This window comes from Anguilla anguilla, chromosome 11 (assembly GCF_013347855.1).
Source record: "Anguilla anguilla isolate fAngAng1 chromosome 11, fAngAng1.pri, whole genome shotgun sequence".
NCBI lineage: Eukaryota > Metazoa > Chordata > Actinopteri > Anguilliformes > Anguillidae > Anguilla > Anguilla anguilla.
Genome location: NC_049211.1, coordinates 6,135,565 through 6,207,357, shown reverse-complemented (window position 1 = coordinate 6,207,357; position 71,793 = coordinate 6,135,565). Strand labels below are relative to the sequence as shown.

The 71,793-nt window shown below is 45.4% G+C and overlaps 3 protein-coding genes across 7 annotated transcripts in view; 1 reads left to right on the top strand and 2 right to left on the bottom strand.

Annotated features, from left to right (window-relative positions):
- The first annotated feature begins 13,241 nt into the window (after window positions 1-13,241).
- On the top strand, window positions 13,242-36,126 carry ttll10 (tubulin tyrosine ligase-like family, member 10). 5 transcript variants are annotated; one of them, XM_035383333.1, is made up of 13 exons: window positions 13,242-13,528; window positions 13,956-14,308; window positions 17,732-17,903; window positions 18,017-18,135; window positions 18,572-18,692; window positions 19,680-19,765; window positions 20,726-20,924; window positions 24,503-24,674; window positions 25,715-25,855; window positions 26,828-26,944; window positions 30,077-30,170; window positions 30,886-31,488; window positions 35,586-36,126. In XM_035383333.1, the coding sequence occupies exons 2-12, from the start codon at window positions 14,125-14,127 to the stop codon at window positions 31,479-31,481; spliced, it is 2,001 nt and encodes a 666-aa protein (XP_035239224.1). In that variant the 5' UTR covers window positions 13,242-13,528; window positions 13,956-14,124; the 3' UTR covers window positions 31,482-31,488; window positions 35,586-36,126. The 5 variants fall into 5 exon arrangements, with proteins under 5 accessions (XP_035239224.1, XP_035239223.1, XP_035239226.1 ...); XM_035383332.1 differs by having other exon boundaries at window positions 13,947-14,308; XM_035383335.1 differs by having other exon boundaries at window positions 13,947-14,308; window positions 30,886-31,519.
- LOC118207956 (rho guanine nucleotide exchange factor 19-like) lies at window positions 32,414-54,524 on the bottom strand. Its single transcript, XM_035382180.1, has 16 exons — window positions 54,399-54,524; window positions 43,246-43,918; window positions 42,232-42,777; window positions 41,593-41,725; window positions 41,269-41,354; window positions 40,605-40,846; window positions 39,499-39,659; window positions 38,422-38,574; window positions 37,814-37,943; window positions 37,200-37,274; window positions 36,629-36,718; window positions 35,569-35,732; window positions 35,012-35,170; window positions 34,440-34,516; window positions 33,714-33,818; window positions 32,414-33,598 (listed from the first exon to the last, which is right to left on the bottom strand). Exons 2-16 carry the CDS (start codon window positions 43,895-43,897, stop codon window positions 33,441-33,443), a joined length of 2,931 nt encoding a protein of 976 aa, XP_035238071.1. The 5' UTR covers window positions 43,898-43,918; window positions 54,399-54,524; the 3' UTR covers window positions 32,414-33,440.
- A 7,525-nt stretch (window positions 54,525-62,049) lies between these two features.
- The window catches only part of ano11 (anoctamin 11), a 29,176-nt gene continuing 19,432 nt past the window's right edge, over window positions 62,050-71,793 (bottom strand). Inside the window, exons 21-25 of the mRNA XM_035380989.1 lie at window positions 71,392-71,597; window positions 69,729-69,871; window positions 68,930-69,020; window positions 67,205-67,364; window positions 62,050-62,744 (exon numbers count right to left, since the gene is read on the bottom strand). Of these exons, the coding sequence (XP_035236880.1) occupies window positions 62,713-62,744; window positions 67,205-67,364; window positions 68,930-69,020; window positions 69,729-69,871; window positions 71,392-71,597 (632 nt within the window). The 3' untranslated portion in view covers window positions 62,050-62,712. The remainder of the gene's footprint in view (window positions 62,745-67,204; window positions 67,365-68,929; window positions 69,021-69,728; window positions 69,872-71,391; window positions 71,598-71,793) is intronic.

Sequence of the window (71,793 nt, the reverse complement as noted above, 5' to 3'; positions counted from 1 at the left end):
GTTGTTGGAGTAAAAGGCCCATCTGTTTTAGCGGTTTTGTTTTGAAACGAAAGACGGTTAGATTTTTTTTTTCTAAGCAGTGCTGGTGTTTCAAATTATTGTCTGTGAAAATGGCGCGTGTGTCTTTGTGCAGCATTCTGAAAGCGTTATTCATCTTTTATCAGTAAGACAATGATGACGTTAATCCCCGAAACAACGCAGAAAGAGCTACCCTTAGACACCACAGGGTAAATTTCACGGGCAGGGCGCGCGGAGAGAGAGCGTTGTTCTTTTGTCGCGGGCGCGGGAAGCTGCCCTAGCCTCCCCGGCCTCGCCTGTGTCATAAAAGGAGACCGGTCAGATCAGGTTCGGGGGCAAATAATTAACAGAGTCTCGTAGCCCCGCTTTGCTCTGCGATTCTGCAGCCTCCGCGTCAGGCCGAACAAAGCGGAACAAAGACGGGAGGGAGTCACGCGTACGCTGCGTGTGTGCCTGCCGTGCCGAGCGCCAGGTCTATTTTCAGCTCGCCGAGCCCCACGTAGCGTAGCGTAGCATAGCGTAGCGTACCATAGCTTTACGTAGCATAGCATAGCGTAGCTTAACATAGCATAGCGTAGCATAGCGTAGCGTACCATAACTTTACGTAGCATAGCTTAACGTAGCATAGCATAGCGTAGCTTAACATAGCATAGCTTAACATAGCATAGCGTAGCATAGCGTAGCATAGGGTAGCGTAGCTTAACGTAGCATAGCGTAGCATAGCATAGTGTAGCATAGCGTAGCATAGCGCAGCGGCGAGCGGCGGCGATTGTCGGCTGTGTTTGTACACAGCGCCCGCGCTCTCTCAGCCCGAGGCCAGGTGACTTATTGAAACAGGTGTGAGACGTCTGTGTCTCTGTGTTGCTGCGTGGCGTGCGTTTCATCCTGCTCTTTGAAAAACAAAAAACAAAAAAAAAAACCAGGATGTTGTGTTCGGCGAGTCCGGACAAGGAAAGATGCACGCTGTTGATAAGATAAACATGGAGAGAATTTAAAATAAGGGCATTGTGGGGATGAGGGGATCAAAGGGATAGGCAGACAGGGGCTGAGGTTTGGGGGTGTTGTGTGAATCCCCTGTCCAGGAACTGGTGACCCATGCTCACTAAGGGAGATGCTAGCTTTTTCAGCAGAGAATGCACAGCTATTATTCATTTATTTTGCTAGGGACATAACTGCAGACATACCTCTGTGTTCGTGCTTTCTAAGATTTCTTATAGGCTTGATTTCTTTCTTTCTTCCACTTGAGCAAAATCCTACATTGGAACACAAAAGCTGTTTCTATGGCTAGTCCAACAGAAGCTGTAGGAACATGATTCAGAGAATATTTTACTTTCCTTATATAGTTAAACACTTAATGACGTGCTCTGTGTTCTTCTAATGTTCACATTTCTTATTTGTATAGTTTAAATGTATGCTTTTATTGCATTGTCTATATGTAATACGTCGACTCCCTGTGATTGGACGGTTGTCTCCATCTTACGAGGCAGCATTTGATGGCATGCTTCTCTCTAATACTGCCTGGTAATGATGACGACAGTCCTCCACTGGCTTCGATGGGACGGCAGGGTGGAACGCTGCCCAACCCAATACACCTCATTCGGTCTTATTCAGGGTAACGTGACACAGCACACAATGCCAGCCCCTTTTTAAAATGTACCTTGGCGCGTACAGGTATGGTACCAAGACAGACAGGAGGTCTTGGAGACAGGTCTCCCTTTGCTCAGCACATACCGTTTTTGAACGCGTTCATTTTTACTGAAGACGGACTGTTTCGCGAGCGTCTGTCACCTGTGATGTCAGCATTTGACTCCAACACCTGACACTGGCTTCCTGCGTCCATCTTACCTGACAGTGCTGGACTGTACCTGTGTGATCTAACACTGTCTGGTAACGATGTTCGCCGGGGGACCTACGGGCGGCGAGAGGCTCCGTTCACCTGGCCTGCGCTCACCTGGCGGCGCTCGATGTCACTGGTCAGGTGTGACCGTGTCACCTGCACTCAGTGACATCAGCGGATCACCATGCAGCTCTGATTTTTTCTCTTTTTTTTTTTTTTTCTTTTTTTGTCTGCTCTACTTACTGCTACAGTCAGGGAAAAGCAGGAGTTTAACTAATGTGGTCAATGGCAGGTTTAACAAGGTTGGGGTTTTCTCTGGTAATTCTTGTGTTTTATACAGTATGTCTGTGTGTCAAAAAACTAACCTTAACATTTTATAATCATGAAATTAATTATTATTTCTCCTATAGTATCCGTAGGGCGGTAGGCCTGTTGTTAATGTACAAGCCCTTATGTAAATTTTTATGGCGTCTAAAGCATTCTGTTCATTTCTGTCCAGTTCCTAAATATACAGCCAATATGCAGCCTCCTCAAGGCCTTGTCTCTATGGAAACAGGAACAGACTGACACATAAGTCTGTTCCTATAGACTTTATGTCAATAGTCTACACAAATGTCAGGAGTTTGCGACTATTTTTCTTGGTGATGTTTGTTAGATTTTTTTTTTATACCAGTTTTTTCTTTGGAGATCAGGTTATGAGAAGTAAAATGGAAAATGTAAATGTAATAAATTCTAAAAGGCTAAATACTCGAAAGGAGTTTAAACTGCCCACACTTGGGTAACAATAACGGGTAACATAATTTCAGGTTACAGGACAAAGAGATAGTGAGAAGTATAGCATAACAGCCTTCAAACCACAGTACACAATAAAAGCAAAAAGGCAAAGAAAATTAAGTTACAGAAAATTGGACTGAAGACAAATGGCAGCCCATTATATCTTTTGTTAGTTTCTCATTGAACTTTCATAGCTCCAGTACAACCCTGCAGTCTGTAATGCATGCAAAAGTGGATCTAGACTCCAGTAAGATAGAACATGGAGTCTTTGTTCTTATCAGGAACTAATTACTTCCCTGACAGCTGATTTTATCACCTAATTTTAATACAAAAATGTATCCATGCGCTATTTAAGTCTTGAATTATATATCCAAGATTGAAATAGGTCAGCAAGTGCACTGACATTAGTTCAGTAGCTTAAAATGATGGCCGTTAAGTTCTGTTCGTATTGAATTAGAAGGAAACGAGAGGAAGGACGTGGCTCTGGTTTTGGCCCCAGTGAAGAGAAAGGCTAGAGGGAGAGGGAGAGGGGGTGGGACATAGAGGGAGAGATTTGGGGCTGTATGCATGACTTCTTTGTCCCGTAAGATAACTTGCTTCTCTGCTTCTTTTATTGGCGTTCTACCCAACCCTGCTTTGGCTAAAGAACACCAGGCTGCTGACGGTTGGTCCTGAAAGGTGTTTCAGGAAGCTGGGGGAGGGAAGGGGGAGTTAGGAGGAACTTCCTCTTCCCATAACCCACCCCCCCCTTGGGCACATGCCTCTTTGATGTGTGGCTGTGGTTGATCCATTTTCCCTCCGTTCCGCCACTTAGCACGTACTGAAACTGACATCTGAGCACATGAGCCTTTGGTGACAATAATAGGTATGACATCACCACCTTTGACTCCGCCCTGTCCTTTCGATGTGTTCCTAACGGACGATGCGACTGTGCCTATCAACGGCTGTCGTTCCACTGCGAGTTTAAAACCTGGTTAGCGGCGATTTTAGTGAGAGCGTTTCAGAGCTATACCTTACTGGTCCTGCTGTCTTAAAGTCGTCTAAAATAACTTTTATTTCCTCTTTTCTTTTCAAGGGCAGAAATATATCACAATCATGCGAGCATCTGAAGGCAGACACACTGGCAGGCTATAAAGCAGCTACGTGGCCATTAGCATGTTTGTTTAAGGAGGGACTCCACCGGAGTGCTCGGCTGTACCACACCTTTATTTGCAGAGGTAGTCCACCTTTTTTTTTTTTTTTTTTTTCGTTAAACACTGTACAGTGTGTCATATGCCGATGAGAGTTGGAACACGGTAGTTCGCCAATAAAGGCGATTCGTTGAAATTTTACGACAGGAGTTCCACACCCTGAGAGGGAGGGGCCTGGGGCCCTCGGGTACAACCTAACCTGCTGGTCGGAACATTCTGTCCATCCTCTCACCCTTCAGTAAACACTTCACTTGCTGTTTTTCCTTTATCACTTTTCCCGTTGGGTCACTTTTTGAATCAATCGCAGCCAGCCAATATCAATTTTAAAGTATTACAGTATTTATTCATAATTTGCTGTCTGTTCATGTTTAGCCTTGGTAATATATCTTCCGAATTAACATAACACACCTCTGTTTGTGAACAGAACAAAGAGAGGCTGTTAGATTGATAAAAAAACGAATACTTACATAGTTGAATGTTTACTATGATATTTAAACAGGGTAAACTAACAGCTAAATGAAGAACAGAATAGCTGATGCAGAAGATTATACATTTTACATACTTGTACATATCATGACATATGCGTGCTTGCAAAACTCTTTTTCTCCTCTGCTGTCTTACCTGTGCTGTAGGTCAAAAGGTCACAGAACAGCCCGCACATCCCCTTTGAGTGCGACCGAGCCTGACGATTGGTGTCTTACCAGACATGGTTAGATCTAGATATCTGTGTCTAATACTGCCTGGTAATGCCGCCCATTGTAAGGCGTGACCTCCTTCGTCTCTCTGTCTTTCTGTGTGACACGGTGAAGAGTAGGTTTTTCTGGAGTGTTTTTTTTTTTTTTCTTCAAAATTCCAAGTCAGTGTTCTAGAACTCCCTTGCTTTCATTTGCCAGTAGTGACTGTTACATCAGCGTTGGAATGTTCAGCGAAGAACGTTCTAATCTCATACTTGTGATCTTACGCCTTTAAAGGCTCCGTCCACAATCAGTTATTAGCTACATGCGGTGAGTGACAGGTAAGACGCACGGAATTCCGCACGGTAACAGTACAGTGATGCAGGCGAACCTGGAAGTGAAAACAGTTGGCGCTAGGGGGGGTGACGACCGCGGCGAGCGCGCTGAAGATAATGACCGAATGAACTATGAACCGCGCGCTGGAAGATTGGCATATTCGCTCTGACTTCCATGTGCCTGGTGTCAGAGTTTAGCCCTGAAACAACGCTGCAGTGTTTCCAAACCAGCCTGCAGAAACCTTATTCTAATAATAATAATAAAGGGAAGTGCATCTTAGCTGTAGCAGAATTCTGAATATACAATTAGCACGATACACTGTGTACTGTTACCACATGATCTGCCCTTGCCCAATAACACCGCACTGTCTGGTGATGTTATAATATTATTTAGAAGAGTAGGTACTGTTTGTTGTTTGTAATAAAATCATAACATTAATAACATAATGGTTATTATTGTGCATAGGTTCATGTGGTGATGCTTTCTGTTTTGTTTTCTTCTTTCTGATTTTCCTTTCTGATCTACTACTACTCTCTCAATATATTTTATTTATTAATTTATTTTTCGTTCAGTGCTTATTTTTGCTTGGTGCTCAAGCGCCAATGACAGCATGGTTGGTATGTGCGCAATTAGTTTGATATTTGCCCCAACAAATGCATTCCTTCACATTTGTGGGTGCAAGTACCTCGGTAAGAGGAATTAGCTTGTTTTGCTTTTATCATTTGGTGAACACGTTGTCACATATGAATATGAATATTTCTGTTCATGTAATAATTTGAGGCCACATCTTTTAACACAAGCTCTTTCCCATTGAGCCAAAGTTTTGATGTCAACTTTTGTTCATAATCCATTACAAATAACTTAATTCAATTGTGAATGAGTCTAATTAGAAAGTAAAGGTCAGAGCAGAGCACTAAAACAGCTTGTCAGTTGAGCATTAATTCTAATGGTATTAACCTTTCTGCAAAGCGATCTCCGTAAATCATTATCTGGTTCTCTCTAGAAAGACTAGGCCTGACAATGAGCCCTTGGTGTTGTCATGGTTACAAGTTTCCACATGGGAACAAAGGCAGCAGTATAGCAGTCAATGCTCAGAGGTACTGTACACTAAATGTTACCAAATCATACATTTCCATCTGACTGACTTTTAAGCATATTAACCTGATGGTTTGTCCAGACCAGCTAGCTTCCTCAAGCTAAAGATAACCTGAAAACGTGTGAATAATGATAACAATAAAATACGATTTAATGAGAACATGTTTTTGACTACGTCTATTTTATTCCCTACTTTTAACAAGTTATTATATGGTTTGAAATATCTAAGCTTCAATCTGGTCATTTATAACATATTTACCTTCCACAAATTATTTAGGTATGTACTGTAAAATAAATGTGGTCAGAGAAAAAATAAAATGATTTTATGCGAACATATTTTTCACCTCGTCTCTTTTATTCTTTTGAAGTGTTATTATATGGTGTATAATACTGAATGTGCATTTGGTAATTTATATTTATTTTTCTACAAATATCCACAAATAATTTTTGTATTTATAGTTAAATGTTATGGTGGGATTAATGTAGCTTGCCTGCGAGGTACATAATCGACATCTCACCTCTAAGACTGGAATGTTAATCGCTGCTTTCGTTCAGTTGTCCTCGTGGTGTGGAGTCACTCATCTGATCATTGTGGACACAGGGTGCAGAAGGGTTAAATAGTTAAAAAAAAAATTTGTCTGGTTAAAATGTTTCTCCAAAGAAAAATAAAGTGATGATCCAGAGCTATTTACCAAGTAGCTGTGAAGTTATAAATATTGTACCTTGCTACTGTGTTTTTTATTCCATGTTGTTATTGCTCACAGCCTTATGAAACCTTATAACTATTGCAGCTAAAACAAAACAAAGTCATATAATTCTGTGCTGCTATTTACACAAGTTTGACTAATCACCTGCAGTACACCAGTTCAGGGCAAGTCACACACATAAAGTGGAAAAAATAACAAGGCACTTTGTAGATAAATGGTCACATACTGCGGAGATGAATGGTTGTATACTGTGGAATAATGTGGCTACCGGCAGCTAAAATGCAACATGCAGACATCCAGGAATATTTGCATGGGTGAGCAGGATCGTAATACATGATGCTATCAACTGCACAGACCAGAGGTCATGAGAGATTTTGCCAGGTGCTTTATGTTCGTGAAACACGTGGACTCACAGAAAGCAGCGATTATTAATCATTTCATAAACGCCATTTTGCGCCTCACCACTCACACTGGGGAGCGGAGGAAGCCATTTTACAATATTTGTCCGGAGCGCCGGTTCGAATGCTGAATATCCTTCGCAGATATACGCGATTATATTCGCGCAGACACGTTCTGAGACGGCAGGCCTGCTCTTCCGATGGCACGAAACGCACTTTAATGACCCCGCCGCAGGTCGCAGAAACAAAATCCCGCGGCTTAGGGGAACCGGTCGCGCTCTCATCCCGCTTCTCAGGGGTGAGTTCAGCATTGTCAGCGGGCCAGCACATTTCAGAAGCAGCGTAGCATTGTGGGTAAGCAACTGGGCCTGCAATCTACTCGGCTTGGGCTTGCTGCAGGTTTGACTCCCAGGTACATCACATCACTGCTGTTCAGAGAAAGGGTACTTAATTTACATTGCCTGTGCAGATATCCAGCCGTACACATGGATAACATGTAAAATAAAGCAAAACAGTTGTGCAGGTCCCTCTGGATTTAAACATCTGATAAATGTTAGTAATGTAATGCTCAGATATTCCAATTCCATTCAATTTTTTTTACTTTGTCACTGTCTCTATCTAACTACTTCTTTGTTAAAATGTATGTATGTTACTTTAATTTTTAGAGGCAAAAAGAAAAAAAACATGGAAGGAATCAAGGATCAGTTGTTGGTCTGTATTCTCACCAGGAGGGTCAAGTGTGAGAAGCGATCTCGGGTGACTGACCATCCCCATCTCAAATATCTCTCCACAAGAAAAGAGGAACAAATGAGACACCTCCTCTTCCAACGTATAGGAACCTCTTTATTCTCTGAGCCCCCCCGTCCCCCCCGTCCCCCGTCCCCCCTCCCTCACTGGGTAAGATTCTGAATGAGAACTGTGACAAGGCCTAGGATGGAGTTTATCTTTTGGTGGTAACCTAACCCATCCTCCCTGGTCGGACTCAACCCCATACCTTTACAAGAAGGCCGAACCAAACCCTGTTCCTGGAGATCTACCGTCCTGCATTTTTACACTTCTGCCCTAACAAAGCCACACCTCCTTCTCAACAGCTAGCTATCTCAATGAGCTGCTAATCAGTAGAATCAAGGGGTGCCAAATTAGGGTTGAAAAGAAAACCTATAGGATGGTACCACTGCTCTAAAATATAGTTTATTTCCTCCTTAACGCAGGGAGAAATAGAAAAATTTGGGCCAGACGGCGCCTCATCATATGAAAGGCAAAGAGCAACACCAAGCCACCAGGTCATGAACCAAAATAACGTAGTTTGATTAGGTCAACAAATGCCTTACCCACATTTTCCAGTTTCAGGTGTTTTCTGTACATTTATATCATCATCAAATATGAATTTTAAATACTTCAAACTACTTCAAAGGCAGCATGCCTCATCTGGTTTGTCATCTTCGGTTAATGCATAATTATGCATGGAGTGTTTTAGGTTTAAAAATTAATAACTACATAATTATAATTCCTTTTCAGTGGCAGTCAACACATCTTCTTCATTCCAGAATAATAAGACTTTTCAGATTTTCAAATCAACACTTAAAGACAATGCTCATGTGAAAAATTTTAATTTTGTATTATTATTATTATTATTATTATTATTATTATTATTTTGAATTACATGCCACTGCACTTAAAATGTACAAGACAACAGTTTATGTCTGCTGCCCAAGTAATAATAACAATAATATAATTAGGAACTTCCTTTGTTCAGTGCCTTTAAGATCCACAGACTCAAAGTGATCTACAGTCAACCGACGTCTATCATGAAGCAGCTGTCTTTCAGCAAAGGCTAAGAAAAGCATTGAGTTTTACTCTGCAGGCTGTTTGGACAGAACAGCACCCGCCAGCCAATTAGCCCACTGCAGCTATGATTATCTGCCTCTACTTCCTGTCCTGGCTGACAGCACAGGTAATGCATGTCGGGCTTTCTGCTGTCTGGGATGTTCAAAGAGCATAAATCCTCACATCTTTGCAAGAAAAGAAAAAAAACACACACACACACGAGCACATTCTCACTTCTAATTTAGAAAGCAACAAGACACCTCACAAATCTGATACCGTCTCTGTCTAGCTCTCTCTCTCAGTCGGGCAGCTAAAAATAGCAGTTGCTCAGAACTGTATGTGTTTGTGGGGAAACCAGTCATCTTAAAGTGGTGAATTCTGAGGGAGTGTGAGATTAACCCTTTGCAGAGTAGGTAATTTGGATTTTTTTTTTCTTTCTTCTTTCCATTGCTTTCAACGAGCAGAAGTGATTGTTACAGCAGCTTTAGTATGTTCAGTTCAGGACATTCTAATGACATATTTGTGCAGGTTAAAGGGCATTGGTAGCATTGTACAAGGTGGGCTCTCTCTCTCTCTCTCTCTTTCTCTCTCTCTCTCCCACTCACCCCCCCCCCCTCTCTGACAGACAGGAGGGGGAGAGGGGTAATTACAGGATTTCTCAGGAGGGACGCGCCCAAAGCAAACAAATCCGACCAGTTTTTACTGCAGAGAAAATAAACGAAATGCTAATACTGCAGCAAAATAATGCAATAATACCGAGACCACTTCTCATGCAAAACACCATCAAATATAAATTGTCTATAGCGTATGAAAGTGTTCCAGAATTTTTTTCATTAAGGCAATTTTATTGTTGTTGAAACTACCTAACATCTTGATTTCACTTGAGGATTTGGAATCCAGAAGAGGATTTTGAAAAAAATAAAATAGATCATATTATGTGCTCATTACTACTGACAAGCAAATAAATGTGTCTTGTAAATAAATACATATCCAGAATCAATGGCCCAGTCTGAAAACATAGCATTTTTTCCTGAATGTTGAATCACAGAATTACTGTAAGCTTCTAATTACAGTACTTACTATTTACAGTACTTACATTTTTAGCATTTCTATAACTTTTCTATCCCCTATTTCTTTTTACAATTATAGCTAGAATTGTAGGTACTACATTAACTACATCTAATTTAAGCAACACCTGGCAATTCTGTAATTTTATTTCTTAATGTAATTCGTATTTATTAAAATTGCTTATATGCCAGCTACTTCTCCTGACATTACCCTCGGGAAAAAGTTAAGTTGTTCTGTTCTGTTCGAGAGGACACACTCTAGCTGAAGTCCTTTAATTTTAACTGTGAATAAAATAATTGCTTTTATTTTTCAATGGCTAATTTTAAAAGGTTGATACAATTCAAGCTGTTGTTCAATATTGTACAATAAATCCAGTATTATGAAATTTCATGCACAGGTACATGATGAAAAGAGACATTGGGGAAATAAAAAAATTCGAATGAATTCTCTGACATTGTGGAATCATTTCAGCAATAGAAGAAGCTTCAGTGACTTATTGATTGCTGTTGGGAGCCAATTTAATAGTTTTAAATCCCTTTCTTCTTCTTTATTTATTTTTTTTTTTACAGATTTTAAAATTAAATACAGTGATGTTGAAAGAACTATAATTTACACGCTGAAGCTACATGTGGCTTGTGCCTCCATCACAGACAGCCTTAACCCAGAAAGTACGTGGGTCAAAAGGTGAAAACATTTATTTTCAATAGATCTTCTCCATTTTGCTTTTATGCGGTGCGTGGGCACAGCCATTTCACCCTGGAGGCTGGATATATAACTACCTGACCTCTGAAGTGAATAGCAGCTGCAGTTGAGGCCTCTTGAGGTGAGTATTTAATTTTGTTTTCTGGGAAGTTCTCTAATCTCGAGTGTGGCATTCACAGCATAATCACACTTTTAAAAAAGAGCAAAACACAAAGAAACAACATGGGTAACATTGGGACTGATCACCATCCAGCTGTAATTATCATAATTATCACCAGTGTGTGATAACTCTAAAAGTTCTAATTACTTATTTCTGTTCAGTGGGTGCCACTTCAGTAATCCGCAGTGCACTGTACTGTTCGTTTTTTTTTTACGCTCTTTACAAATGTGAGGTTTATAGTCTGAGTATCCAAATATGCAATTGCTGTGGTTCAGTTGCTGGTTGTAGCCTGGGTGACATGGGTGGTGTGTGTGTGTTGGGGGGAGGGGGGGTCTACGCATTTCTGCCCCCACCCCGCTTTTCATCCGTCAACCTCCTACATCCCCCCCCCCCCCCCCCCCCTTCCCTGTCCGCTATTGCTCTAATAGCCACCCCATTCTCACCTGTGCAACATTTTGCTTCAGACTGCACAGCCTGGTGGAAATTTCCAGCTTGGTTCCAGACCGGTTTTAAACAGGACCAGCTGGTTTGAAACGGGTTTTGAAGATGGTTGCGATAGCAACCAAGCTGGAAAGACCATGTCGAGTTGGTGGGCCTGTTTGGTAAAGCCAACATACCATCACCAAAATCAAAATGGTGTCCAGCGGGAGCAGAAGCTAGTCCCGGCTAGATTCCATCTTTGGCTTTTGGCTGGAATTTCCACCAGGACAGTTAGAGTCTCATCATTTTCTGCATAGGCCTACAACTTCACAACTACTGATAGACTGAAGATCCCCTTCCTGTTCTGTTTACTAATATACACATGTCAGTTAATGCAAGAGCGTAGTATGAATATAGTATATGTAATGTAATGTAATGAACTCCCCCAGCCTCTTCATCAGAGTCCAGTCTGCAAGACGTCGACTGGATTTACAAAAAAAGAACTACAGTTTAGCAAAAGGCTTGTTTCTCTTTTAAGCAAGGTACTGAAATTAGGACAGCCATTGATTAAATACATGAAGAATACATGCATAACTTAGGTGTGTACATAATGCTAATCATTTACAGTAATCAGATTCACTGCCGGTGTGATGCCCCCCCCCCCCCACCCCCACTCCCACTCCCCACAGTTTTTCTCCACCAGCGTAGGGACAGGCCCACAATACAGAGGAGGGGGCGTGGGTTGGCAGTGGATCACGGAGTTTTCATTGTACCGGTGTGTGTCATAATCCTATGGATAAATAAAATTACCACATCGAATTCATAAAGACTTGGGCATCAGGTACCAGAGTTCAGCAGGTGCATACCATATGTCCATTTCACACTCTAGTGCAATTTATTGGGCTCCACAGGCCATTGTGTTCATTGTGTGCCTTCTGCTTTTCTGTGTATTTTATGATGGACTTTGTGTTCTTTAGCTTGGTGCTGCGAGGAGCGTGTGCATTGTACAGCACCAATAAAAAGCCCCTTCCCTAGAGACCTGAACAGCGATATATGCCCCCACATTCTGGTACCATCGGGTCGCTCTGGAACAGATTCTGGGGGTGGTTCTGGTTCGCGATCCAAATCGCACTGCTGCTGCTACACCCTCGCTGTGTCCCATTCACACACGGAGGAGTCCTATCGGTTGCACGGCAACCGTTTGTGTGTTTGTGTGCACCGAAAAATTACCAAGGGATGTGACTGAATTAGAACTCAAAGTCTCAGTGGTGAGTCCTACCATTTACCATACACCTCAGGCAAAACCTTTAGTTTTATCAGCGGGCTTATACAACGATCCTCTCCAGGAAACAAAGAGCTTCAAGTTTTGTATTTCACCAATGTGTTTTTGTCGAAGTTAATCCCCTGGCTGTAATTACGGATGCTGCTCTCGAAGCCCTGCGAAAGACCCGTGGTTTGTCGAAACCGATAGCACGCGCTTAGCGCTCTCGAACAAAAGGAACAACACTGGATATGCCGCTTAAAGGCAGGCCACGTTTCCATTTACATGACAATGAGAAACGTGGCCTCCCCGTTTCCAGCAGAGCACTGACTCTGGGCATAGGCGACAAGGGGCGGTCACCCAGGGCGCCATCCGTCTTGGGGGAGAAGGGGAAAGGGGGGGGAGCACCAAACGAAGGGGGGAAAAAAACAGAAAGCCGCGCATCCGCAATCTCGCCTAGGGCGACAGAAAGGCTGGAGTCACACCTGGTTCCCAGTATATCTTCATGGCTTTGTTTTACACGATGCCTTGAAAAAAAAAAGTAATCAGTCTCGATTGCGTTTGTATTCTCATATTACCACAGGGCTCAAACCTCAAGCTTTATGGCCATTATAATTGAATGACCCCAAATTTAGAGGTTTGTTGGGCATGCTCAGAGAGACTAAGAGCACGGCTTGTAGTAGCATTGTTCTAACATTCAGTCTACAATTAGCAACAGTTGTCGTGGAAACCATATCTAAGGCAACCAGCAGTTGTTTGCACTTCCTCAGATTTTTTTTTTTTCTTCAGCATTGACTTTGACTACCTGAGCGCCTGAAGTGACTGGCAATATATGGAAAGAATTGCACATACTTATGGTACAGTTCTTTTTTTTGTTTTTACATTTTTTTTTTATTCAAGGGAGCTCCAAGTGGATGTGCAAAGAGCCTTTGAAATGTGTATCTGCAACAGAAAGCTAGCATTGCTTTCGCTGTGGAGTTAGAACTTCTGCATGTTTGAGTGAACTTGACACTTAACCCCTCCAGCCCTCCAGGTTTCCAGCAGTACCCGCAGACACAGAGGTTTGAATTTATTATTTGTTTGCAAAATTAGCATATTTACTTGCTGCAATTTGTTCCTGTTTAGCAATCATAAGATTCTTGAGTACTTTTTCATATCACCCTTTCAACATTTATAGACAAATCAGTGGGTAAAAATACCTTTGGCTGTGCATTGATTCAGTGTGTATTTTTTGCTAAGAAACAAACAGTATAACTTACTGAAACAGAGACAGTTAAATGGGAAATAACAAAACTGGTGTTAAACGTGCAAAATGTAATTACAGCTGAAGGAAAATTCTAGCTTGTTTATTGACCACACCTCATCTCTTCAGCTCCCGCTCCGCCCCCCCCCCCCCCCCCCCCCCCACCGATTTACAGTAAGTACAAAAAAATAAATACATAAACATGACTGCCACGATTGATTGTATTTTGTTTCTAGCCATTTCAGAGATCGTAGACACAAGCGTGCCCAACGACAGCCGCGATGGCAAGTCCGTTCCGAGCAGACGGTGATGTCACCAGACGACCGGGCTGAATCCAGCAATCTGAGCCGAGAGGAAGAAAGGAGGAAGAATCCGAAAGGGGGGGGGGGTGGGGGGGGGGGGGGGTGACAGAACATGGGCAGCAGCGACTTCGCCGCTTCCAACGCGGCAGACCTGTCGTCAGAAGCGAAGGCTGAACAGCAGGAGGCGGTAAGAGAGAGGACGGCGGCGGAAGAGGGTCTGTCGCCGCGGAAATGGCGCTCACCGCCAGAACGGAAGACGTCACGGGCGATGTTGTCCCCGACAAGAGGAAGCCAAGGTATGTGCCGAACAGATGCGATTCGACCTGCCGGATAAGGACCCGAGGCGAAGCCATGCTTGGCAGCAATCGTTAGCCACAGCTCGGGATATAACTCCTTGTATTATAATCAATCAGCTGGACCTGCAAATTACAATGATGTTGCACAAAATACAAAAGCGTGTGCAGAAACTGATAGAGAACAGTAATGCCATTATGTCACGGTAGATAAAAATTGTTTTGTTAATGTAACAGGCATTTCCTTGTCTCATAGTGTCTTACATGAGGAAATTGAGTTTTGTTGCCATTTTCATTTATTGAGCGTTGATACACGCCATGGGAACACAAGTTTCGATAAACCGAAAAATTGATTCCCTTTGACCTGGATCATCGGGTCACCCGTAAAGACAATTTCAATTAAATTCAATTTTATTTGTAAAGCGCTGTCACAAAGACGCTTTACAGCATTGCAAGGCAATAAACAAATAGATGTAAATGCAATGTAAACGCTCTGCAAAATGTTGCGCAAGTCGCTCTGTATAAGAGAGTCTGCTAAATGTAACATAGTGAAACAGAGCAAAAAAGAGCAAAGTCAAAAGGAAGTGAAGATTGCAGCAGAACCCAACGGCTGCTCTGAACACATCTTATTGGAAATCAATTGAAGCGAAGGCCACCCAAGGAAAGGCCTGCGGCCATTTTAACGCAGGTCAAAGCAGAGTTTGATCTTAAAGCCGAACCCCATTGGAAGGGGCTGGCAGTCAAACAGTCGCTGCCTCAGCCCAGCCCAGCCCTGTCCGTCTAACAGACCTGTCTGGAGAAGCGCTGGCAGCTATAATCCCCCCCCCCCCAAAAAAAAAAACACCCCATCCATCTCTGTACCCAGCTGCTGAGTACATCAGAGCCAAAAAAAAAAAAAGTTTCCTTTTATCCAACTAAACACGGGACAAAAGACTAATGCTCTCCCAATTAGGCCAACCAGCGTGCCAATTATGCCCATTAAGAGCCGCGGGGCGTTGGGGCAACAATGGCTCCTCATTAGCTTTTTAACCATCTTTTGTTATGCATAGGAATCAAACCGCACAAACAGAACCTATTAAATTCCACTTACAAAAATAAAGCACTAGGTTCCCGCAGCAAAAAGTCAGTCAAAATTGCAACCACATTTGATCATGGGGGAATAGTGTTTTATAAAAAAATTTTAAAACGGAGTGTTTAATTGTAGAAGTTTTAATCGGATTGTGATAGGACCGCACCAAACTTGTGTGCAAGCAAAGCGAAAGTATTGCGTCAGCAAGGCCATCGCCCCTTGATACATTCAATAAACAAAAAGCTACATAATTTGAGAGCGTGATGAAACTCGGCGTCCAGGGTTTGAGATTTAAGTGTTCGACAAGCTCCCGGCTTTCCCATAAGCCCTTGCAAAAAAATCCCTGCGGCTTTTTCGCCAGATGAATCCACCCCTGCTGTTTTAAGTTTCTCTGCACGCTGGCATCACACTGCTTCTCTCTACCAGTTCGTACACAGTAGCTTCCATCAAATAAAGCCCTACGATGCTTTCCATAACGCTCTGTAGATGAGGAGTGAAAGCCTTTGTCAAAATAAAAAGTAGGGGGAAAGAAATACCCAGATGCAGTATGAACAAAACAAAATTATAAGTGAAATCAAATAGTTGTGGCACCACAAGTCAGTGGGACATGCAAATAATCTTGCTTTATGTCAACAGATACAAGCACTATAGTGACACAACATACATCAAAAACCATATGCCCTACTACTTATAAACAACTACTATACAGCCCCAAGCTTCTGAAGAACCCAAATCCCCAAACACAAAGCCATCTGAGCTCAACTTAAAGGGGAGCTGGACCCCAGCTTGCTCTCCCATTGGTCAAAAACACAATGAGCTCATTACCGTGGTAATCGCACACCCCTGACCACCAATTAAGCGTCTCCGTTGTTCTACAACACCTCTAAAAGAAAAGAACCTGGCTGGTAACTGCTCAAAATAATTACAAGGAACGATTAGGACAATACAAAACAAACAACAATACGAAACACGATTTTAGTATGCATTTAATGTTTGCATAATTCCTTAAAAAAAATGAAAAATTATCCTTACTTTTAAAACCACATTTTCAGTGTGAAGGAATTCACTGATTTCAGTTGTAGGTTTATCAATTATTCAATTTGAAATGTATTCTTTTTTCAGACTGAATCAACGGACACATCGTATCACAGAAGATGAAAGCATTAATCATTTGAGGACCGATCAGACTGGTTAAATATCCCTAAATCAATATAGAATATTCATTCTTTGTAACATGAATATATGTTTCTGATATAATGCGGCATGAAAAGGGTAAATCATCCATTTGAAAAGTTTGAAATTACTAACACGTGCCAGCTCTTCATACATCAGAGATGGAATGCATGAAGGTAGAATGAAAACTAGGGACCATGGGGTGCACCAGGGTCAGGGTTAAAAACTAAAGATCAGGTCACAAGCAAGTAATATAAATAAATTTTGCTGTTTGACAAAAATATGTCTAAACCAAGGGGTGGTTATCCAAAAAAAAAGGGCTGGTGTGGGTGAAGGCCTTTGTTTTAAGCCCAGCACTACGACACCTGATTCAACTAATTAACTAATCATGGACTTCAATCAACACTTCGATGAGCAGAATCAGGTGTCTATCTCGTCTATCACAACAACCTGTGCCTACATCAGCTCTTATTTTCGGATTGGACTCCCCTGATCTATTCCGTGCTATCTCAGGGACACTGTCTACCCGGAAAAGAACAGGCAAATTGCAATGGACCCGTTGGCCATAATCACATTGAGCATGCAGGCGGTGTGATTGTCCTAAACCATTCCAATTATTCTGAGACTATTATTGTGAGACAATTGTCGAGTCTGCGTATTGTCCCTCATACACTAACCCCCCCCCCCCCCCCATCTCCCCACCCGCTCCAACTTCTGTAGTATAAATAGAGCATACACTAATAGGATAATAGGAATGACGTGCTGCAATTTTGCAGGCTTTCAATACAGTTGATCAATTTTCCATGAAGGCTGGCCAGAAACTGATGATTTTGTACTGAATACAAGAATAAAGCACAGAATAATTCTTACAAGATGTTTTTCAAGTTCAATAATCTTAAATGAAATTTATTTGACTGTGGAACTGATTGTGTGTGTGTGTGTGTGTGTTTGTGCATGTTTATGTGTGCGTGCGTTTGTATGTGTGCGTTTACATGCACCTGTGTGTGTGTGTGTGTGTGCTTATGCGTTTCTGTGTACATGTTGCATGTTTATGTGTGCATGCATGTGTGTATGTGTGTGCCATTTGCGTGTGTTTGTGTGTGCTTGAGAGTGTGTGTGCACATGTGTTTGCACGTTTGTGTGTGTGTGTGTGTGTGTTTGCATGTTTGCGTTTGAGAGATCAGTGCACAGGTCACAGGATGAGGGACTCCCTAGAGAATGCAGGCGGTCTCCATCGAGACCCCAGAGGGGGGAGGCGCCCCTGCAGGGGGGTGTGCGGGACCGGGTCCGAAAAGCAGAGGAGGCGCGGGGGTCGGGACCCTTCTTCTATTTCGGAGGGGGCAACGGGGCCGCCATGTGAGTGTTTGGGACCTGCTCGGTCCGTGACGTGTGCGACAGGCCGAACGGGCGGCCATGTTCTCAAACGTCCTGAACGTGCTGTACTAACGGTCGCCCTTTTCCTCCAACAGAGTGACATCATACTGCGAGAGCCGAGGGTGGCGGCGTATCCATGACAACACGCGGGAAGACTACAAGCTGAAGTGGTGCGAGGTCAAGTCGAAAGTCGCCTACTACAACTTCAGGGAAGGTAACGGCTTTTAAGGAAATTCCATCAAGATCGTTAACGAAGACTTTCTGTAAAAACGCGAAGATAAATAAGTCATTTGAGCCACAAAGCTGATAAATCATGGAAGCCGTTAATATGAACAAAGATCACAAAACATAACAAAACATTTATGACAAGAACAGGCCATTCAGCCCAACAATGCTCGCCACTTTCCTGACTAAATTAACGCTCTGATTACCTACAGACTAGTTGGTATCTAACACCGTATGAAGCCTGGCCTTGAAAATCTCATACAGAGTTTCTGCCTCTACTACATGACCTGGCAGGCTATTCCACACACTGACTACTCTCTGTCTGCGTGAAAAAATTCTTCCTAACGTCTGTACGTTAGGAAGAAGTACTGAATTTACCTTTTTTGTACGGAATTTTGAGGAATTTCTCTCGTTAATTCACCAAGGGGAGCAGCTGCTGTTCCAGATCCCCAGCAACAAGGTCCTGACCACTAAGATCGGGCTGCTGTGCAGCCTGCGGGAGTACGAGCGCGTCAGCAGCAAGGTCAACCACGGCCGCGGCCTGAGGTGAGACAGCGCGCAGCCGTAGAGCCACTCTGAGTATCAGTGACATCACCAGGAGGGCACAGCCGACTTTACATTACATCACAGGCATTTGGTAGACGCTCTTATCCAAGGCAACTTACAGAACTTTTTACATAGCATTTTACATTGCATTATCCATTTATACACCTGGATATATACTGAAGCAATGCAGATGGAGTACCTTGTGCTCAAGGGTACAACGGCAGTGCCCAACTCGGGAATCGAAACTGTGACCTTTAGGTTACAAGACGAGTTCCTTACCCATTATACTAAAACTGTCGACTCGGAGTGTGAGGGTCACATGACAGGAGGCATATATGCACAGACGGACACAAACATATGACCCCCCCCCCCCATTTCCATGAGAGAGCAAAAGTGCCATTTGGCTGCAGCAGTTTTTAGTTTTTTAAACCGCTGGTGCCCTTTGCAATCACAGCCCCCCCTGCTCCTTCCAGTCTATGATCGCAATCCCAACACTCCCCCCCCCACCCCCCATGTCACCCCCGCCAAGGCCACCGCACCTGATTTTCAGCATATACCATCAAAAAAATGGCCCTGTATGACAGGAACTCGAGGCCTGGATTCAGTCCACGCTCATCCTTAACTTCGCACATTCAGCTCCCCTCAAAACAAAATAAACTAGAAACTGCATTTGCACCCCCCCCCCCAAAAAAAAAAACAGACTTGCCTTTGAGTCTGAATCAGGGACGCACCATCAGACGGCAAAACTGACACGAAGCGGAACAACTAAGGGTTAGTTGTGAGGGAGACTTTGGCCTTGATGACCCCACACCACAACACACGAGGACGGATTTGGAAGATCAACCCATGGCGCCTCTCCTCCCCCCCCCCCCCCCCCCGCTCGCCACCACCCATCATCCCCTAAAAGAGCGAAATGAGGCTTGGTAAAGGGCAGGAAAGGCGAAGATGTTATCTGATTGGCTCCGATCGTGTCGCCCTGTCACACAGGAGGCTGAAGATGGAGGACTTTTTCCCTGACACCTTCCGCATGGACGTCAGAGATGAGAAAGAGGCCTTCTTCGCTCAGCACAACGGTAAACACGGCTGACCTTCATAAAGGACCGGGGTTACATTTTCTGTTTTTTAAAAAAGGTCACGTTTTCTTCTTCACCATTTCCACTTCCATTTCAAGCTTCAGATCCAATGTGTCCTTTCAAGCCCCAGGCAAAGCGTGTAAATGGTAATGTATCATGCAGATCGCTGTGTTCATACGAATAGATCTGAATGAAATTAAATCGAACGCAAGACGTTTATCAAAATGATAGAAATTTAGAGTGATGAGCAAACCGATGTTTTATAGCTATTTCAGGAATCTACATTTTATTTGCAGTCATTCTCCTTCGATGTCATGCTACAATAACATCAAGTATGACATTGTTATCAGTGTGCAATGTAATAACATTAAGACAGTGCTTGTAAATACCTTTAACGTATGTGCAACATATCCTATACGTATGTCATGTTTCTGAACTATATATGACATTGCTTGATACAGTATGTATACAGATGATGAATGTACATATACCACCAGTAATATTAAAATATTTCTGCTGCTGCGTATGAATTTCATGAAATGGTCTGGTAGGTCAACAGGAAGTGTGTGTGTGTGTGTGTGTGTGTGTGTGTGTGTGTGCGTCTGTGTGTGTTTGTGTGAACTTGTAACACTATCTTTCTGGGGACCAAATGTCCCCACAAGGATAGAAAGATGAGGAACATTATGCTTTGTGGGGACCTTTTGCTGGTCCCCACAAGGCCAAGAGACTGTTTTAGGGTTAGGACTTAGGGTTAGGGCTACAATTAGGTTAAGGTTAGAGTTAAGGTTAGGCATGTAGTGGTTGGGGTTAGGGTTAGGGTTAGGGTTAGAGGTTAGGGAATGAATGTAGTCAATGGGAAATCCCCACAAGGATAGCAGTACGGGACTGTGCGTGTGCGTGTGTGCGTGTGTGTGCTTTTTCGACTCACCCTTGGCGTCTGCTCCCCCGGCTCCCCCTCAGCGGCGGTGGCGGCGGGGGACGGCGGCTCCCAGGCCTGGATCTGCAAGCCCACGGGCCTGAATCAGGGGCGGGGCATCTTCCTGCTGCGCACGGAGGAGGAGCTACGGGCCTTCCAGGCCCAGCTGCAGAGCACCGAGGAGAACCAGAACCGCAGGAGGAGGCCCCCCCTCCGTCCCCCCCAGGCCCGAATCGTACAGAGGTGAGGAACGGCGCTGATTTCGCTACCCCCCCCCCCCCCCCGCCGCTTTCCAGTCTAGGGCATACGCAATATCTTACGCTACAACTTTTTTGTCCTCATAGTACCCAGCAGTGGCTAAAGTTTGGGGGGTTTGTGGGGGGGGGTGGGGAGGCAAGAAGGGGCTCCATCATGAATCTGCATAGCGCCGGCACAGCTCCCTCTGAGCATTTTATTACAATTTTACATTTTTCAACAAGAAGAAAAAAAAAGAAGAATGATCAGCACCTCCATGCACTGACCCAGCTCCCCATCAGACACCTCCAGGGGGGGTGGAGAAAAACGCCTGGTGCTGCCGCCAGAGCCCGGTTCCAATCAAAACTCAGCGTTCGACCAAGAAATGCTTAACTAACCACAAAATTGCTGTTTTTTGAAATGGAAAAATTTCAGGCTCCCAGACTTGAGCCCGATCAAAAAAAAAAAAATCTGCAGTTGGAAATGAAGCGCAGAAGCACAGCCGAAAAGGATCTGAGAGATCTTGAAAGATTTCGTGTTCTGAGGAACGATCAAAGACCAAATCCAATGTATTCAGCCATGATTTAAACAGAGCCAGCCCTGGGGTTTCTGTGGCTCTAACCTAGCTGTTGTTGTGGCCCCAAAAAGTGCCCAAACATTTTCAAAACAACTTGAATTGTGTGCCCCAGGAGTGGCTGTGGTCCTGAAAGACTGCGTAAAACATTTATGACTGTGGCTCGCTCAGCTCGTAACCCCTGAAGAAGAAGACTCAGCAGTGTCATCCTTGCAAAGGAAGAGTGAGAGAAGTACTGGAAATAATTTTGACAACTATCTATGGGGAAATGAAATTATCGCCTGTTAACAAATTCTCTGAGCAGTTCATCAGAAAGAGGTAATATATTTTTCTCATATTTTTTCAGAATAAAAAAACAGCACGTTACTGTTTGTTTTATTTTATAGCCCTTTGTGGTTGCTTTTATCAAGGGTGCTAATGAAGTGACATCTGTTCCTCAGGAGAGAAATTTCAGTCGAGAGAGAGGTTTTCTCACTCACGTTTTCACCCGGTTATGAATCAGGACATTCAGGTGTGTCCTGGCCTCTCTTTGAAGATGTCACTCGGCCATTTCCCCCCCCCCTCTCTCTCTCTCTCTCTCTCTCTCTCTCTCTTCTATCAGACAGATAAGCTGGGCTCATCTTCTTATGGTAGAAAGAGAAAGATTTAGAAGCGATGGCCGTGGGTAAATTCTAGATGGAATTATTCATAGAACGGTAATAATTACAAGGTTGCCCCTGGTATGAGAGAAGTGGAAGACGTCAGCTGTTGTTGCCTGTCTGCTCATTAATGAAGAAGCAAAACTTTGCGTGCGATATTTGACATTTTCTTGCTCCCTGTGCCCTTTTCAGACATGCTGTTACACCTGTTTTTGTACTTTGATGGGTTCTTTCTTTCGGGGCAAACGTTATCTAGATGTGCTCGTGTTTTTTTTGTTGCTGTCCCGCTGTTGCATCATCTCATGCCAATTTGTGACACCTCGTTTCAGCACGCAACTCTTCCAAAAAAAATTTTAAAAAATAAAAAAAGCATCGACAGTGGTCACGATTTTCCCCTCTATAATGTGCGTGCTGTGCTGCGGTGTCTGTGCTGGGGTAACCGCCCATTTTCTGACAGAGTGCTCATGCAGGGGACAAAAATTGCCAGCTTAAATCCTCCCCTCCCCAGATGACTCTATAGCAAAAAAATATTTAACATTCACATTTTAGGCATTTAGCTGACGGTCTTACCCAGAGGAAAATTACAATGAGGACAGAGGAAAACAAGGCCTACATCCACCAATCATCAATATGACAATTTAGCGATTACTGAGAGGTGCAATGGGTTGGACATAACACTCCATCGAGAGGCAATCCTGTGTCACTAGAAGCTAGCTTGTGGTAGGAAAGGTATTCCATCGAGGACCATGTTGGAAACAAGCGTTGAACACTGTAACATGTCATCCTCTGGGCTGTACAATGTACAGTACATTTTATTAACCCGAAAAACAAAATCGATCAAAACCAATCAGTCATGTGGAAGGAAATATAGAGAAAATGTTTTTTTGGGGGGGATAGGGGAATATAAGGTAGAAAGTTGGGGAAGATGTGAAAGAGGGGAATTGGAAACAGGGAGGAAAAGGGTGGAATAATTCATCTTTATCTAGGGGCCCAATCAACATCAGTCTCTTGATCCAAACTGAGAACCTAATGTCCAGAGACCAGTTCTGCCCCTGCAGAGTAGGCACTTCAAAAAGTCCAAACGGACTCCTTACAGTATATCGACTTCAGAGAAAGACTGAAAACTCAAAGAATGAGGAGAGCCAGCACTGATTTCGTGTTAATGAGCAAATTTAATGAAAAGGACAAAAGGACAACTATTTTTATGCCTTAGATATCTGCTTCTGAAATGTAAAAAAAAAAAAACAGGAAAAGACCAGTTTCCTGAGGATGGCGTCATATTCGTGGAAATGTCAGTCTCTTCTTGACCTGCTCATTAAATGTGCTAATATATGTAGGTTGATGTGTGCTTGTTTTTTTTTCTTCTCTCCTCTATACATTAGGCTGTGCTGAAGTGCTCCTGGTGCTCCTGTGTCTTTTCACTTCATCATACACATTTTATTTCTGTTTCCAGAATCTTTTACAGCCGTTTAATTGAAATGCGTTAAAACAAAGTTCCGCGTAAAGCCAGAAGCTCCTCCCAGTGTAAACCGCCATTATTTTGACCCGCTCGGTGAACTGACTCTCTGCATGTCTCTCTGCACATGAACTACATTTCCCTCAGGGCCAGTGGATCCAATATAAAATTCTGGTCTGACGTATATTCTACCATCACTGGTCTTTTGTAGTTCTCTTTGAGGTCCTATGGGGGGTTGGGGGGGGGGGGGGATACCATACCTGTCAATCTGCTTTGCTTGATTTCATTGCCGTTTTTTGTTTTGTTTTTTTGTTTTTTTTTATGTTTCGTTTTATTTATTTATTGTATTTGTCTTTTGACTTTGTCATCATTTATACAGTATAAAATAAAGACGTTCGATCACAAAAAAAAGAAAGGTTTTCCTCTTCCGTGCGGCTACACTCACCGAGAGGCCTCATTTGCGCCAGAGACTGACGCACGGAAGGCCAGGGGTGTCATCATTACTCAGACGGGAGCACTGGTGTGATGCCGTCTGAAACCTGCTCTCCGGCAGCCTGGAGCCCTCTTTATATATAGTACCACAGGTTCGACACTGCAGAGCCCCCTTTGGAACGTTACTGCCTCAGACGGAGCGTCGGAACATTCCGAGCATCTCCGGGCACACAGAACCGCTCGCATCGTCTCCCCGTGTTTGCATGACCCCCTTTTTTCTAAAACCACACTGCCCTCTAGTGGTCACGTTTATCACAACGTTTTTTTTGCTGTTTTGTACCTTTCCGACAAGGTCTGCTGCATTCAGGCAGCCGAACAAATGTTCCGACTGTGCTTATTCGGCATTAAGTATGCCCAAGGTACGCTGAACCGCACCGTGCTGAATGTGTGTTAATACCTGTAAGTAATTCCCGCTGTGTTTAAACAGGTATATCCAGAACCCCCTGCTTCTGAAAGGCAGGAAATTCGATGTGCGGTCCTACTTCCTCATCGCGTGCACCGCACCCTACATGGTGTTCTTTCGCCACGGTTACGTCAGGCTGACCTGTGACCTCTACGATCCCAACTCAAACAACCTCTCTGCCCATCTGACCAACCAGGTGAGTCCTGTAGCCACCGCATGGTTCTGTCTACTGTAGGGAAATGTCACTGATGACCTGGGACAGATGTTCAATGCTCCTTTTCAGCAACATACGTGTGTGTACGTGTGTGTGTGTGTGTGTGTGTGTGTGTGTGTGTGTATGTTTGCGTGTGTATTTATTTAGTAAACTTTCATCTCAGTTTTTATTATTCAAAAAACAACTTGCTATGTAGAGCGATAATGTTGCCAAGAGGCAAGAAGATAATTTGGAAAGGGATTGTGTGTGCATATGTTTGCGTGTATGTGCGTGTGTGTTTGTGTGTGTGTGCGTGAGTGCGTGTGTGTATGTGCGTGTGTGTTTGTGTGTGTGTGAGTGAGTGCGTGTGTATGTGCGCGCGCATGTTTCTACTTTGTAAACTTCTCATTTTTTTTGCTTTTCAAAAAACAACTTGCTCTGCGGAGTGATAGTATTGCCCTGAGGCGAAATGCAAATATGAACCAGCCAAATCAGGGTGATACAAGGGACAGATACAACGCAACAAAGCAGCGAACAGCGATTGTTGCCTGTTTTTTTTTCCACTGTTAAGTATCATTTTAAATTTTTTTTTATTTTGGCTCTCTGGGTAAGAAGCATAAGCATGTGAATGTTCTTTTAATTTGCCTATGGCAGATCCTTCCATGACAGGTAGAGGGGGAATAAAAAAAGAAAGAGTGTAACGCCACTGGATTATAGTCTTCCCTCTTCAGCACCTCATAAATTTTTATTGAGCACTTTTCCATAAACATTCAGCTAAAATCAGGTTTCAGAAACCAAAGTATTTACAGTTTAAGCACCGCTGTCAAAAGGCGCTATAGAGCTATCTGTTGATGTATTGAAGACAGAAAAACGTCTAAATGCCACGCTTTCTCTATCCTTCCCCTTCTTACCTCTTGTGCTACATTTCTTCATTCTCTACACTTAACTTTCTCTCCTATTATTACTCTCTTCTGTCCCCACACCTCTCCCCACACCCCCCCTCGCCCCCCCCCCCCCCCCCCACCTTGCCGTGTCGGGAGCAGTACATGCAGAAGAAGAACCCGCGGTACAGCGAGCTGAAGGAGGAGACCGTGTGGTCCATGGAGCGCTTCAACACCTACGTTAACGAGCAGTTCAGGGAGGCCAAGGCGCTCCCCCAGGACTGGGCGCTCGGCGCTTTCGCGGTGAGTTGCATGCAAAGGGGGGAAAGGAGAGCCAGACGGGGGCTAATTAAAGCTCTCATCCCCCCCCCCCCCCCCACAACCCACCCCCCGATCCACCCCCCCCTCACCCTTCTGTGTGTTTGGGTCACCCTGATTGGACGAGAGGTGTCCCGAGAGAGCTCGGTCAGGTGGTTGGCGAAGGAGGAAGTCGGGCACGCGGGTTGACGCAGAGTCCAGGTCGTCATAGCAACGCTATTTACCCGGGGCATTAAAGGGCAGCCTTTAAGGGCCACAGTTAAGCGCTGAAGCAACAAGCGCTGCATTTTTCTACATCCATTTAATCTGACTATTATAGCAAAAATTAAAAAATAAAACTGAGCCCTGGTTGGCAAATTATTCATCGTGATAATTTATTTACATGGCAGACATCCTTATTCATAATTTATAAACGCTTACGTTTGTATAAATTATCGGCTGGTATGTCTGGATATGTTTTTCTGAAGCAGCCCCACTTAAAGGGACCACAGCAGTGGTCAGCTCACAACTTGGACCTGAAATCATGACCTGAACCCTGAATGTTTAATGAGCACACTGCTTATTTTTTACAATTCAAGTAACCATTTCAAGCACAATTTCAAGTGTACCTCAAAAGAGGTGTGTCAAAAACAACACATTATGTGTCATTATTAACACCCCTCTATGACTAGTTAAGGACAACACATCTTGTGTTACTTTCAACACCTGTGTCTACTGTCTATGTTTAAAAAAAGTCTCCCTTTGTGACAAGTAAATTGTATATTGTAACACAAAAGTAGTGGCTTTGACACAAAATGTACTGAAAGTAACACAAAAATAGTAGCACAAAAGGTGTGTTGGATATTAACACATCCAACCCACACCAAGCAGACAAACTTCAATAAAAGAGGCGGTGCAGAGATAATTTATATTAGAGAGATGTCGCTCCTTACTGTGCGTTTCCTTTTTGCGGAACAGAAGAGAATGCAGGTGGTGATGACGCAGTGCTTCCTGGCGGTGAGGGCCAAGCTGGAACGCAGGCTGGGCCTCTTCGATCTCATTGGCTGCGACTTCATGATTGACGAGGACTTCAAGGTGAGACGAGGACTTGGGGCAGGGGGGGGGGGGGGGGGAGGGGGGGACAGGAACATTTAAAACCCTCTTTCTCATCTCTGCGACTGTTTTTGGAGGGGAGTGCTTGGCCTTGATGGACAGGGAGAGGGAGGTCAGAGAGGCAGTTTCAAGATTCACATTCTGGGACTAGTTTGTAAATGTAACATATTTACCTCAACATGTCATCTCTCGTGGAAGTCGATTTTCATCGAATGTTTGTAACTGATAGAAGCAACTCCCTTGTGTGCTGTTTTCAAACCAAGGACCCTCCTGGATAAAACTATCCTGCTTCAAATCAAACTAGCAAATCGAGCCACAAAGAAACTGAGCTCTCAGGTTATAAACCTGCTTTTTTGGGTCTACATGGTGATTTTGGATTCGGACTGAATGTTTGGGGGACCATTTCACACTACAAATTAAAATTATTATCATGATTTTTTTTGCAGGCATGAGTCAATTCTTAAGTTTCTTATGAGGCTCAGCATACAGTTCAGACTGTGCCATTTCCTCAAACTTTAGTCTCACCTTCACCACTTGAATAAAGTTTTTGGTACATCTACTTTTTTTATAGGTTTTCTTGTTAGTATAGGGAGAAAACAACATATTACATTTGCAGTACTAACCAGCCCCATTGCTTCATTTATTAATCTATAACTCAATTGTATTTGCTGATCTGTGAACAGGCCAGTCATCGGCTATTGTTCTTGGATCGTATAAAATATGGATGGCTCGGCACTCGAGCGTGCCAGTTCTTTTTGGAGAGGCCCAGCCACCCTGAGACACCCTGTTGCTAAGCGAGACCATAAGGGACATCACCGAACACAGTGTCACCAGGCCCCGAGGCATCTGTTTTCAGATTACATCACCCCGACGTATTCAAATACAGCTGGAACAATAAACAAAATGGCGGCGGGGACAATGGCTTCCACACAAAGAAAACACAAATAGGTCAGGTGGGTGGGGCTTGGGGGGGAGGGGGGGACAAAAGAAATGATATTTGATGAGGGATGAGGGGGAGGAAAGGGGTGTGGTTGTCTGAAGAAGCATACATGTGCAGCCCTAAAAAAAAAATTTTTAAACACTATATAAAGAACTTCTACTCCTTTGATCAGATTACAATTCTGGTCATCCACAGTCAACATATATATAGTAACATATAATTCTCTTATATTTACCGTCTGGTTGTTAACAGCTGGAAATGTATACACAATCCAGGTTAAATACATTCTCTAACCCTGCCAGAGCTCCTCTTGAGCTTTGGGTCTTGCAAGTTCATTACGAACACAGTTACTCAGCCAGTCTGACACACTGCTGTTCGTGCTTAATGAGACGCCCAGAGCACTTCTCCTCACTGCAGGACTCTCCTCACCATTGACCCTCACAACATATCAAGGCTATAATCGACTTGGACTTTGCGCCGTTTGAACTGCGGATTTTGCATCGCTGCTACAGACGATGCGGGGATTTTGTGTGAACTTTGACCCGCAATGTTTGATTGTTGCTCAGGGTAGCCGGTGCACAGAGGGACAGGTGTCTGTTTAAAAATGCGGAAAACAAAAAAAATGCCATAAAAATGTAGAACCTTTGACACACCATTAATGCTGTTTACAGCACTGAGCCCCATCACAAATACACTCACTCAATTAAGAATGCACATTCAGCATACGTATTTCTTTCAAGCAACAAGGGACCATAAAAATAGCTTCTGTCATTCACACTACGAACTAAAACCAATGGTAATAGGAACTGGTGATGCATAACTGAATGTGTTAAACGTTGAAAATGAAGAGCTAATGTCTCAAATCAGAATACAAATTCGATTAAGGTTTCTTTCATGCTTTATGAATTAATTCTGGCAAAACCACTACAAGGCACAGTGGTGTAACAAGTGCTATTTAAAAAAATATATATATATATATTCTCTTGTGGTTATTTACAGCTTTTATATGTTATTTATTTATTTCGAGACATATTTTTTATGAAGGGGACCTGACATAAAACACAAAGCCACCAGTCAAAATGACGATAGCATATATGGACGAGACAGCTGTGTAAACAGGATTTAACAGCAGGGATTAAAAGGAGGGGCATTCTTCAGTCACTGTGTTATGAATTATACACACACACTCATGCACGCACACACACACACACACACACCGACATACACATATGACCAGTCTGAGTACATGCATTGGTAAAATATGGAGCAACAATTTGATAGGTCAACTACAGTACCCTGTAAAAAGACGGCAAACACTAGCTCTGCCACAGTAAGGTACGAGCTCCCTCTTATGGTGACAATGAAGAAATGCATACATTTTAGAAAAGACCTGGCACTAAACCATGTATTAAAACCAATGGTCAAGAGCAGTGGTAACCAACCCTGCTCCTGGAGATCTACCGTCCTGTAGGTTTTCACTCCAACCCTAACAAAACACACCTCATTCAACAGCTAGAGAGCTTGTTAAGCTGCTAATTAGTAGCGTCAGGTGTGCCAAATTAGGGTTGAAATGAAAACCAACAGGACGGTAGATCTCCAGGAACAGGGTTGGTTACTACTGGTCTAGAGGTAAGATGCCATAGCATAAAAATGGTTCAAGGGGATCTGTTTTCCATAAAATAAGGAAAACATCATTTGTCAAAATGTCATCTAAAGTTGCAGAGCGAGAGAGGAGAGGAAGAAAAGAATGAGAATGCAGCAAATTTTCTCTCATTATTAAACTGGGCAGTAACATGTTCTCTTCCTAAGATGTGGCTATGGGTCTGATGGTAAAATGACCATTTGGCTGCTTAAAAAAAAAAAAAAAAAAACAGAATATGAGAACACATTGTGGTAAGTTCAAAAGCAAATTTCTCTCTGACGATCAGCGCAGTCTGCGAAGCGTGGCCAGCCAGTAACCAAGGGCGCCACCAGGGATTCTGGGCCCCAGGAAAAGAGCTTACATTGGGCCTCCTCCACCCCAGAAAATCCTATGTTCTAATATTTTCTGTGGGTCCCCCCCCCCCCCTTACGGCACCCCTGCCCAGTAACTGTTACCCCCTAGTATTGCTATCCTAGAACTGCATATCCAGGATATGATGTCATTTCCTGTCCTCCTCTCTCTCCCACACCAGGTGTGGCTCCTGGAGATGAACTGCAACCCTGCTCTCACCACCAACTGCCAGGTGCTGAAGGAGGTGGTGCCCAGCACAGTCGATGAGACTCTTGGTGAGGCATCGACATGTCCGTTACAAACTTGACATGTATATAAATCGGGACTTTATAAATCACAGCTATAGACTGATTCAGAATAAGGCATCTGCAGATAGATTTAGCACGTTGCTTTATAGAAGCTCTCTGTAACTAATTTGATGCTTGGATTTGGATAGTCAGTGTTTGCTTTTATGATCTGTTTTGTTTGTTTGTTTGGTTGGCTGGTTTATTATTTGTATCAAGGATAATCAAATATATGCACATGCGCTTAGTTTGAATTTTGCAGCGTTGAGGCTTATTGGGGCTTATTATCCATTTGCAGATTATACGATTTGTATGTTTTGCGTTTTTTTTAAATCAGCACCTGCTACACCTGATAAACTTTTGAAAGAGTTGAACCTTATACTGCAAAAAAATAAATAATTCAAGATAAGGGGGTGGTGGGTTAATTTCCAGCTATCCAAACAAATCAGTTCTCAACCCCTACAGAAAGCATAAACAACTGTAAGTCTTTTAAGAAAACACGAAAACGACTTCAATTTGTTTTCTTGAGAGGGGCAACGCTATTTTCTTCAGATAACTATCTTAAAACAAAAAAGTGATCCATTGCTTCTTGCGTGTGTGTGTGTGTGTGTATATTTGTATTGTATATGAGAGTGTGTGCATCGTCTATGTCGAGTTTAATAAGCATAAAACTCTGTCGAGTTTAATAAGCACTTCCCGTCCTCAGACCTGACGCTGGAGATCTTCAGTAAGTGTCAGAGCGGGGCGAAGCTGCTGCCGCTGGCCAGCCAGAGGAACTTCGTTCTGCTTTTCGGGGGCGACCATGTCCCGGAACACCAGGGCAGGAACGCCGTGCGCCACAGGGTGCCCCCCCAAAAGAGCACCGCGACCCCCAGGACCCAGAGAGCGGCCAACGAGGCCGCGGATGGGGGGAGGAGCCTGCCCGCCCCCTCGGCCCAGGCTCCGCCCCCAAACCCGCGCAAAGGGGGGGAGAACCGCAGGCCGCTGGCGGTGAAGGTCCACAAGCCCAGGGGAACCTGGCTGCCCGTCCCGAAATCCGTGCACCTGGACACGGGCCCCTGGGAGTGCCCCTCGGAGGCCCCGTGGCTCCACCGGCCGAACGTCCAAAACAGGGGGCGGAGGAGCAACGTCGCCCTGCTCTCCGCCCCCGGGCCGGGCGGCGAATCACAAGCCGAGAGGTCTACCTCACCGCTGAGGGACCAGCAGCACATCAGCGCCTGCCTGCAATCCGCACAGCTGCTCGCGCACCAGGGTCAGCTGACCCAACCCTGCGAGGAGGAGCAACACGGAGACCAGCAGTGACCCAGAGGTGGGCAGCGGGGAGTGAGGCCCGGGGACCTGTAATTCGGGTTTTGGGCTGTTTTCACCTGCGATGTCACCATAGAGCAGTGGTCTCCAACCCTGGTCCTGGAGAGCTACAGGGTCGGCTGGTTTTCGTAGTGACTCTGCACTTCATGAATCAGTTAGAGCAGTCGATGACACAGTTAACTCGACTCACCTGGTGTCTAGGGTCTCAACTGGGTGTTGATTTTAAGGTGAAAACAAAAACCAGCAGACCCTGTAGCTCTCCAGGACCAGGGTTGGAGACCACTGCCGTAGAGTGTACAAAGGTCTGGAGAGGCTAGAACGGGGCCAGGCGGTGTAGCCTAGGTAGTAACGGGTAAACAGCCTCTACTGCGCATGCTTAGGTTAGCTGAAGGCGTGCCAGCCAGTCTAGTTAAATATGCATGTCTATGGTTGTCCCAGATATCCTGAGAGTTTCAGTGTTCTTTATTACTTTTACTCATTGATTTTTAAACTTGATTACAAAATTGTTTATGTCGAGTTGTGACTTTAAAAATTTTTATTTTGGCAGGAAATGACAGACCGTGATTCACTGAGGCGGAGATGTTAATAATTGGATTTTGAGGAGCTAGTTTATCTCCAGTGCGAAACAAACAATGTTTATTGCTATCGTGCAGTGTCAGGAGACTGTGCATATCATGAGGTACAAACAGCTAATAAGTGTAAATTACTGGGAATGAGACACGGCTCCAAAGAATATTAAAATTCCAGAGCTTTTATCACCAAAGGTTTACCACAAAGAGGCTCAGCATTATATGAGTAGGCTACTGTGTATTGAGAAGTTATAAGTAAATGTATGATGGACCTCCAACCTGAAGGCACTGGGATTGCTTCAACACACAACTGACACTCAGCTCCAGTACCACTTCATGAAAAAAAACTGTATCAAATAACATCATCTGTATTTATTTAAAATTATGACATATCTGTTGAGAATCTGTCTACCCACACTTGTTTAAAACAGTTTAAAACATACTGGTCATATTAATAATCTCTTTGTAGTGCTTTCCAACAGACAGGTTTTTTTAGACGGATGGCTGTAATTTATTCATATATGACTGTAGCATTAATAAATAACGAGGATATAATTTACAGGCTGAAAGATAATCCACTCCATGATGTATCAATCCTGCAATTATTTATTCCCCCTTAAACCATTATTGCAGCCTCCATAAAGGAAGAAGATTAAGGAGAATGCAAACTAGTACACCATTTCTGCAACAGCAAAAAAGTAAAAATAGAAATAAAAAATTAAATTAATGTACTTAAAATCTACCAAAATGTAATATTTAGATTAAACAAAATATTTAATGTGCTCTCAGGACTAAGTCAGAAATATTAATGCGCTGAATCGGGGGTTGACTGAAAGTGAGGAATGTTGACGCTCCTCCCCAAAATGCACGTGAACCCCACATGGATTAACTCCTCCCCCAGAGACTGACCCGATTGTTCAAGGGTAACGGGCAGGGCCAGGCCAGGCCGGGAGCAAAATTCGGTTTTGGCCTTGCCTGGCCCAGTGCAGATTGTGGGGGGAAACAGAAGATTGTGATCGAGGCCCAAAAGTGGCCCCTCTGGCCTCTGCCAGAATTGCCAGTCGGCCAGTCTGAACCTTGGGACACGGAAACAAGCTTATCTGACTGTATGAGTGCAGAAGGTGGCATCAGGGCCCAGGTCTCCAAACCGACGCCCATCATCACCAGTGCTGGAGAGTCAGGCCCGTTCAGTGTGCTCCCCCCAAAAAGTACAGGATATTTACAGGGTCCCCCCACGTGCAGGTGCGTTTCCTGGACAGAGGGCGCGGCTCGGGAATGTCGTGGTGCCTGAAAGAACGAGGCGGGGCACGGCTTGCGTTAATGTGTCACAGGCGTCCTCCTAGCACAGGTGTGCGAACGCGGGACAGCGCCCCCTGCAGGGCGGCTACGGCCGCTCCTCCGCCAGCTTCCGCGTGGCGCATTTGACGCGGTCGTTCTCCCGCAGGTTGCGCAGGCGCGCGCCGCGGCTCGCGATCTCCTCCACGTGGGCCCTGGGGAACCAGCCCTGCTCCCCGTCCGACAGCCGCGCCCCTTCCACCCACCCTGGGACAGGAAGCAGAGCGAGCGGTTAGCCGAATCGCGGCGGCTCGTTCGGTTTCGGTTACGAGCGTTCGGAAAAGATGGCGGACAGAATATATGCGGTCGCCGTGTTCCTCACCGTCGCTTGTGATGGTCTTGACTTGAAGGATATCGGCCTTCTCCAGCGTTAGCTCGTCGTGCTCCTGCGCCTGGTAGCACTTAATACACAAAACCTGGGAGATGTCTGCGGAGGAGACAGCCCATTACATTACATCACATATATTATATATTTTAATCACGTTACATTTCGGCCATTTGACACTCCTTATGCAGAGCGACTTACACAACTTGCATTCTTTTACTGTACACGCAAAATCCATTTACACAGCTGCACATTTGCTGAAGCGATTGAGGTTCAGGTGCAACGGCAGTGCCTCCCCTGAGAATCGAACCTGCAACTGCGTTTCAACTTACGACCCCAGAGCCCCACTACGCTACACTGCCCCAGCCACCGTATGACAGGATACCGCATGTATCAAAAAAGTTTAACCTCCTGAGATCCGTCAGAGTAAGTAATTCAGCCCCTAATAATATTAATGTCCTCTCCATATTACATAAGCCATCTGGAAAAAGTATCTCCATTATCTATTAGACTGCAATAAAATTTTTATATGCAATTTCCATTTATATTTCCCATGTCTCATTAATGCCAAAGAAATATCATCCGTTGAAACCCACTGGACCTGTAGAAAATGAATTTCTCAAACCTATCAATCCCAGCATCTTATTTTTTTATTTAGCGTTCACTCACACACAAGTGCATTGTAAACAGGCCATAATAATCGTCCGTGGCGAATGCGCTCACCCTCGTCTACGCTGATCCGCTTGCCACCGTCCTTCTCCGCGGGAAACATGGCCGCGATCCACCTCTGCTTCTCGCTCCTGCGCAGAAAGCAGACACCGCCACCACACACACACACACACACACACACACACACACACACACACACACACACACGCACACACACACACACACACACACACCGCCAAACACACACACACACACACACACACACACACACACACACACACACACCGCCAAACACACACACACACACACACACACCGCCACACACACACACACACACACACACACAGACACACACACACACACAGACACAGACACAGACACACACAGACACACACACAGACACCGCCACACACACACACACACACACACACACACCGCCACACATACACACACACACACACACCGCCAAACACACACACACACACACACACACACACACACCGCCACACACACACGCACGCACACACACACACACACACACACACACCGTTTACCGCCGTTATCGTTCGCGCGTGCTTCGCGAGTAAAAACGGAAGCTTCCGGCGCGGCCGGCGGGCTCGACTCACTCCGTGTGGGCCTTGAGCAGGATCTGGTGCTTGAGCAGCGCCCCCTCGCACAGCTGCAGGTGGAAGATGAACCCCGAGACGCCCTGCAGCTTCTGGCTCAGGTCCTTCACCTTCAGCTCGCCGATCTTGGCGTGCACGAACACCACGAATCGCCACACGCTGTCGAGGGGCGGAGACGAAACATCACCCGCCGTGATAAACGCTGCCTTTTCACCCCCAAACGCCGATCCCCAAAGGCATGCTCTAACCGCCGCTTGAGAAAATATACTTTTTGCATGCATTGTATGCACTGGGCGACATAGCTCAGGAGGTAAGACCGATTGTCTGGCAGTTGGAGGGTTGCCGGTTCAAACCCCGCCCTGGGCATGTCGAAGTGTCCTTGAGCAAGACACCTAACCCCTAACTGCTCTGGTGAATGAGAGGCATCAATTGTAAAGTGCTTTGGATAAAAGCGCTATATAAATGCAGTCCATTTACCATCCATAGCATTTGTAGGTCAGAACTAAATCTAAAATCCAGGTGTGCCCCCCTTTCTCAGCCTGTACTGAGATACTCACTCCTTCCTCCTTGACAGGAGAAGGCAGTCGTTGAACAGGTGCAAGTACACCGGCCGGGTGGGCAGCTTGAACTTTGACCCGGAAATGCTCATGGTCTGAGTGTCGACCTCCAGCAGTTCTCCGTGCTTCACCAGCCACCGAGACTGGGATATGAGAGGGAAAATCTGAAAAAAGGAAACCACAGAAGAAGCATGTCTAAATACATAGAATGTGCGAGTCCAACAATAATCATTCGCTGAAAATTGGAAAGCACCTGAGATGGACTTTCATCAAACCAAAGCCCTATCAAAACTCAAAGATCTTTTTGCCTCCTGATGTTTGAGAACCCATACAATGCAAATGTAGTATATAAAAATGGTCTTCCATCCTAACAGATGCATATATATTTTGGTGTTTAGGAGACAATATTCTCCAAGGGAACTTGGAGAATGCTGTATAATAAGGTTCAATTTATTATAAACGAATGCCTTGTCAAACATGAATGAGTGTATATAATATATAAATTCTTGTCCAAGTTAAATGAGCCATCAACAAGTTCATTAAATGCAACAAATGTTTTGTGTGGTCTTTGTTCATGGTTTTTAAAACAGCACAGTTCAGACCCATTCAGCTTTCAACAGAAACAATGCATTACCCAGACATGTAAAGTCAGGGAAGTCATGTCTAATAGGAAGGCAATGACTCAAGCCAATTCAGACATAAACTGCCAAACACCAGTGAGGAATTTGTCCATGTTACTTAATGGAACTACTGTACATTTCTACTGCTGAGTAGATCATACACATGGCCTAGTTTACTAGTTTAGTTTAGTTATTATTAAGGATTGATAAATTAAGTACATGTTCATGTTGACATGTCAAGCAGTAGTTCACGTTAGTTAACGGAACCTTTGGAAGCAAGTACACCAAAAAAATTGACCCAGTAAATTGGATTGAGTCACAGAAAAACCTTGAGTCAAGAATGCAAGAACAAGAGTGCAAAAACAAAGTATTTTTAATCCACAACAAAGCCAAGTCAAGCAAGTAGCTATACATTGAGTGAAACTCCTGGATTAATGTACCTTGCCCTCAAAGTGAATTTTCTTATTGAGATGAATGAGCTCCTCCATTCTCTTCATTGACTGAACACTGGAGTTACATTCCTTGATGAGCTGTAGATGCACAAGGGGAGAAAGTCCAAGAGTTGCTGCGACAGAGTCAGCATTCAAAGTTCCTCTGTTAAACAACACCAACACACCACAACACCAGCACACTACAACCTTTCACCTTCCACCTCCATTTAAGCACCAATGGCTGAAATAAGGGCGGCCCAACCCTGTTCCTCATGATCTACCGTCCTGTAGGTTTTCATTTGAACCCTAGTTTGGCACACCTTATTCAACTCAGCTCAACGAGATCTCCAGCTGTTGAATGAGGTGTGGCTTTGTTAGGGTTGGAGTGAAAACCTCCAAAACGGTAGATCTCCAGGTACAGGGTTGGACAGCCCTGGCTTAAATTATGCATTAAGTCACAACCCTCATCTCAAACAAGGTGACGCATGAGACAAATGCACTTGGCCTCAGACTCTGAAGAAATCATGCTTTTAAGGAATATTTTTTAAAACATTTTTCCCCATAATTTTGTTTAAATGACCTTTTTCAGCTCATTAAATGCCATGGTGGCCGTGTCTTCATCCCGTGAGCCTGGTGCTGTCCTCTTCAGGATGTTCTGCAGCATGAAACAGAGCTCATTATGGGAAAATAACAAACAGGAAGAGAAAAACACATACGCAGCAGAGCATAGTCTGTCCACAGATCCTTTCTTTCCTCAGGATTTTTCTTCAGGACTTTTTTTGCTATAGTTCATTCAGAGTTCCCACTGTTTTCAAGACATTATTTTACAGGACATTCCATGTGAGAGGGAGAGTGCGATTATGGATGGGGGATTGATTGCAATTGTTGATTGGGGGGCAGTGTGGGGTAGATTGTGAACACAGACCAGGGCACCTGTGGTTTTGGCTTATAACACTAAAAATATCTGATTATCCAGAACAACTAATGATTTTCCAGGACATTTAGGAAATTTTCTCATTTTCCATGACTTTTCCATGACTGGAAAACCTCATCAAAAATTCCAGGATGTCCAGGTTACCAGGATGTGTGGGAACCCTGTTTACTATATGTTTGCATTGTTTAATGGTTATGAGCTGGCTGTGGCTCCTGCAGTTACAGCCGCTAGCACGTGTGAGTAATTAGCCGATAGCGTACCTCCACCAGCATCTTGAGGCGCGTGATCCTCTGGAAAGGGAGGATCAGGAAGGAGGCGAGCGGGAGGCGCTGACAGATGGGGTCCTCCTCCAGGCGCGCCAGTATCCCGCGGAAACGGGGGTTCTCCTGCCTGCGGGAGGAAGAGGAAGAAGAGGAGGCGTCAGCGTCACAAGCACCGACTGTCAATCACACCGCAAAACAGGTTTCGTCGGGTTCTAATAAAAGAAGCATAATTCCAATTTATGCGGGAGCGTAAACTGAAAATGTCATCACACAGTCCTCAAACAGTCCCTGAGCATCAGGTCTCAGGAGGATTTGTTTTCTTTCCACTTGGCTTATGATCGCGATCACGCATGCATGTTTACGATGAAACAGGATCTCTTCCCTCAGCTACAGTTTATAGTGAAACAGGATCTCTTCCCTCAGCTACAGTTTATGATGAAGCAGGATCTTTTCCCTCAGCTACAGTGTACTATGAAACAGGATCTCTTCCCATCAGCTACAGTGTACTATGAAACAGGTTCTCTTCCCTCAGCTACAGTTCATAATGAAACAGGATCTTTCCCCTCCGCTACAGAAGGAACACACAGGAAGTGGGGGTCTCTCACTGCAGGCGCTGGTAGGTCTGCTCCTGGTAGGCCTGGTTGGTCACGTAGGGCAGGTAGACCCTGCTGAGGGCGGGGCAGTGCGCCAGCACGATGTCGCACACGTCGAAGCGGAGAATGTCCTCCTCCAAACGGTGCTCCAGGTCCTGCAGGAAACTGCAGGGGGAAGGGAGGAAGGAAGGAAGGAAGGAAGGAAGGAGAGAGAAAGAATGAGAGACAGAGACCCACAAACACAAACCTGTATCAAAAAGAGAAAATTCAGCTCACATTAACATATGGTCTCACAGTACCATTTTGTCTGAGGGGCTCCCCCAATGAGCAGCACGACAGGTTAATGGAAACCGTGGAAACCATGAGACATACAGTGTGCTACAGAACTGCACTGGTTGGAGGAGAGACACACAGCCCTCTTAAAATAATATTCATAGTCCCAATTCAATTTTATAAGGAGTTCTTATTGAATATCAGAAAGTAACTGCATCTCCCTATGGATTGTTAGTCACAGTTGACTGATAACAGACGCAGACTACCAATATGTCAGCTTGAGGGCCCAACCCTCGTCCATAGTGAGTTTGTTTACTGCCTGAGCCACTTCAAAGTTTTCACCCCATCAAAGACAGTTAAACATCATGTACCTTTCATCCTGTACCTGGCAGAAGTGCAGGTTTCCTTTTCAATACCTGCACTCTTTCCTTATACCTGCACTGACTCCAGTTTCTATGGTGTCTCCCTGGCAATTCTGGCAGATGCCAGAGGGGCCAGTTCACTTTTGGGCCTCTGGGTCACTTTTGGGCTACTAACACAATTCCACCCAATGTTTGGTCGATAAAGCGTCTTTGTGACAGTTCTCTGTAAAAAGCGCTATACAAATAAAATTGAATTGAATTGAATGAAATTTTGTGACCACAATCTCCCCCGCCCCAGGACATGATCAAACCAACAGGGGAGAATGTTATCATTGTCCAATAGTGGCCCGGCGGCCCAAAATTGAACCAGCCCCTCTGGTGCGTGATCACAGTTTCCCAAACCCCGGACCCACGAGTCCAGGTTTCACCCCCCCGGTCCGGCCCCGCCCCTCACCGCTCGCTCACGTCCTTCACATCGGGCAGCTTGGAGAAGAGCCACTGCCTCTCCTGCGCCCCCATGCAGTCGCTGAGCTCCTGGGAGAGCATGAAGTGCTCCAGCACGATGGCCAGGCTCCGCACGTACGAGGCCTCCGACGTCACCAGCTCAAACTTGGCCTGGGCGTGGCGGGGGGAGGGAGGGAGGGAGAGCACAGTGAGGAGCCAGAAACACGACCCCACCCAGCACCCAAATAAGCCTTTTTAATCTGCCCCCGGTTCCCACTGCGTAATTCAATCACACCCCTCTCATCTCGCTTTCCGTCAATCCCTGCGTTGCTTCTATTGTCTTCCGCTTCCCTCTGTAACACTCCTGTCCGTGTTCCCTCATTCTTTTCCATTACATTACAGGCATTTAGCAGACACTCTTATCCATTTATACAGCTGGACATATGCTGAAGCAATTCGGGTTGAGTACACTGCTCAATGGTACAATGGCAGTGTCCTAAGGCCGTTCGGATAGTGGCGGAAAGTTCCTTTTGTCCGACAGTCGGATTGGGGTGGTTTGAGTTGGACAATATGTCTCACTTTCCAAAATCGACATTCTGAACTGTACACCTGGCTTCCGCAGCAATTGGCCAGATGTGCAAAGGGCAGGGTTTCAGGTGGCCTACAAATTCTCTACAAATGGCGGTAATGATTACTTCCTGTTATAATCCCACTCCTTTCTATCATGGGCGCCTTCTTGACCTACCTTCAAGTTTAACTACTTTGGAAAATGTATGAAGAACAACAACACTGTCTGACATAGTCAGACAAAGCGTTGTATGAGCCGGTTTGTTTGAAGCATACAGAATCCTTCACACCACACTGGCCCCTGTGTTCCCCAGTTCTCCCACAATGTCTCCCTCTGCGGTTCCTACCTCTCGTCCTGGAGGTCTACCATCCTATAAGGTTTTCACTACAACCCAGTCAAAGCCACACCTCATTCAGCAGCTAGAGATCTCCTTCAGCTACTGATCAGCAGAATCAGGCGTGCTAACTCAAGGTTGGTGAAAGCCGACAGGACGGAAGATCACCAGGAACGGTGTTTGGGAACCGCTGCTCTACCTCCCACCAGCCCACCTCCTGCAGCTTGCGCTCCTCGTCGCTGAAGGAGTGCAGCTGCCCGCTGGTGCGCACGTCCGGGATGTCCTGCCACAGGGAGAAGATGGAGCCCTGCGACGAGCGGAACGAGCTGGTCGGAGACAGGCTTCCGGGGGGCGTGGCCTCCCCGTGCCCCGCCTCCTCTGGGTTAGGCTCCGCCCCTTGCTGTCGCAGGATTTCCCTGTTGATGGCCACATCGCTGTACTCCTGGTACAGCATCGCTGAGGGAGAGCGAGATGAAGGTATAAAATCAGATTTAAAAACCATACAACCTGCCTTATTTATTGTAAGACATGCACTTGGTTAATTATATTGTATTCAATGTAAAAACTAGCATAGGCTGGTGTAGAAAGGGACATGACTTTTGCATGTAATTTATGCTTATATATTAGAACAAAACTGAGATAAATTAAGGCAGGGCTGCCCAACTCTGTTCCTAGAGATCTACCGTCCTCCAACCGAGACAAAGCCTTCATTCAACAGCTAGAGATCTCATTGAGCTGCTGATCAGTAGATTCAATTAATTTTGGGTTGAATTCAGGTTAGAGGGAAAACCTACAGGACAGTAGATCTTCAGGAACAGGGTTGGACAGCCCTGAACTAAAACATGCAGGGGAAGGACAGGAGAAGGGCAGAGTCTTACAGGTGGGGAGGAACCGGGACAGGCGACTGCTACAGGTGAGACTGGGCGTGGCACACACATCCTCCTCTATGGAGTCCTTTCTGACACTGAGGGGAATGAGGACATGAGAGTACAGTACTGATCAAAGCCACCATGCCAAAGTCATCATGCCATAATAACAGGGTAATATTACAGTCACTCAACTTTTTTGTACATGGCTCTGGATAAAAGTGTCTGCCAAATAAATGTAATGTATGTAATGTAACTTAATGGAATAAAACTGTAAAGTAATAACTAAACGCTTTTTTAATTTATTCACGGCGTCTTCATAATGATGAATATCACCTTAGTCTGGGGCACCGCCGATGTAATGACATGTTGCTGTCAACAGAGGGCAGCGATGGGCCAGTTCCCACAGGACTCTGGGAGCCAACATCAGTGGACGCCACTGACCTACGATGTCTGTGGCTGGGCTTTGCTACATAATGGAGAGAGAGAAAGGGAGGGGGGGAGAGAGAGAGAGAGAGAGAGAGAGAGGGGAGATTTTTTTCTTCAAATGCTTGTGTCGATTGAGAGACAGTAAGAGAAAAGAGATGGGATCACGTGTTCACTTCTGATGACCTGATTCAATTTAATACCCTAAGGTGCATCAAACTGACAGTACAGACATTTTCAAAGAATGTTCTTCATATGAGCTATAAATTATAAATATCTACAGCAGGCCTGGACAAAATTTCTACACTAAACTGAATTCTAGATTTAATTTAATGTCTACAATGTCTACATAAATGAATGTCTACATTAATGTCTACATTAAAGGCCAACATCAGCGTTGTTCCAGGCCCTGGAGGAGGGGTGGGACTCAACAGTCTGAGAATTTGTGGTAGATATTATAGCCCCGGGAGCCTGGGAATGCCACCCGGGTCAGGGAGCCCCCCTCCCGCGTCCCCCCCCCTCCCTCGCCCCCCCCCCCGGAGGACTCACGCTCGGGGCTGAGGCTGCGCGGAGCCTGGCGGTCGCGCGACGCCACGCGGGCGGACAGCGACTTGCCCAGCCTCAGGGCGAAGGAGCTCTTCCGCTGGGACAGCTGCAGCCGCGAGATCAGCTCCGAGGCGGAGAACCGCCGCCGCTCCTGGTCCGCCGCGCGGGGCTGGGAGGCCGGGGGCACCGGGCTCTCCGAGGTTCCGCTGCCCTCGCCCCCCTCCGCCCCCTCTGCCCCCTCTGCACCCTCTGCACCCTCTGCCCCCTCCGCCCCGTCTCCCCTCCTTCTGTCCACAACGACCCCGCAAGCCAACACAGGCGCTTTCGAGTACAGTTCTGCTCGAGGCTCTCTGGCACCCCCTGCTGGAGGAGGCGTGCATAGGGCAGTATACAGTTCCGGGGAGACCAACTCCTCCTCATCTTCCTCCTCCTCCTCCTCCTCCTCCTCTGAAAAGGTGTCACATGGCCCTGGGAAGAGGAACTCATTGTCCATGCTGCTTAGAGACTCGTCGCTCAGACTCTCAGGAGAATACACCCTCATCTTGCGCCCTGAAACACAAAAAACACGACACACGAGTCCAGCTTACTGATTAGGGCAGTGATCTTCAGTCCTGGTCCTGGTGGGCCGCAGGGTCTGCTGGTTTTTGTCTTACGTCTTAATATCAGCACCCGATTCAGACCCAAGAAAACCAGGTGAGGTGAGTGTAACTGTGTAATCGACCGCTTTAATCGATCGATGAAGTGTCAAGCAACAACAAACACCAGCAGACCCTGCGGCCCGCCAGGACCAGGCATGAAGATGGCCAGATTTAGAACAACAGAACAACCCCAAGGTTAACACATACCTGTACTTCTAGGTTACTGGTAGTCAGGTTAAAGGTTAACTACAAATCATATAAATCAATGGAAGGAGCTTCTCATGTAACGATCTGAGTCCATAAATCACAGAGGTGAAGGACAGGGGGAGTGAAGGAAGGAGGAGAGCTGTGGGAGTGTCAGAGGTGGGCCAGTACTCACGGATGGTCTTCTCCTTGAGGTAGGCCCGTGAGGTTCGCCTCTGCAGGGGACACGCATCCGCACTCTGCGCCTCCGAGCCCAGGGAGGAGCCGGTGGACGAACGGGACCGCTGGGAGCGGAAGGACTCCCTGTCGCCGGACAGACGGGGGGAGAGCGGGAGGGAGAGGAGGAGGGGCGCGGGAGGAGGGAGGAAGAGAGAGGCGGCGGCGGGGGCGTTTCCGGATTCCTCACCGTCTCGTGCGTCCTCGCTAGCGCCGCCGCCGCGCGGCCCGCTGCCCACGCCCGGGGGGGCGTCGCCCGCGTCCGCCCTCGCGACCCCGCGGTGGTCCGCCCAGCCCACCGGCCTGGACTCGAGCGGAGGGGTCAGAGGTCGCCGGACCGGCAGAGGGGTCAGAGGTCGCCGGACCGGCGGGGGGAAGCCCAGGCCGCCGAAGCCGGGCTCGGGCAGGTCGAAGAAGGCCAGCGACTCCTCCTGGCACACGGCCACGTGGTGGCGGGGCCGCAGGTACGGCCTGTCCTTGCGGGCCTGCGTCAGAGCCTGGGACTCGGGTGAGCCCGGGATCCACATGTCGGGGCTGTTTCCGCGGCAGAGAAAGGCGTGCAGGTGAGGCTGGAAGTCAGGGAACGGGGAGAATCCATATCCAGGGAGCATGGCTGAACGGTCACACGGGAGCTAGAGAGAGAGAGAGAGAGAGAAGAAGAAGGGGAGAGGATGGTCAAGGTTCTCACTCAATGTGGTCATCAACTGTAAAGTTCAGAAGGACGTTCCAGATAAAATCATAATCTTGCTTATTTTAAATTTACCTACCTAATCAACCAGCATCTTCATTAGCTAAACAAATCCACCTAACCCTCCAAGACCTCTTCATCTGAGGTTTGGTGGGCAATCAGCCTGACATCACTCTCTAGGGTCCTTGCTACACTTGATGAACAAGGTCAATCAAGCTTTGACTGGATGCAAAAAAAAGATTTGAACAAAACTACACAAATGAATTCAAGCCACCACATAAACTCGCTTCTGTTGTAAATCTCGACTCCGCGGGCCGCTCATACGTCTCGGCACAGAGGTTCTTCCAAGCAGAGCAAACTCGCGATTGGCATGGATTCACCACGGTGTTTATTCTGGTCAGGGATCCAGAAAACTGGGACACGAGGTCTTCCAGACTGGGGGCCTCGCTGCCGCAGCTACGTCTTCCTGCTGTAATTACGGGGTTGCCGACGGCGATGATCTCAGCCCCTGTACTTACCTGCATCCAACCCCATCATCTATAAATGCCGCGTTTGGGCTCAACCGACACTGCACCCACCCCTCGGTGCCGTCTCTCCAGGTGAGCACCTGCTCTGCTCTCAGAACAACCCGTGTGCGGGAGAGAGAGAGAGAGAGCTAATACCTGCCCTCAGCGTCACTGCATAGTCATCACAGGTCAGGTGGGAGTAGACGTCAATGACCCCCTATTGACTAACCCATTGATCTATGCATCCAGAACAGACACAGATACACGCAGGAATGTCTGTCTGTTACAGTTGCATTACTACCATTACATTCCTCCTTGCTCTCATTTCATGCTACTGTGGTCACATTTAAATTCTTTTCATAGACAAATAACGCACTAACAACCGCCATGTCCCATTGGAGAAACCAAAGGAATGCTAACCATCCTTATCATTCAGCCCTATATGAAGACGGATAACCCGCAGGTAAAACACACACACACACACACACACACACAAACACCCAATATTACATAACAGGCATTGAGCAGACACTCTTATACAGAGCAACTAAAACAACTTTTGTATAGCATTTACATCGCATCCATTTATACAGCTGGATATATACTGAAGCAATGCAGGTTTAGTGCCTTGCTCAAGGGTACAAGGGCAGTGTCCTACCTGGAAATTGAACCTGTGACCTTTAGGTGACAAGACCAGGTCCTATTTCCTACTTCATACAGGTAATCTTCTCTGTTTTGATGTACACTCAATAATTCCAAACACACCATTCACCTGTCAAAAAGCAAATGAACTCCATTTAAACACATCCTCATTCAAGTATTAAACAATGTATGATGGTTTTGTTATGGTTCATTTTCAGCCAATACTGCCCTTTGGTGGTCTGAAAATGTGAGAAAAATGCAGAAATTATGCACATTGAGTTTCATATCTCTCCAGTTATAATCTTGAATAGGAAATGAGAAAGACTTATCAATGAAAAACTACAGTTCACACATGCAAGTGCACACACATACATACACACGTGTACCCCCACACACACACACACACACATACACACATGTTCACACACACACACACACACACACACACACACACACACTATTTTTTTCACCAGAAAGCAGTGTAAGCAAAACTGGGGCGAAAAACACACCACAACCATCACGGCAAATCACATGTTCACTGAAGGTGCACTACAGTCACCCTAAACCCCCACACCCTCTCTAAACGCAACCGACAGACTCAGAGTACTGTTTCAACAGCTTTTAAAAACCCCATAAATAACACTGAATCAGCAAAACAAGCCAAATGTCCTGCATAAGGCATGGGCCAGTGTTTCTTCCCCTCTAGTTTTGCTCTTTCCATGCAAATCCTCCCCCCGACCTCTGTCTTAGAAAGGCAAACAGAGACCAATGGCGGTTTGGTGAGACTCACTGGGCTGCTGGGTTCTGTTTGTTATACAGAGGCAGGCCTGGGTCACACCTGGGTTATAATTGCCCCGCCACAGACAGACACCATGACAGAGTGACATGAAACTTTGAGGACGGTGGTATTTGTAAGTCCCATCAAGCGGAGGGGTGGGGGGAAGGGGGGGGGGGCAGCCATGGGTGAGGGGGTTGGGGATCACGACATTCAAATTCCTTTCCTAATGCATTCCAAAAAAATATGTTAATTTGATGGATGGATTTATACACGTGGACCATGGTTCCCAAACACAAATCCTTGGACCGGCGCTGGTCTCTAACAACATGGCCGCCGGTCCCCTTACATGGTGTGGTGGTCCCTGAGACTTCGAAACTCAGATTTGCCGGTCCACAGGTCGAGAAAGTTTGGTAACCCGCTGCATGTGGACACTCGAAGGTCGCAGTAATAGACCACTTTGTTAATTGCTTCTTCAAAGAAGATCAATTAACAGTTAAACGAGTAATCTCAAGAGAAGTGGACTTCTGGCCATAAACTAGCTTAACAAACAAATGAAGACAGGCAGTGGGGAAAAAAGCAGATCGACTTCAAAACAGGTCGAGGAATTCATTTTAAATTCTATGAAAGAAAGGGCATGAACTTGATAAGTGTCGGTTAGGGTAGATCTCTAAGGATTTATCTGTGGTGATTGTGGTTTTTTTCTGTAGGGAACCCTGAACAGTGCCAAACTCTCGGTGCCGTATAGGTATGGGGCATGCCGCCCCGCCAAGGCGTATCTTGGTGGGATGGCATACCTGCCATCCCAATATCAAACGAAAAAGAATGAGCGGGTAGGGGAAATTACACAGGATGCAGCAAAGCATACGGAGCCAAGGCTACGCAGCCAAGGCTACTCTCCCCCTCTGAACTAGACCATAAAACTGGGCTTGGCAGCCTCTGCAGTGCCGCCCGTTATATCTCTCGAACGCTGACGTTTCCCAAGTTTGTTTTTCGAGGCACAAGACTAACGGCCCAATGGAATCAGGGAATTCCGCATCGAGGCCGCATCAAAAAGTGGCCTGGTGGTGACCTTCGGAATAAGTTTAAAGGGTGGTACAAAAGCCTTTGGAAGTTGGGTCTCTTTTTAATTAAAAAAACTGTGTCGTTCTTCAGCACTGAAGAGATTGACCCCCTTTGCTCTGCACGCATACAGGTGAGCTGCCCCAGGGTTGCCACACCCGACGGGAAATCCCCCTTCTGTGTGTATACACACTGCAAAGTGACAGTCTAATCGCTGCCCGGAGCTTTTTCCTCCACAAACAATGGAAGGGGGGTGGGGGTGCTGACACACTGACAACCACACACTGGCATCAGATTATATATACATTATACAGAGCGACTTAAATATTATTTACATTGAATCCATTTATACAGCTGGATATAAACTATAATATACAGATATACAATGCAGGTCCAGTACCTTGCACAAGGGTGCAACGACAGTGTCCAATCTGGGAATCAAACCTGCAACCTTCAGTTTACAAGACCAGCTCCTCACCCAATGTACTACACTGCCGAGGTACAGACAAATGCCCCCTAAATGGCAATAAAGGAAAAAGAGGAAGAAGAGGAGGTGGAGGTTTTTATTTTTTAAAGCAAGTCAGTCATAATAGTCTTCTAAAAAGTGCACCAATGGCATCGCGGTGCTTTCCCCGGCAACCACAAGTTGAAACTGACACCGCAACGGGCTCAGAAAGAACAAAGGAGCAGGGCCACGAAGGCTCGGCCCCGGGGGGGGGGGGGGGGGGGGGGGGACGCCTCGCAGGTAAACGCCGGGACATCTGCGGCTTTTTTTACGTCCCCACTTTACACCGCGCCAGCACATCCTGTCCCCGGCTCCTGTCCCCGGAGTCTTGTTAAAGGGATAATCGATTTAAATACATTTAAATAAATACCGAATTAAATAAATATCGAATCAAACAGGCTGATTAATTAAAGGCCTTTTACCGGGCATACTGCACTACGACCTCCCCAGAGTAATATTAAACGGATAATCGGTTTAAATAAATGTAAATAAATATCAAATTAAATAAATATGGAATCAAACAGGCTGATTAATTAAAGGCCTTTTACTGGGCATACCTAACTCTGATCTCCCCCCCAAAGTAATATTAAACGGCTTTGGTCGTGAAACAGACATTCTGAATAAATATCGAATCAAACAGGCTTGGTATTTTCAGTAGTTAAGCGGACCAGTCTTCAGTTTGCCTGATGACAAAGTTGTCAAGTCGATAATAACAAACCACACAGACGTAAGAATTATCACGCATAATCACATTAATACAGTCGCGCAAAGCAACAGTCCAACGTGCAATTAGAATGTTCTGTCCTTTGAAGATCATAGAGCGCAGAACATCCTTGAAGATGTTTTTGTGCCGTATTATTACAATTACATTTCAGTCATTTGGCAGACACTTTTAACCAAAGTGACTCCCAAAAGTGCATTTCGTATGGCAAAGCAAAGACTGCTAGAGATAGACAAAGCTACAGTTATACAAGTGCCACTGTCGAGGTACACGCCTCAAGACCTACAAGATAAATGAAGTCAGTCGACATCTCTCTCTGTCTGTCTGTCTCTCTCGCGCTCTCTATCTCTCAGTCTGTCTCTCTATGTCTCTCTACCTCTCTCTCTCGGCCTCTCTCTCTCTCTATAACAAAGACAGAATTTTCTTTTTGCTGCTACTCTCCCATTGTTATCTGAGTACATACTACAGACACAGGTTAGTGAAGAGGCTTTGTTCTGAAATGCGATAGTGTACAGAACACACCCTGGTACCGATGACAAAATACTGCAGGCTAGTTTAGCACCACTCCCATCCCGTAAAAGAACTGAAATAAAACAGAACAATCATATCACACCGACAGATTAGTGTCATTTTATCATAGTCAGTCTGAGCTAAGACTCAGCATATTGAGCATTGAGAGCAAACTACTGCCAGTTTGAAAAATGAGTTTTCAGGGAAAAAAAAGTACACGGTACTATGTGTCCTTGTATGAGGAAATTTCTCAAGTAAATTAAAAACAAGGTCGCAAACCTAATTTATCAGGGTATTTAGATCATAAGAAATAGCTACTTTGCTTTACTGTTCTTCAGATGTGATTGGCTTTTCTACAGAAAAGCAATCAGTGCCTGGAAAGCCAGTATTTGGGAAGCCAGAAAAACGGAACAAAAAAAAGGATAAAAGGATCAACAGCAGAGCTTTCTGATCTCTGCTGGGAGAAGATCATTGCATGACTGGTTGCCGTTACAATCCATCTCTCTGTGTAGACTCAACTATACACCTGGACAGGTAGAGACATCTCTGTGCAGACTCAGCTATATACCTGGACAGGTAAATGCTTCCCTCTGTGTAGACTCAACTATACACCTGGACAGGTAGAGACATCACTGTGCAGACTCAGCAATATATCTGGACAGGTAGATGCATTTATCTGTACAAAATTAGCTATACATCTGGACAGGTACATACAGCTCTCTGAGCAGACACAAACATACACCTGTACAGGTAGACACACATCTCTGTGCAGAATTAGCTACACACCTGGACAGGTAGATACATCCCTCTGTACAGACCCAGCTATACACCTGTACAGGTAGACACACATCTCTGCGCAGAATTAGCTACACACCTGGACAGGTAGATACATCCCTCTGTACAGACCCAGCTATACACCTGTACAGGTAGACACACATCTCTGTGCAGAATTAGCTATACACCTGGATGGGTAGAGACATCCCTCTGTACAGACCCAGCTATGCACCTGTACAGGTAAACACATCTCTCTTGTACAGCTGTACAGGACATACAGCCAAAAAAAGATGCTATTGCCGATGTGCTTTCCTGTCTCTTAAAACCTGCATGTAGTCAATGGAAAGGAGGGTGATGATATAGCAGGGAAGGAGACAAATTGTGTGGTTATGAAGTTATGCTTCAAATTATGAAGCATTTCTTGAGGGGAGCATGAATTTGTCAGGAAATGTTTGGCTGTCAGGGTGTGGTGTTCATGTTTTGCTGTATATTTGGTAGGGATTGACACTGCTTTCTACAGTTTTCTCTTCAGTATTGCTTCAGACAATAAAAGCTATATCAAGTTTGTTAAATATAAATGGACCGTTTGATAGTGAATCGACCTGCAGCTCATAGGTGTGCACTGGACGGGCACAAAAATGGCAAAGGCGGTGTGACTGCAAGACCACTGACTGGAAAACAGGCCTCCATTTTGAGTGTGTTCATTTTCGTGACACCCCAAAAGACCCCCTTGGTCGCACGCTGACTCTCTCTCTCTCTCTGCATTCCCCAAATGTCTGAGCTCCCCTCTCATTCCACTCAAAGCAAAGGAAAGGGCAGCAGGAGGTAAACAGAGTGGATCTGCCTGTCTGAACACATACACTAACAGCACCACGTGTCCACTGGGCCCTCAATCTCACCTGTGTGGTGGACGGACAGGTAGGTGTGTGGACACGGAAGGTTTACCTTCCCACTCTGAAAGACACTGCGACTGTAGGACTACTCACACCAGGAGCTGTGTGGATTAGGTTCAATTCAAATTCAGCACAACAATTTGGTTACAGTGGAAATAGTTTTCTTGTCTTTCTTATGAGAGTGCTGTGTGAATGGTTTTGAGAGTTTTGTGCAGTGTGAATGGACTGTGTGTTTGTGTGTGTGTGTATGCTGGATGCATGTGCATGTGTGCGTGCATGTGTGTATGCACTGTATACATGTGTGCATGTGTGTGTGTGTGTGTGTGTGTGTACAGTATGTGTATGTGTTTGTGCTGTGTGCATGTGTGTATTGTATGTGTGTGATGTATGTGTGCATGTGTGTGTACAGTATGTGTATGTATGTGTGCTGTATGCATGTGTGTGTGTGTGTGTGTGTGTGCTGTATGTGTGTGTGTGTATGTGTGCTGTATGTGTGTGTATGTATGTGTGCTGTATGCATGTGTGTGTGTGTGTGTGTGCATGTGTGTGTTTGTATGTGTGCTGTATGCATGTGTGTGTGTGTGTGTGTGCGTGTGTGCATGTGTGTGTATGTATGCTTGTGCGTGTCTCTGTGGTTTTACATGCTGAATATACAGAGCAGTGGAGGGAGGGGGAGAGGGTGGCTCACTGCATCTGTCACTCAGCTACATGTAGTAGCACATACTCAGGGCCTCACCTGACTGGCAGGTGATGGGGCAGGTGCTTCAGATTGTGCAGGAGGGGCTGGGGGGGGGGGGGGGTATCCTCAGTTCACATTTAAACAAGGTAACTACACTGAACAGGCATTTCTCACAGATAATTAGGATTATACATGGAAAGGCAAATAAAGAAGTTACTATCAATTTAAAAAAGGATGGCAAATTCTTGGGATTGTTTCATTCATCCACATTGTGTTGCTTGGGTAGTGATTGATTGATCTGGGTTTTTCTGGCTTCAGGTGAGACATTCAGTTCTGTCATGTGCGAAAGTGAGAGCAGGTGAGGTCATCAGCACTCCTTCGCTACGACGCTACGTGAGCGGCAGGGCCGTAGAGAAGGAGATGAGCACGACAGCGCAGACGTGACCTTCCCGTCATCTTTACAGCGCCAACAAACTACATGACAGTGTTCGTGTTCTCACGAGTTGCTTTTAGATATTACCACCTTTAAAACTGGGATGGCAGTTTGAACGTCTAGATAAAAATAAATAAATAAAAATAACATTTCAAACATAAAGAATTATAGGGTTGGAAGGGAGGGAAGAGGGAGATGACTGGGGAGAAAATTAAAGATGAGGCAAATCAGGAGAAAGACATTATAATTAAGGAGGATGCTAGGCTGGGAACAATATTGAAATGACAGTGTTTTCTACGCCGCATCACAAGTGAGTAAGTACAAGTGTTTCGTATTTCGCAGAGGTTTCCGGAACCTTCTCGGTCTGAACAGTGTGAAGCTCTGGCAGTGCGGTCAGAGTCACCGCCACAGCGGCATAAAATCCTAAAATTCTCATGGGGTCAGGCTGGTCCCACACCCTGAAACAAAGCTAAATGGAGTCTAAATCCCTGTCTCTGTCTCTCTGTCTCTCTGTACGGTGAAACAAAAGAAGGTTAACCTTGTTTAGTCTTATTATGTCCAACCCATTTTTGATGTTTTGTCTTGTCCTCTCTTTTATATTTGTACATTTTGGGGTTTTTTGGTTGGGTTTTGTTTGTCGTGCCGCTGACACTAGTTTAAATAAAGTTGTTGAAATTCAAATTCCGTGTACAGTAGAGAATGGCTCAGACCCAGCTTCTCTGTGCCCTCCATAACGCAAGCAGGGACAGAGGATACAAACCAGCCAGCCTGCACAGAGTAATCAGACATTACCAGACGCTGTCACACACTCAAACTATCCCACGTGCAGCGACAAAACACACACTCACACACACGGACGCACACACAGGCACGCTCACTTGGGCACGCAGACGCCTCTGACGACAACAGGGCTTAGTCACCATCACACAGCCAGACAGAGACTCTTATAAATACAGTCTACGGTTCCCACCTGATCCCAACATTAGCCTCCATCGGGGGTGTACGATCACGAGGAACTGATTCTACACACTGACGCTATACTGGTACAGCAGTGTACTGGAGAAAACGTTTTTTTAAAATACAAAACACACAGCAGGCAGGACAAGAAAAGAATAGGATAATACGTTCAAGTGAAAAATGAAGTTGCACTTGAAGTAACTGAAGCAACAGCCAAGGTACAGTAATGAAGAGAACTAAATTCACTGTAATTAAAAACTAAGATTTCATGCTGACAACTAACTCTCGCTCTCCCTCTCTCTCTCTCTCTCTCTCTCTCTCTCACTCTCCCTCTCTCTCTCTCTCCCCCCCCTCTCTCTCTGTCTCTCTCTCTCTCTCACTCCCCCCCTCTCTCTCTCTCTCACTCCCCCTCTCTCCCTCTGTCTCTCTGTCTCCATGTCTCTTTGTAAGGATCTGCTTCTCTGAAAGAGTCAATTAAAATAAGTTAATAAATACATCGGAGGACCGAGAGAACCCGGGCCCAGCCTGTCGTTTAGCAGCAGGAGGTGAGAGAGAGAGAGAGAGAGAGAGAGAGAGGGAGGGAGGGAGGACTGTGGAGGGAAAAAGAGGGTCCCTTACATAAGGAGTGTTCATGGAAGGAGCTTAGCCTAACTGCACTCACCCAGGGGAACCTGGAATAACTGCACTCTCCCCTCCTGCATCAACCTCCCACCCGCCCCCCCCCCCCCCCCCCGCCCCCCCAAAAAAAAAAAACTCTGATTCCGGCATGTTCCAGACATGCTCTTACCCGCCTGCCTCCGGCTCGAGCCCTCAGCTGTGACACCGCTACCCTCACACGCACCGACACACACACACACACACACACGCCGTTTCCCCCGGTTACCACATCCCGTTTCCAAAAAGGGCAGCTGTATGTGGGTGCAGGTTTATGTTCTAGCCCAGCACTGAGACACCTGATTCTATACTCATCAAGGCCTTGATTGAAGACCATAATTAGCTAATTAAGTTTAATCAGGTAGTCGTAGCGCTGGGCCTAAAACAAGAAAACTGCACCCACATTGGCTCTATTCGGATAAGACCGGACAACCCCTGTCCTAAACTTTTTTTTAAAAAGTAGCTTTTCAGAACGAGCTAACAGACTAAGAGCCGCCATGGCAGGCCAGGCCAGGCCGCGAAAGACAGCCATGTGGCTGAGAAATGAGTGTCTGCTGGTGATGTCAGGTGTTGAGTGGTCAATGTGGAGACTGGCCTCTGGCCAAAAACAGCAAGGCTCCTGACCTTTTTCACACATCGCCCACCCCCCCCACGACCCCCCCACACACACACAACCCCCCCAAGGCACACATGCTGTCCACCTGCCAATGCTCAACACCCACCACAATCAGTGCTGAACACCAGCTGACCAGCTTTTCCCTGCTCTGTAGACATTCTGTAGACATTCAAAAAATCAGTGTGAAATAATGTACAGTATTCACACGCCACGCTCACAAGCCTTCTACAATGCAATGCTCAATCTATACTGTAAGTCAACGTCGTCAATAAATTTAAAGACAAGGAATGCGGCGAACGCATTAATCTGAGTCAGATGAAGTGAACAAAATGCAAATGAGACATGAACACAAAACTGGCAAAACTTCTGAGGACCGAAAACTGAAGTGCATCCACTTCTCACCGAAAAAAGTTCAACAGCAAAACTTCTAACGATCGAAAAATGAAGTGCATCCCCTTCTCGCGAACAAAAAGTATGACAGTGTAACTTCTTCAATCATTGTATAATTAATTCAACTAGCAATGACACTTGCGTTCAAGTAAGAGGAGAATATACACAAAAATGAATAATGGTTGCAGTGAAAGAAATGACACAGATTAGAGATTGATTGACTTTGCCACTCTCTGAATGCTGCCACTGTCTCAATCTCACGAGGCAGTCACAGAAGCAGTTAGGGAAGCGTGTCAAAGCACAGTACCTCAGTGGGAACGGCAGCTCCAGGGTTCGACCGGGAGCAGAGGGAGCAGGAGAACCTCAGCCTTCCGCGGGTCCGTCGGGGGCTCCGGTGTGTCCATGGCTGCCTGCCGTTCCTCTCCGTCTCCCTGCCCCCCCCCCCACCACCACCACCACCACCACCACCACCCGACTCTACCCACTACCCTCCTCCTGCTGTCTCAGACAGGACACGCCAGGCAGGCTCACAGTCTCCCGGATCCTCTGCTGCTGCACCCCCCCCACCCCTTCCCTCTCTCCCTCTCTCCCTCTCTCCCTCTTTCCGCACCCTTCCAGAAAAAAAAGGGCAACTTGTTTACAGTGCAGAAACAATGCAGGTCCTTCTTCCTGGGCGCTCTCCTTTTCTCCCACTCCTCTTGTCCATTTTCGTCTTCCCCTTTTCGCAGTAGAACTCCATCAGTCTCTTTGTCTGCTTTTTTTTTTTTTCACGCGCTGAACTCTCTTCCCATCTCTCCCTCTCACTCTCGCTCTCTCTCTTAAGGAGTTAGTTAATGTTTCACTTGTAATACCTTCCAGCAGAGAGGCAGAGAGAGAGAGAGAGAGAGAAAGAGAGAGAGAGCGAGAAAGAGAGACGAGGGAGGAGCAAATGGATGTCTGGTCGAAAGCTCTTGTGTGTGTGTGTGTGTGTGTGTGTGTGTGTGTGAGTAAAGGGGGGTGGGTTGTGTGTGTGTGTAAGTATCTGTATGTAAGTGTCTGTTTGGAGAAGACAAGTAGCTGCTAAAACATGCCCACAAGCTCCCTCTCTTTCTGCGCTCTCTCTCTATCTCCCTTTCTCTCTTTCTCTCTCTCTCACTCTCTCTATCTCTCTCTCCCCCCTCTCTCTCTCATAAAGTACAGAAAGGGAGAAAACTGGTTAAACTAGACCAACCCTCCTTCCCGTCTCTGTGCTTGTGGACAGTTAAATTCCAGTGGAAGCCATGAATCGGACACCACTGTAGTCCAGGGCTGTAGTAAACAGGCGATGATCTTTTGCTCAATTAGACCTGCTCTCAGTTTTGTTTCTGTTCACCCCACCAATTAGCCATCGCAGCAGAGTTAATGACATTATTTTCTGAATATCCTCAGCCTGAGATAAAGGTTACCGTTTCAGTAAATGTCATGACAAAGAGCGGAGTGGGGTTGCACCGAAGGTGCTGCATTTTTAACAAAATAGCTCCAGGGTGGAAGTTAAACCTTGTGTTTACAACTTTGTCTTTAACACATTTTAACAATTCATTATTGCCTGGAAGGAATAAAAAAAAATTACAATAATTAAAAAAAAAAACATTTAGCCTGATGTCTTTTAAGTGCCCAGGTCCGTTCAATAACTATAACAGGAATATGTCAGAATCCTGCTTATGAGCAAACCGTGTTAAAAAAAAAAATGTTCCTCCATTAAATGGAATGTTGAGTCTTTAAAACACCTTATTTTAAATATTCCTCCTTTGTGGAAACAGACATGTTTCTATATTCTATTCTGCAAGGCATTTTACCGTAGTTCACTTGCCAGCTTGTTGTCATGGCAAACCCCAAAAACTCTACAAGGCACATTTCTGTCTCCCAGTTACAAAACAGAAGAACATATTCCTATTTTTTTGGATGGAAGAAATCACTGCAACATTAATGTTTTATTTTTTTTAAGTTGCTGAGGGATTTTTTAAAGGACACTGTTTGAAGAGAATGATTGCTTGCAATAACGTATTTAGCAAAAGTACATAAAAAAGCATGACAGTGCAAAAAAACAAGCAGCTCTCTAACGCAGCGTAGCTAGTGAAAGAGTCTGTGCATGTCCCACAGGGCTTATATGGGATACGCTGATTACCATGCAGAAAAAGGACTATCAGCTGCCAGCACATTTCATGCCGCATACACGCAGATTATCAGGAGTAATGTGTGCATGTAAACACAGCCAATGAGTGGTTGCTCTGTTGCGATGCACAGTATCTTTCTCTAAATCAGCGTTTCCCAACCTTTGTCCTTCCGCGGCACACTTCCCAAATTTACAGAACCTCATGGCACACCGCTCTCAGAAGCATAAAAAATAAACACCCTGCAGCCCCCCTCCACACACGCACGCACACACACACACACTTTTTTTAATTAAGCTATATGCATTTCAATGACATTTATTTTGGCTTTTGTGAATGGGATTTGTTCATAAAAATTTTTTTTTTTTATTCATTTGAGAAAAATTTTTTTAAAGGATTTTTCACACGGCACACCTGACCTCGCCTGACAGCACACCGGTTGGGAAACGCTGCTTTAAAGCGTATCATTCATTTGGACTTTTGACAGCTTCGTTTTTTTTTTTTTTTTTAAAATATTTTTTTAGCGTTCCTCAAAAACAGACCGATTCAATTGCTCTAAAACATGTGCAAAGCCTAAACACATTACATCGGTTTTTTTTTTTTTTAAAGAACTGAACAAAATACTAATCATGTAACAAAAGTCTGATACAACAGTGCCAAAAACATGGCATATGACCTGACACACACACGCTGCCAACACACACACTGTACGCGTCAAAATAGTTACTCAGATGATTGAGAGGACATTTAAGTACTTTTATCGGTATTTCATCTCAGAGTCACACTTTACCCTCCTTGAGCACTTGACCCAAATTTGACATGAGATGAGCATTTATCAAATTATAAACTGCATGGAAGGACTGATTTTTTTTTCTCCCCTGCAAACATAATCCTTGTTCGGTGCTCGGTTTCAAAATGGCAGAAAAGTGAATATGGCCCGTGTCAGTTGTAAAAATGTGTATTTTGGCAAGGACAATATTTGTGTAAGTCAAGTCACTCTTCACCTTATGCTGATCCGCTATCAGATTTTCGTTGATTTGTGATGTGCAAATGTGGCCACCATATTGAATTTCCCAGCCAAACCATGTGACTATGGGGTACATACTACACCCTATGAGACCTAACAACCCGTCAATTTGGCGAGTTATTGATAAACTCGGGACACTCTAAAAATCCCAAAAAAAAACACTTAGCACCATGTGGACGCGAAAAAGGCCTTTTCAACAGCAATTCTCTCCAGGCCCCTTTCTTGTTCAGTCCAACAACCATAACTTGGAATACAAGCCAGTATCCTGGATATGAATAAATACAAAAAAAAACATGAAATGTTCCTCGATTAAATGGAATATTGAGTCTTTTAAACACGTTAGTTTAAGTTTAACAGTAAAAACATATGGAATGTTCCTCCATTAAATGGAATACTGAGTCTTTTACACACTTTATTTTACGTTTAAAAGTAAAAAAACATATGAAATGTCCTTCCATTAAATGGAATACTGAGTCCTTTTAAACATCTTATTTTAAGTTTAAAAGTGCTTCCTCCTCATAGGCCTATCAGTGCATGAGCAGGTCCACATGTCCGGATGTGGCAAACCTACAGTACGCGGAGACGCCACCAGCATCTGCCGAGCATCGCATCGCATGTTCAGTGCCGCTAACCTCGCATACCTCCACGTGAGGGCCGCGGACGTGTAGAAACGCAGTCTTCCCGCGGGGCGGAATGGCGCGGGGCAAACGGCGGCAGTCGTCACGGCGACCTGAAAGCGAAGCCGCGGCAGAAGCACTGAAAGATGGAGAAACGGGAGAGAGAGAGGGAGAGGGGGAGAGGGAGAGGGAGAGAGAGAGAGAGAGAGAGAAAGGGAGAGAGAGGGAGAGGGAGAGGGAGAGAGAGAGAGAGGGAGAGACAGAGAAAGGGAGAGAGAGAGAGAGTGAGAGAGAGAGAGAGAGAGAGAGGGAGAGGGAGAGAGAGACAGAGAGAGAGAGAGAGAGAGGGAGAGGGAGAGAGAGAGGGAGAGAGGGAGATAGAGAGAGGGAGAGGGAGAGGGAGAGAGAGAGAGAGAGGGATCGGCCCTGGAGGCCTTGCGGATGCGGGCGGTTGAAAGAGAGAGGAAAGGAGCGACTCATTTAAACGCATCACCTGTCTGTTTCCCCCTCTCTTTAATAAATCAAACGTCCAGTGCTGTCTGGAATGTCTTGCCAGATCTTTTTTTTTTTTCGGGGGGAGACGAGATCATCTTAGTTAAACGAAGCAGGTGGAATGAAGAAAAAGAATTAAGGGGGGGAAAAAACAGACGTTAAAAGATGCCGGTTAAAAGACAGCCTCCGGGTGACTGCTCCCGATTCCAGAAAATAATACTTTTCTCCAGCTTCCTTTGACGCTATTCATTAGCATTCGCTGAAGTCTGCTCACAGACAGACAGAGAAAAGAAGAGCAATGTGTTCCACAAATACACAAGCGTACTGTCATTGGTGCATGTACACATATTCCTCATGCGTGTACTACAATTTTGTTTAAAAAGTTCGCTTATTAACAGTCTATTTTTAGGAAGCCCGGCACAAACCGGTTTACGTTTTCCATTAAAAGCGCACGTGGAAATGTGGCATACACTCATGGAATTCTATGTCAAAATACTGTAGGCCTACGTACTGTAGCAAGCTAGGTTTGTGTCGTGCAAGTTCATTACATTATTATATTATTATCCAGAGCATCTTACACAACTTTTTACATTGCATCCATTTATACAGCTGGATATATACTGAAGCAATGCAGGGCAAGTACCTTGCTCAAGGGTACAACGGCAGTGCCCTACCAAGGAATCGAACCTATGACCTGTCAGATAGACAGAGGTTAACACTTAGCATTCCTTTGGACATCCCTGCCATTTTATCGCATGTCAGTAGTACTCTACAACACTTAATCACATGTCAAAGCAGTCGTTCCACTCTGACAACACCACGATAACTCTGACGGAGCGTTCTCCCCTCTGGAGCCTGTATTCTCTAATAAGTGGCGACGTGCGCAAATGACTGGCTTCTTCTTAAAACGAAAAATGGGGAAGAAGGAGGAAGAGATCTGGGTGTTTCTTTTCATTTCCTCTAAATCTCTCAGGTTTTTAAGTTCGCTCCCTGTGTCTGTGTGTGTGTCTGCATGTAAATTACAGAGGGGACAGAGCTACACACCCAGTTACACACAGGGTTTAATTTCACGCTCACATGCAGGCACACACACAAACACGTGGGGATATAACCCTAACCCTAACCCTAACCCTAACCCCAACCCAACACACCCAGTTACACACAGGGTTTAATTTCATACTCACATGCAGGCACACACACAAACACGTGGGGATACACACAAATACACACAAACACATGCATACACATATGCACACACACAAACACACACACACACACACACACAGACACATACTCACACGATAAACACATATACAACTGCATGCATAAACACACACAGATACACATGATGTACACACATACAACTGCATGCATGAACACACACAAGCACACAGACTCACACACACACACACACATAAGATGTACACGCATACAAGTGTGTGCATGAACAACTACACACACACAATGTTCACACATACAAGTGTGTGCATGAACACAAACACACGCACATGATGTACACATATACAAGTGCGTGCATAAACACACGCGCGCACAGACACACACACGCACACAGACACACGAACACACACATACACACACATACATACACACACACACACACACACACACACACACACAATGTACACACATACAAGTGCGTGCATAAACACACATGCATGCACACGTAGACACACACACACACACAGACACACACACAATAGCTGTACCAGTTGACCAGGAAGGTAGACTGAGTGCCTTTACAATCCCAAACGAAGCAGTACTTTGACAGGTCATGTTATGCACAGGCAACAGCCTTTCAATTGATTTCAAGAACCGCGTTTTCTTTTCTTTATTCTTTTTTGGAAGATTAACAGTCATTTTCCACCTCATTTTCCATGCTCAGTTCGGGGAAAGATGAAAAGAAATGAAAGGGGGAAAAAAGAAGACACAAATGTGGGTTAGGTCCTCAAAGGGGAGCTCTCTGATATTTACTTTTCAATTAACCGCCATTATCGCGAAACAAGGAGATTGAAAGCGATTCCCCGCAGAAGTAGTTCGAGCAGCGGTGTCGTCTGTGCAGTGAAACCCGCTCATCGTAGTCATTATGGAGCCCGTAGCCAGCGGCGATCGCGCTCAGTCTCCTGCGTACATTAACCAGATTCACTGCGCGCTCTGAGGCTTACTTCACACTGCCGATTAACAGACAGTTCAAACCGCGACCGCGTTCATTACATCGGTAAATAGCGATAATTTCTTCCCCCCAATCACAGAGGATAACTCTGATGTTGCTGGAGCCGGGAAACCAGGGAGGGATTTGAACGTCTTTTTGAACAGGATTTGAGCTTCGCCTGGATCAAGAGAGCTGTTTATTAACATGGACTAGGATGGGGAAAGTGAAGGAGATGGATGGGAAAAGGTGGTTGAAGGAATGAGAGGATGAGAAAAGCAAAGACATAGTGAGTGAGTGAGTGAGTGAGTGAGTGAATGAGAGTGAGTGAGATAGTGAGTGACTGAGAGAGAGAGATAGATGGAGAGTGAGATCGAGTGAGATAGAGGGTGTGAGTGAGTGAGAGTGTGAGTGACATAGATAGAGAGTGAATGAGCGAGTGAGAGAAAGTGAGAGAATGAGTGAGTGAGTGAGTGAGTGAGATAGTGAGGGAGAGTGTGAGTGAGAGAGATAGGAGAGTGAGATTGAGGGAGACTGAATGAGCAAGTGAGAGAAAGTGAGAGATTTATATTTTCTATATTTGTTTATTATATCCAGCCTACGCGCTGGATATAATAGACAATATCAAGGACGGTGATCAAAGTGATGAGCAACGCTCTCTCATCCCAAATATCAGCTTTACGGTGTTCAGGCTGACATGCAATCCGACGACAACAAAAGGGGAAAAACCGACGAAAGGGTAGAAATGAGCGCGCAAAGGAAAGAGAAACCGAAATTTAAAAAGCTCAGATCAAGGGGTGAAATGGGCGAGGTGTAAACAAATCTAGCCCCACTGATCCCCAGGGCCTGGTTTTTCAAAACCGTTAACCTGGATCAAAGTGAGCCAGGTTCTGAAATGCCACGTTTTGTAATCCAGGACCTTTTTCAATAAGGAAGAATTATATGAATTTTAATTTTTTTTTTCTTTTCAAAACCATAATACTGGATGATTCTGATAGTGACTAGAGAAAAGTAAGATAAGGAAGTCTGAATCCGCAATACCATTAAAACAAATAATTCAACTGCTATTAATTTTCCTCAAAACTTTAATTCAGGATGAGCAAAAATTACCAACACAATTCAGTTCATTTAATTTCTCTAAATACCCTCACCTTAATCAAATTGCAACTTTCAATAAGACCTGAAAGGCTTCAATCATTAAACCCATCCTCCCATAGACTCAGTATTAGTCTACCATTTTGAATAAAATCCATTTCAATCTCTAACTTGAAATTCTGGACAATGTGACAGCCATATTAAATCATGGTTAAAGGTCAGATTGGACTACCCAAATGGAATATGATTAATGATATCAGTTCCTTTTTGCAGTTTAAAAAAATCCCTAACTGATAGAATCCAGTCGAAACACCAACATTTAATCAGATCATTTAGGAAAAACCAGACCTTGGTCATAAAATCTCCATTCACCCAAAGCACTGTATTTCACAAAGCCACAGCCAAAACAAAAGCTCTCACAAAACTACCTGTTCAGTTATACATTCATTAAACCAGCTTTATTTCAAAACAGAAAAGACAGAAAACAGCCTCCTGTATTTCATACGATAGCTATTATCATACTAATACATAATAAGCAACAAGAATATTTTCATGTTTTGATTAGTTACGTCAGTTTTTTTTCCATATAAATATAGAGCAATAATATATAAAGGCAGGACATGTCTCTGAAATATATATCTATATAATCGCATATGTATATATACATTACAAGAGGCAAGAGATACAACAGGGAGACTAGATGAACAGTGTTAAGATTGGGATTAATCGTACACTGAAAAATCCCCAGTACATTCCAGTTACATGTGTTCTTCGTGTGCAGTGTAAAGAGTAGATGGCAATAACAATAGAAAACAAAATATGTAACTGTTGCAATGAAGGGATGAACAAAACCATTAGTCAAATAGCACGCGTACACACACCTATACACACACACACACGTGCACACAGACACGCACACACACATACTGTACATACATACACACACACACACACATAGCCGGACAGGTGGCCAGCACATAACCCTTAGAGGACAACAATCAAGGAGAAAATCCTAGATGAAGACACCACCCGTACTGCAGCCCCACCGACTCAGGACAGCGCCCCCCCGGTGGAGCCTGCTCTTCACTGCAGCCTCAGCTCATGATGCCAGCAGACGTGTTGCTTGCTGCAGAGCCAAGGATCGGACGAAGACGGACACAAAGAGGACGGGAAGAATACAGAGAGGGAAATTCAATTTGTAAGAGAACAGAAAACAGACCTCACCCAGAAAAGTCATGCACAATCCAACGGTGATACCAAAAATCTAAAAGCATTCTTCCTCCACTTATGAGGATAGTCTCTAAAATGGTGGTACCAACAAACACTGAATCAGTAAAACTCTCCCATTGAAATGAATGCTAAAGTACGCTATCTCAGGCACTGCTAGTGAGGTTATTTCTCCAAGTCTTCTCATTTCTATAATATGTAGATCGAGGAAGAAAGATTTCCCAAGACTTTCGCTAAAATACTATAATTGCTCCATTACTGAATAAGATATCTAGTCAATCAGGACACTCCACTGCTCTCTAGAGCTAATTATTGCTTTATTGGATTTGCTTTCATTTGAAATTGTTTCACGTTTCCATTTGAATTGCTTTTATTTTTTTAAATTGCTCTAATTTCTTATGCACTTTGGCAAACGATGAAGGAATCTGATTCCATTCGCGGGTCAACGGATGAGCAAACGCAATGCCTTAAAGCTTCCGAGCACCTCTACTCACCCTCGTCCCGTCTGCTAAAAAAATGTAAAAAAAAAAAAAAAAAAACTACTCGAGAACAAAGAAATGCACAAAAAAAACCAAACAAACAAACAAAAAAAAACATAACACACACAACAGCATGGTCAGAACACACAGGGACGTACACACCATGCCACATCACTGACGTCACAACAATGCACAACGCAGGGTCACACGATGGGCCCGTGCAAGTGAATCATTGCGGGGGGGGGGGCGTTGGGGGTTGGGTCGGGGAGGGGGGTTGGGGGGGGGGAGCCGGATTCGTTAGGGACCGCTAGTGCTTTCACCCAGTCTCAAGCTCACACTGGTCTTCATCTACAGGGCCATCCATTTTGCCAGTAAATGAATCCTATCCTCTGTGGGGATGAGACAGTTTCAGCTAGGTTACGCTACGAGGTTCAGCTAGGCTACGCTACGAGGTTCAGCTAGGCCACGCTGCGGGGTTCAGCTAGGCTACACTGCGGGGTTCAGCTAGGCTATGCTGCGGGGTTCAGCTAGGCTACGCTGCGGGGTTCAGCTAGGCTACGCTGAGGGGTTCAGCTAGGCTACGCTACGAGGTTCAGCTAGGCCACGCTGCGAGGTTCAGCTAGGCCACACTGCGGGGTACAAAAAAATTTCCAAATGTCATGCTTCTGCTTACATAACACAGGTCATTCCGGGGTGCTGCCTGCGGGTAGAGTTTGACACCTCACCTCTGTTTTTGATTACATAACGCTTTTGGGGGGGGGGGGGGGGCTGGGGGGCAGTTTTAAGTAACCCCCCTCCAGGCTGATGGTTTCATGAGGGTTTCATAGCTACTGTATCACTGTAAGTGTTTCTGTCAGGCGGAGCCCTGGGGTGCCTTAGTGTGAATGGTGCCTATAGGTCTATTACCTAAAGCATGGAGCCACTAAGGCAGCAGCTGGACTTCAATTATATAGCGCCTCACAGACTGTTAGGAGAGAAGGCTGTAAAGCCGTTACCCTCAATCCTGGTCCTGGAGAGCCACAGAGTCCGCCGGTTTTTCGTTTTAGTCTTGAGATAAGCAACCGATTTAGACCCAAGGAACTGATCGATTGCTGTGGTCACTGAAGTGCTGAGAAACAGCAAAAGTCAGCAGACCCTGCCCTGCGGCTCTCCAGGACCAGGACTGAGGTAAAATCATTTGATGCACAATACAATTTTTGGCTCCCAGAAACATATCACAGGGCCAAAATAGAATATTTCTGTTCTAGGCTGCAGCTCAGGGACAATGGAGCATGGTGAAAGAAGGTCTCAGTAAAGACTTGCTCACATAAATATCCATTTGATATTTCATCCAACTTCATACTGTGTAGTGCTGAAAACACCTCCGTCAAAATTATTTTTGTGAACAAGTATGATTACATAACGTACATAATCACACTTGTGTACTGAGCATATTTAAAAGCTGGAACTGTAAAAAAGGCAGAGGCGGAAATTAAAATCTATCAAAAGAGAATTTGGGGGGAGACAGGACTAAAATCTAAAATAGATGTCCAAAATGCATTATAGCAGGTAATTCAAAGGACTGTAGACAGAAATAAGATTCAGTGTGGTCAGAATGCAGGTGCTTTTCCTGCTGAAAAATTTCAATGCTCAAATATGGAAGTCTTCCAGCCAACCAAGCTTTCTCAATCTATAGTACCTCTGCCACAAGGAGGGGAAACACACAGCTATCACTTCCTTCCATCCATCTATTCTTCAATCCATCCATCCATCCAATCACACATTACCTACACCTGTTTGTCCAAGGGTTGGGGAGGGGGGGGGCTGGAGCATATCCCAGAACACAGGGCAAGCACCTGTCCATCACAGGGTGATGCACACACACTCATACCGACGGCCTACTTAGCACCTCCAATTCACCTGCCTAGCCTGCATGTCTTTGAACTGTGGGAGGAACCCGGAGCACCCAGAGGAAACCCAGGTGAACACGAGGAGAACATGAAAACTCCACGCAGAGAGGACCCGAGAGGGCTGGGATTCGAACCCGGAACCTCTTTCTTGCGAGTCAACAGCACCACCGTGCTGCCCATTACTTTGTTTTTTTTTTTTTATAACCCCATATGATCATCGCATTCAATCCACAAGTCTGAAATTATACCTGTGGAAACAGCCCTCTATGTCAGCCAGCTTTCACATTCAAGCTAACGCTGTAACCTACATTCCTATGAAACCACCTGCGCTTTCAAGACAATCCGTATAGCGGCACAAAGCTGGAGGCCGAGATTAGTTTGTTTGTGTTAGTGAAGGCAATCATCTCTCTGTGGAAAAGAGTAGCCAGATCTACTGAGCCAAAGATGTGAGGGAAAACGTGAGCCGCATTGGCTAATTGCTCAAAATGAGGTCATCTGTTCCTGCTTCTACTCATCTGTTCCTAAATGCCAACTCACCGAGAAAAAAAAAGTCCTGATCGAGCTACATGCAACATTTAAAAAATGTTTTTAAAAAAATGATTTCAAGTAAAAATGTAGTTGTGCTCTATTATTTTTCTGGAATATACTGTAAGGGACAGACTGGAGACCCCTGGCTTAATTACACTGTATACTTCCATTTTATTGTGCCTGTTCTATATTGGATGGCAGCCAGCGTAGCTGGGTTTCATGCGGGTGAAGGTGGTGAGCTTGAAGACCCGGTGAAAGGTGTATTCATTATGACTGTGAGATAAAAACACAATATTTTTTGCCGTGGTTCGGGGGGACACGTGGGCTGTTAATTTTTTTTGCGTGGCGACTGCAGCCGTTGAAGGAGAGCGAGTTCTGGACCTCTCCAATCTCAATTTATCCCATTTTACCTCTGCTCAAACACTGCAGTATCAGAACACCTTCCCTGGACCACCGCTAGAGAACGGCAGGGCCATTGAGCAGGGCTGCTCAACCTTTGACCTGGAAGTTTACAGTGTCTACCCTGGTACATTCCACCAATTTAATAACCACTTTTAATTCATCGGCACAGACCTGCGCCTATGTGCGAGAATTTAAAGTGAAAAATAATCAGACAATCGAACGTTAAAAATAACACATACAGTGCCCTGCAAAAGTATGATAACAGTATCTTAAAATTTATTATTATTGCTATATACTTAGGACCGTTTCTGTAAAATCACGAAACATTGCTACTGATGTAAATACCATTATATAAAAATTGATTGTCGATACATTTATCTTGTATTCACCTTTTGATCTCAAATCCAAATGCCTTAAGTTATATAGCAAAAATAGCTAATTTCACTCTACTGTCCAGTATACTTCTCGAGGGCATTGTATACACTGCCCTTCCAGCAACAAGATTGAGTAACCCTGGCCTAGACCAACAAATGGGAAGATTACCAGCAGGGCAATGGTTTACAATAGAAACGGTGTAGACAGAATATGACAGCCGCTGGAGGACATTGATCCACAGACTAATGAAGGGGATATCTGCTCGATTTGACGCGGCAGTTGGTGGGGAGTTGTTGGTGGACATCGATCCACAGACCAATGAAGGGGACATCTACTCAATTTGAGGCAGCAGTGAGTGAGGTGTTGGTGGACATCGATCCACAGACCAATGAAGGGGACATCTACTGGATTTGAGGCAACAGTGAGTGGGGAAGGTGTTGGTGGACATCGATCCACAGACCAAATGAAGGGGACATCTAACTGGATTTGAGGCAACGGTGAGTGGGGAGGTGTTGGTGGACATCGATCCACAGACCAATGAAGGGGTTACATCTACTGGATTTGAGGCAACAGTGAGTGGGGAAGGTGTTGGTGGACATCGATCCACAGACCAAATGGAGGGAACATCTACTCGATTTGAAGTGGCAGTGAGTGGAGGGAGGTGTGTCCGTCGCCTGGGCACTGACCTGGGCTGGTGGCCGACCCCCGACTCACCAGCAGAGCCTCCTGGTTGTCCGCCAGCGCCTGCTTGGCCAGGTAGCGCTCCCGTTTGATCTTCAGCTCCAGGGACCCCGGCACGTCCGGCACCATCCAGTCGATCGCGCGGAGGACGAAGAAGACCACGTGCTGACGGTTGGGGACCGACCGTGGAGGGGAAGGGGAGGAGGAGGGGAGGTGAGGGAAGGGGGAGGAGAAGGGGAGGTGAGGGGAGGGGGAGGAGGAGGGGGCCATAGAGATGGTTAGAGGCAGAGAGAGACAACGTAATCAACCCAGCAGACAGGATGGAAGTGTGGACACTTGATAGAAAGAGGACAATGGGGGTGAGAAAAGATCAGGGCTGCCCAACCCTGTTCTTTGAGATCTACCATCCTGGAGGTTTTCACTCCAGCCCTAAAAAAAGCCACACTTCACTCAACAGCTAGGGATCTCATTGAGCCGCTATTTAGTAGAATCAAGAGATCCAAATGAAATGGGTTGAAATGAAAACCTACAGGACGGTAGATCTCCAGGAATGGGGCTGGGCAGCTCTGGAATCGCCAGAAGCGGGCGGTGAAGAGGAAAGTTAAGCAGACCTGATGTGAGTCCAGAAAACAATAAACGGCGGAAGATGCTAATTTTTCCAGTGAGTCAACAAGGCTCGTGCTATTCATAAGCATACTGGAAGGCCTGCTGAGGAATGACTGCTCGGCACATGAGTAAAAAACACTGAGGCAAGTCGACGTGAAGAACAGAATCATGTACTCTCCATGTTTCACGCATTCCAGCTGCTGTCTGTCACATTACAGCTATCTCTCTCTCTCTCCCTCCTTTTCCCTCCCTCTACCCCCCCTCTCTCTCTCCCTCCTTTTCCCTCCCTCTACCCCCCCTCTCTCTCTCCCTCCTTTTCCCTCCCTCTCCCTCCTTTTCCCTCTCTCCTTCTCTCTCCCCCTTTCCCTCCCTCCCTCTCTCTCTGTCCCTGCAAGGCACATTAGCTGACAGAAAAACCATGCTCACTCAACATGTGACACACCGAAGCGCAGCGCGCTGTGCAAAGCACGGTCCCGAGTCGCTCCGACCGCACAAGAAAAAAAAAAACAAAAAAGAAAAAAAAAGAAAAATGTTATTTTTGTCACAATTAATTACGACCGAGTCGGCAGAAAAATGCGGCCGGGCGGCTAGCTGAGGACAATGCCCCCGCGGGCGGCGGTGCCAAGCATTCAGCACCGTGCCAAGACCTGCGGATCATAATCTGCTCAGCGTTTAAAAAAAAAAAAAGAAAAAAAGGCCAACACGACACAATGAAGGATCTCCGGCATCGTTCGTCGTCGCGGCAACGGCCGCGGAACCGCAGGGCCGCGAAACCGAGGCCTAGCGTCTGCGGGCTCCCCCGGGATCCCGGGCTACGGATGTCAGAGACCCCCCAGCTAAAACGGAAAATAACCACTGCCACTGGCACCCACAGGACATATGCAGCAAGTGCATAATATTCTCACTCATTGACACGTATATTTATACACACAAATAGAAATCACATACAACAGGCTTGCTTCTAAAAGGTGAGGCCACGGCCTGCTGTGACTGCCAATCGGAATGGAGTGGACAGATAACGGAGAACGATGGAGGAAGGACGTATGAAAGAGGGATTCAAAACGAAAGGAGGAGGACGCAGCCAGAAAGGTAGAACAGAAAAGAGGCGAACTGTCGCCCCCTACCTCAAAAGCAATGATGAAGCCCAGCCGGACTGCTAGAAGCTCCCAGTAGAACAGGGTGTAGGTCCCATTGCTGTCCCGAAAGGCCTTGTACCTGCGATACAGGCACAGCTGGGGTGAAAACAAGTTCCCAGGAAATACAATAGTCTCAGTTTTATAAACACAATTTTCTGCCCAAATTTCTTGCTTTTTTCCCCCCCAATTTTCTTATATAAATATTTTATATTTACATTTCCACTGTAAACAGTTATTGCGACAGTGTCTCTGTAAAATGGGCTATACAAATATTGAATAAAGTTCAATTAACTGGTTATCAACCATGTACTTCACTATAAATAGATACAGAATTTTGTTGACAAAAAAAAAGACTTAATAAAACAAAAAAAAAAAACTTCTTCACTCTTTCAAATAGTTTCACTAAGCCTTATATATGCAGACATGCATGATAAGTGTACTCCATTTCTAATGCTGATTATAGCCTTATTCAATCATATAAACTAAAATATAACCATTTATAACTCACCCCCTCTCCCCTCCCCATGCAATATAAACCCTTCTGATCAATAAACAGAACAAATAATAAATAAACTGCCACCTAGCCAATTTCACCCGTGCTTTTTTTCTTGTGACAGGAGTCCTCAATTTTATCCTTGTTATTTGTCTCATAGCAGGAGCCCAGTGTTGGTTACAGCTTAGACTGTATAATTGTTCAGGTACGTACCTAGATGCTGAATTTGAATTATGCTGAATTAAGAGTGAATAATGAGTGAATTTTAATTAAGCACTGTAATGGGCATTATACCTGCACATGGTGTGGTTGGCGTAGTTGTAATCCGGAGGGGAGTAGGCCAGGGTGAAGTTGACGTAGCCCGTCAGGTCCTGGTGGAACTTGTACTGGTACAGCAGCCGCGGCAGGAAGTCGGAGGTGAAGGCGATCAGGAAGGCCTACGGGAGGAGGAGGAGAGACGGACAGACGGACAAGCGTATCGCAGGGACATCGCGCAACATCACCCAAACCTGCGGCATTGTGGACTCAATGGCACTCTGTGCAAAGATATGGAGCACCGAAGACCTCCAAGAGCATCTCCCAAGGCGCAATTTCATTAGCAAATTCCTGTAATCAGTTTTTCCCTGTTTTCCATCCATTGCACGTGCCACCATCTTTGCTTCTTTTAATGAATAAGTACACTACATACACAAACGTCACAGACAGACTCACCACAGGAGTCACTCCTGCTCAACCAATGCTACCCCACCCTGAATGATGCTCAGGCTAATTATGTGCCTTCCAGTGGGACTGTGGGAAACTATTTATATGGCCAGGATTCAATATCAGGCCACAGAGCTCAATCACCCAACCAAAAGCCTCAAATGGGTAAACTTTGTCCCTGAGGTTTTAGTTTTACAAAGTTTTATATATGCAGAAATTATGCATGGTAAGCGTACTCTATTTATATCGTACATTATAATCTTGTACTTAAATGCAACCATTTCTACCTCACCTCCCTCCCCGTGCAACATAAACCTTTCAGAGTGATAAATAGCACATTGCCACCTAGTCAATTTCATCCTTACTGTCGGTCTCATAAGTCCAGTGTTGCTTATTGCTTAGATTGAAAAAAAATTTCAGGTATGTGTCTGGAAAATGAATTTGGCCTCTGGGAAACAAGATTCAGTATCAGACCATGGAGCTGAATCACCCAATCTAGAGCCTAAAATGGGTGGGTTACCTTCTTATCCCCAGGAGGGAGTGAGCACACCTCTATTTCCTCAAAATAATGATTGGACACCCACCTCATCCCCCACCCTCCTCCCCCACTCACGTTGACAATGACGGATACGTGGGAACCTCCAGGATGTACAACCAGATGCTGATGTTCTGGGACCTCTATTTCCCTAAAAGAATGATTGACCACCTACCCCCCCACCCCCTCGCTCACATTGACAATGACGGATATGTGGGACAGAACCTCCAGGATGTAGAACCAGACGCCGATGTTCTGGGACCTCTATTGCCCTAAAAGAATGATCGGATCCCCCACGCCCACCCCCCTCTCACTCACGTTGACAATGACGGACACGTGGGACAGGACCTCCAGGATGTAGAACCAGACGCCGATGCTCTGGGACCTCTGTTTCCCTAAAAGAATGGATGGACCGCCCTCATCCCCCGCCCCCACCCCCCCCACCCTCACTCACGTTGACAATGACGGACACGTGGGACAGGACCTCCAGGACACAGAACCTGACACCAATGTTGTGGGACCTCTATATCCCTAAAAGAATGACTGGATCCCCATAACCAACCCCCAACCCCACCCCCTCACTCACATTGACAATGACGGACACGTGGGACAGGACCTCCAGGATGTAGAACCAGACGCCGATGTTCTGGGACCTCTATTTCCCCTAAAAGAATGGATAGACCCCTCCCCCGCCCCACCAGAGGCCTGTAGGAGACTCACGTTGACGATGACGGACACGTGGGACAGGACGTCCAGGATGTAGAACCAGACGCCGATGTTCTGGGCGCGCTCGGCCACGGGCCGCCGGTACTCGCAGACGAACTTGTGGGCGTCCAGGCGCACCTCGGCCCAGTTGTTGAGCAGGGCGAAGAGCGGCGCCAGCGGGAAGGCCGCCACGAAGATGGTGATGAAGCCGAACTGAAGAACTGGAGGGGGAAAAGAAAACAAAATTGGAATTGCTTTTTTCTAAATTCAAAAGTCGTCATTCCAGAACTTCAATGACCAGTTGTGATTGTTTCATCAGCATTAGAATGTTCAGTTAAGAGCATTCACACAATCACACATTTGTGGTCTTACACCTTAAAGCGGGGCTGCCCAACCCTGATCCTGAAGATCTACCGT

Coding starts and splice junctions, on each gene's coding strand:
- ttll10 (XM_035383333.1), top strand. CDS start 14,125: ATGGGCAGCAGCGACTTCGCCGCTTCCAACGCGGCAGACCTGTCGTCA. Junction 18,693..19,679: donor AACCACGGCCGCGGCCTGAG/GTGAGACAGCGC, acceptor CCTGTCACACAG/GAGGCTGAAGATGGAGGACT. Junction 19,766..20,725: donor CTTCTTCGCTCAGCACAACG/GTAAACACGGCT, acceptor GCTCCCCCTCAG/CGGCGGTGGCGGCGGGGGAC.
- LOC118207956 (XM_035382180.1), bottom strand. CDS start 43,897: ATGCTCCCTGGATATGGATTCTCCCCGTTCCCTGACTTCCAGCCTCAC. Junction 42,778..43,245: donor CCTCAAGGAGAAGACCATCC/GTGAGTACTGGC, acceptor TTTGTGTTTCAG/GGCGCAAGATGAGGGTGTAT. Junction 33,599..33,713: donor CAAGACCATCACAAGCGACG/GTGAGGAACACG, acceptor TTCCTGTCCCAG/GGTGGGTGGAAGGGGCGCGG.